Source organism: Lissotriton vulgaris, chromosome 1_1, assembly GCF_964263255.1.
Source record: "Lissotriton vulgaris chromosome 1_1, aLisVul1.2, whole genome shotgun sequence".
In the NCBI taxonomy this organism is placed as follows: domain Eukaryota; kingdom Metazoa; phylum Chordata; class Amphibia; order Caudata; family Salamandridae; genus Lissotriton; species Lissotriton vulgaris.
In genome coordinates this window covers 166,415,422-166,487,510 of record NC_141685.1, presented here as the reverse complement: position 1 = coordinate 166,487,510, position 72,089 = coordinate 166,415,422, and the positions used below count along the sequence as shown (strand labels likewise).

Below are 72,089 nucleotides of genomic sequence, written 5' to 3'. Positions count from 1 at the left end.
GGATAAAAGGTTGCATGGATGAATGATGGATGGATGTGTGAAAAGGTGGGTGGATGAATGATGGGTGGATGGAAGGAAGGGTGGATGTGTAAAGGATGGATGTATGGATGGATGGAAGGATGAAAGGGTGGATGGATGAAGGATGGATGTATGGATGGAAGGATGAAAGGGTGGATGGATGTGTGAAAGTGTGGGTGGATGAATGATGGAGGGATGTGATGCGGTCTAACAGGCGCATTTATGGTTGTCAAAAGTTGATGAAGAGGAGTACCAGTTTCTAGAAACTTTTGTCGGAAGGGGGTCCTTACGCCTAAAAAGGTTTAACAAGGGGGTCTCGGCATCAAAAAGTTTGAAGACCTCTGACTTAGAACATGAAGACTTATCTGGTCAAGGTTAAGTTTAATGTCCCTGCGTTTGGGGGGGGGGGTTGTGTAGGAGAGTAGGGTCTGCTATCCTATGGTCACCCCAATTTTTGCTTTTTGCTTCACTGGTTTTCGACTTACTGAGGCTGTGGGCCTGCTAATCAGACCCCCAGCCTGCTGTTCTCTCTCTAAATTTATAAATACATGTGCTATAGGTACATACCACAATTGGAAATGGACTCCTTGTCAGCCCCTGTACCATGCACTATAGGTGCTCAGGGCATAGGTGCCACCAAGGCCTACCAGGGGCTGAAGCATAGCTTTTGCCACCCCTGGCTGGTTCTTAAATTGACACAACTGGCTGATCACTCAGCTGGGGCAAGTGGGTGTAATCACCCCTTGCTTAGATATAGTATACCTATATCTAAACCTATATCTGGACACATATATAGCCTGTAAGCCACTCCTATGGAAGGCCTCATCAATCCTGGGGGCAGAGTGCGTGGTTATATGTGAGATGGAGCTCTGGCATGAGCTGAGCCTGTCTGCAGCCGTCGGGAACAACTCCCTAAGCTGATCCGGGATAATGCCATACCATATACTCTTAAGCGCATTATAATCCTCGCGGTTATATAGCAACTTTGGTTTGGCTTTATCAAAACATGTCGTGTAAGGTGTCATACGAATTGGAATACTACCCCCTCGCCAGTTCTGGCGACGGGGGTAGCATTCCACCCTTCTAGAGGGATAAGACATGTTCCTTTACTGAAACGCGGTTGATTTAAAATGAGCCTCAGATACACAAAATGGATGCCCCTGCCACAGACACGGGTCTGGCCTCCTGCTGCTGACCGAAACTCGGCAGATGGTGGCCTGGACAAAGGGTTTCCTGTCGCAGGGCGGTGTCAAACCACCCCAGACAGGAGATAGTGGATTGTAGTAGGGAGGTTTCAAAGAAACCAGACACTGCCTGGGGCGCACAAGGCTGCCCCTTGCATAATCCGGCCAAACCGGTTCTGGGGCCTTCCAGCCCCCGTCCCAGCGTGGCCTGGATCAAAGGAAAGGGGTGTAACCACCCCCTTCCTGGGTCCCACCCATAGGAGGGGACCTAGCAGGATGTCCAGCCCACCAGATTCGAATAAGAGTGGGAGCAGTGCCAATGCAACTCAGATCATCCTGAAGAAACGAATTCTGGACCCTTCGACATTCTACTCAACATAGAAGACTGAAGAATCTCCCTTGTGGTCAAGGAGTGACCACCCTGTGCAAACAGGCAACATCCAGCCCTCGACCCTTGCTTTGTTGCAGTTCCTGCCGGAACTCGAGCGACAGAGATCGACGAGATCAAGCTTGCCTGCCTTCTCCCTGCCCGATCCACAGTCCCTGCAGAGCTGAGACCAGTGGAGGCGACCGGAAGCGTGGGGCACGCCATCTTGAAAAGGCCACGAGACGCTGACCGTGCAGCCCACGAGTGACCCTCGAAGCTGTACACCGGGGTCTGAGAAGCCCCCACCCCGAGCTACACTTGCACCCAAGCTACCCCCTCCACACTCGACGAGTGCTGCGTGGGGCCCTTCTGCTTGTGTTGGCTCGACGCGTTGGCCCGGTCACTTGCCAGCTGGCTTGTGGCCCCTGTGCCGACGAAAACTTGAATACGACTCGCTTTTCTGGTTGCTCCAGATCTGCACCAGCTCCTGTAAAAAGGAGCCCCCACTCTGACCCTCCTGGTTCGAGTGATAAGCAATCTCCCGGTTCCGCGTGGATTGCTTTTGCCAAGTGCTGTTTGCTGCAATCTCGAAGCCGACGGTGCTGACGGCGAGAGCCTACGTGGGACAGATCGTGACCCGCTCCTGGACGTCGCAGATGCCTTAGAGGCCACGTGACAGCGGAGAGAAGCCTATCGACAACTACCTGATTGCGCCCGACATTGCCTGGTTCCGTCCTGGTTCCACCCTGGTCACTGCTGAGTGACCCAGACTCTGTCCCCTCTGCTTTCAGGTACTTTTCCACTCCGATCCACCCTTGGATCACACCGGACACTTCTGCTTCATCCCGCCTGCAGCTGCAACAGCTTCAAGCACCAAGAGCCTGCGTGTCAAAACCCGACGCCACTTCGACCCTGTGCACCCACGGCCTGTGGGTGAGGTAACATTGCAACGCCGGTGTTCCCACACTGGTACACACCTCTAGGGTCTGTGTCTAAAGTTTGGTTCCTCTAGGTGCAGCGGAAGTATCTTTTAATTCACTTTATGTAACTTTTACGCACCATTGACATTACATTGGTGCAAGCCGCACTTTCCGTGCTGCTCCCGAATTCCGTGGGCTACTCCCGACTTCAGCATTGCTAGTCCTGACTGCTCCCAGCGATTCTCTAGGCCCTAGGCCTAACCACTGTACGATTGGTATCTCTTATACCACTTTCTTAATATATGGTTTGAGTGGCCCCCCGCCCTCATCCATAATTGTGCCAACTTTGAATGTTATACTGTGCTTTTGATTTAACGCTTGTGCCCCTTTCCTCATAAAGAGTACTGGGGAGTAATTTAGAAATAAATACATATATTTTTATAATATATACTTGTGTGGTGTCCTTTCATTTGATTACAGGATTGTATGTGGTAAAACAGCTCGCTTAACACAACCTCTTAAGTTAAGCCTTTAAGGCTGCTTAGTCCATGCTACCTCTAGGATAGCTTGTCTAATAAGGTTGACTTACAACCAGACATCTTTGGGGTTTGTTTGGACTGATGCCCAGTGGTTCCAGAATTGGAAACACTACATATCAGGCCAACTTCTCACAAACCCCATTTTAATTTCAGATTCACACATGTCCCCTTGGGTTACTACCTCCTGTTACTGTTTTTCAGCCCACATATCGTTTCGAAGCTTAATACATACCTTAAGTATGCATTAAATATTCAGAAGAGAAACTATTAACATTCCCCTTCCAAATTCTGAATTGTTAAATGGGCTTAGTATATTTCAAAAATGGGTTTAGCATTTGCAAACTCTGTGAATTATCGAACCAGTGGATTTTTTTATTTTTTAAAACCTTTTTTGTGCAGATAGTAGCATACAAATACGGGCCTCCAACCAATTAGGCTGGCCACGAAGCAATCTGGAAAGCACGTAAATCAATAAAGAGGTTTCACGGCAGTCACCCAGTATATTGCGGACCAGTAGTTCAATCGTAGAGGAGCTGAGTGTGACCACCGGACGCAGGATCAAAGAAGATTAATTTTATAATAGGAAATTATACCAGGATCAGTTACAGTTAAATCATCCGAGTGTCCACAGCGGGCCACGCATCGAGCAGCGAGACATTAAGGCATCAATAAAAACGGTCATCAGCAATAGTCTACAGCAATCAGAATAGAGATGCCATATTTCCAACCAGTACCCATCGTAGTCCGCCACGTACACACAGACCACCAAATTAACGTACTTTTACCTAACTGAGTAATCAGAACGGCAAAAGGAGTTACAGTCATTCTCCATACTGACCTAGAAGATAAGAAAGAGGGGAACAAGAAAAAAGAAAGAAAAGAAGGAACGCCGTGCTTCTGTACGCGCCCCCACAGCGATAAGGGCGAGCAAAGTGACTGGGGACAACGTTATTGGGGGGTGGGGCGTTCAAGTCAGGATATCTGTGCAATCAATATCGTATAAAGGAAGAGAACCACACCCCCCCCCCCCCCCCCCCCACAAGCAATCACACCGTGGGAAACATGCACAGCCACGGCGTCCTAAGAAAGGGACACAAAAGAGCCATAGAAACTAAAAAAAAAAACGATCAGAAAAAGACCCATACCCACCCACCCCACCCTGCACCCCTGCAGAAGGCTACAGCCTACCCCCCAGCAGCGTGCCTGTCGCCCTAAATAGGAAACCCAAAATATAGGAGAAGTTAGAGAGAGGGAAAGGAACCAAAAGAGACAAAAAAGGAAAAGGAACCAGAGGGAGAGAAGAGCCATCAATCGAATCATTACGCCCGTACCCCCCGCCATCACCCACATTAATGCAACATCAAAACGAAATCGACATAGTCTCAGGTATCATAAACCTTCGAAGGAATCGTCCATAGTATCATGGTTGAGGGCACTTCTCATCTCCATCCGCCCACCATCAGTCCTCCGGGTCCAGAACCGGCTCACCCCTGTCCTTTTTTAGCCATCGCTACCGCGCGTGGTAGAATAGTGGGCAGCAAACAAATCAAAGTGGTGAGGCCGTATGGTAGAAACAGGACAGACCATAGGAGCAAACCAGAGGACTCCAGCAACCAGCGGCCAAGCAAGAACTTTGCGCGGCAGTCTAGACGTTTCAGCAACGACAACGGGAACAACAAACAGTGTGGGTAAAATCTCACCGCCCAGGAAAGTAGAGTCGTCCCTGCAGGATAATAACGGGGTCTCGCCGGGGCAGTTTGAATCGGCAATCTACGTTGTTCCCCGAGCAGTCGAGCAGGAACGGGCCCCGACGCGGTGCCCACACCAGCGCCCGCCACGATCAGGGCGACTCCGGGATCCGGGGCCGCTGGTGTATAGTCTGAGCCGAGCCGCGTCCAAGAGGGGCGGCCCGACAGCAATGGCGGCCGTCCTTCTATCCAGCACAAGGGTGTTGAGGGCCAAGGTCGTGCGTAAAGTCTTTAAGGCATCAAGAACATCGCCAAGCATGGGCTCCCGCTCACATGACCAGACCCCCGTACACCTCAGTGGCACAAATTTGCTGCCCCGGTGCAGTCCGTGACTCAGGGCGCCGGCCGCCATCTTGCAGATCCAGCCGCGTCCCCGTGCGCCTCAACTCCTGGAGCGGGCTCTCAAGCAAGGCCACCACGGGAGCACCCTCGAGCTCCAGGAATGGCAATCTGGGTGCAGAAAGGAGAGCCACCAAAAGGGGGACCGCCAGCGCCACCGCCCCGCGGGCGCCACACGCCGACTCCGGGCGCAGGGCTTCAAGATGGCCGGACAAGGCAACAAAGGGGGGGAGCCTCCTACATGGTCTTCCCCCGTCCATGGCGTGCTGCACCTCACCACGGGGCCCTCCGGCGGCTGGACCGGGCCCGATCCGTTGCCATCGGCATAACCGCACCACGGCCTCTCCCAGGCGACCTCTCCTCTCCACCGGGGGCCGCCGTCGACACCATCTCGCGGGCTGACCTCCACAGGCAAGTACCCGGTCTCTACGCCGCGGAGGCTCCGGACCAAGCAGGGGCGTAACTTCGGATCAGCCGCTCGCAGGAGCCCCCGGGACAGATGGTGAGTACAAGCTTTCCTTCGTCTTTCCGAGTCTTCCCGAGTATGTCGTCTCGGGGCAGGATACGTATCAGGATATATGAGTTGGGCAGGAAGGCTGGTGGAGCCGAGCTACAGTGCGGCCATCACGGTCGCGAGCTTGGCTCCTCCCCAGTGGATTTTTTTTAACAATAAACCCCTTGGTACATGAGTCCATTCTTCTCAATTCCCCCCAAATTAAGTTTGCTAATAATGTTAGTTGAATGATAACCTGTGCACATACCTATTTAGTGGCAGTGTTGCTTCAGATGAAATAAAAACTATCACAGATAACTCTTACACAATACTTAAAGACAGAATTTCTGACATCCAGCTTTAATGTTTTGTTAAATATATTTGCAAATGTTGTCACTTAAATAGGAACATAGCTAAAGCAGTCTCTGGACATAAAATAGGATGTAATCATAATCTTTAGATACATTTTCTGAGTTTCAGGAACTGTGTGTGTGTTTTCTGGGTTTAATCTAAACCACTATAATAAACACATTCAATCCTTTTAGATTTGATCTGTTTTTACTGGTTTCTATTGCAGACAATAATCTAGATTTAGACCAAGAATCAATTCCACCCATGGCTTTTAAACTCTATCAATGAGCTCTATTAGTGTTATTGCAACTAAAACTGTAATAGAACTGATCTGAGAGATGTACCTTCAAGTATTATGCTCAGTCAATTTATTGAACAAACTATGGAGTTAAAATCTGAATAGGTTATATCCACAAGCATTGCCTGACCACTGTATTTTATATCAATAGATTACTTATCAGCACATTTTCACTCATCTTCTATTTCTGGCGGACCACGTGCTGGGTCTGTTTGAACTCTTTTAAAATATGACATTTAAATGTCCAAAAGTTCAGGAATTCTAGTTTCAAGCCTGGTCAAACCTTATTGTATGGTACACCAAAAGCTGCCCTTCTGTTCCTACATTTTATTGTGCACAATGATTCAGAAATGGTATGTTTTTGCTTTCGGAGGTAAAATTCTAAACATATTTATTGTTGTTGCCATCCGAAAAATGATCACTAATTAAGAAGATAACAACAAGTGGTCCTGTGATACTTGCTGGAATGGGAAGTGTTTGATTAGAAGGTGGATTGAATTAAAGTTTAGGTGACAATTTCATAAAAATGTATGGATTTTGTATATATTTAAAATTTTTGATCTCCAAAAAGTCCTAAATCAATAAATTGAATTGAAATTCAAGTTTATCATTTGAATCCTATTGTTGGAAAAGATGTGATTTTGAACCCCATGAGGCGGTTCCTTTCCAGAAAGCATTCAGGTTGTAATCATGAGTCAAATAATGCTGAGGAGGTTAAAATATTCGAATTGAATTCAAATTACACATGAAATGTTCATTGTTCAATATATTTCTCGTAGTATTTTAGTGCGCATACTTTTTTGCTTAAGGAAAATAATTAGTATTGCTTGTTCTTTATGAATGTTTCTATTGTTGAACTTTAAAGATTACCCGTAATTATTAATTGTGCTCTACATAACTTTGCTGTGTTACAGTATTTTGATTTTTACGTACAACTTCTGTCTCTTATGTGTATAGAAATGTATGATTTGTCTTGCTTTAATAATCGGCTTATGCTTATTAGGTTTTATTATTCAATAAAATGTTTCAAACACAACAAATGGTAGTTGATATGTATTTACAACTGCAGCATTTTTATTGTATTGTAAATGAATCCCCTAGGGATTATTATCAACAAACTTTATTCGGTTTTATAAATGAAAACGATAAAAGTCATAACACAAGATAAAAATTCATGAATTACAGTACAGAAGTTAATCTCAGCTTGACCTGAGGCTAACAGCGACCAGTAAAAAGTTAAGCGTATGCAAAACAGTGTCATTAGAGAGTAGTTATAAAAAGATAAGAGATGGTCTCACCCACCTAAAACTCGCTTTTTTGAGAATGGGAATAATCAATAACTTTCTAGGGACAGCCTAAAAACTACAAATTATTATAAAGTGCATCATGTCCTGAGGATACTCACTGTTGCAGCCACAGGGCATGAGGCCCTGGCCTCTGTGGGAGCCACGAGGGTGTGCCAAGAGGTAATGGAAGAGGTTGAGCCGAAACCGGGTCAATAGAAAACGATCATGGATGCTTTTAAGCCCTAGAAGATAAGGTTCGTTGGTTGGTACAGTTTTTGACACAATGTACTTACGCACATTAGGTTAACACAACTCATTTTCCTCTCTATCACAGCGGCTCATTCTTAAAAACACTCTTTGACCAGAGAAAGGTCCCTCTTACATATGCGCTCACGGCTAGCAAATAGTTCCCACCTACCCTGGTAAGGCCAACTCTTATATACTGGAGCCAACGGATGCTTGAGACATGGTCAAGTGAAAGGCATTCCCGTAGGATGTCTTTGCGAAGTGTATTTTCTTGCCTAGCCCAAATATTAAGCCACAAAGCTAGGGGACGGAAAGTCAGTACATCTGAGAGGAAAGGCATACCCAACTCTTTGTGCACGGCATAAAATGGGGTCCTTGTGGGACTGAAAGGCCCATTGCAGTAAAGAGTTTTTAGCACTTTGCACTGCCCCTACCCCAATGTGGCCCAATATCTCACTCCCATAACAAACCTTTGAGATATATTTAGCTTCATATATCTTCAAAAGAGGCCCTATTAGCTTCCCTCCCACTCTGCTGGCAAAGTTAAAAACAGCTGCAAAAGCTTTCACTATATCACCTTTCTTCCAAGTAAGCAAAGGGCACCAACTCAAGAAATCGTCAAACACAACTCCCAAATAGGAAAAAACATTGGTCTTCGGTAGGCCTGGGTGGTAAATTCCGTCTCGCTCGCGGAATTTGCGGAATTTGGGTAATTTTGCGTTCCATGGAGAAGGCGAAATTGCCCAAAATTCTGCGTTCCGCGACTTCGCGAAATGTTTTGGTTGTTTGCGTTCTCAAAATGCATGTTCGTGAGATATTTACCCCCCTTGAGCACGCAAACAGCGATTGCGAACAGTAAAAAAGCATCGCGAACAAGCAATTCTGCGTTAGTGGAATTTCTGCGTGTTCGCGGAGATTTCGTACCGTTTCGCGGAGATTTGCATAACGCGATTATGCAAAGTGAAAGTGTAATAACAGGAAAATAAGGATAACCCCATTCCTACAAAATAGCTGGTGTAGCACTATGCATATCAAGCAATAAATCAAAGAAAATTATCTAAATGTGATGCATATATAAAAGATAAATTTGAACCATGCCAAAGGCAATAGGTAAAGGACACAATATCACAAAACAGTTAGCACCTAGTTTCTCACTGTATCACACTGTGGAACACATGTGTGCACCATCATATTTCTTTTTATCCCTCCATTGGCAAGACTGTTTTGCAGAAAACAGGAAAACTCTGAAATAGGTGAAAGATAAACAAGTGTATCAATAATAGAATAGCATAGCATACTAAAGGTAATATATGTATATGAATAATTTCATTCATGTTGCACTGCATAACAGGACTGAGAAATTGTCAATTGGGGCCTGTTTGTGGTAATTGCAAAAGTGGCATAATGTAATTACTTTTCCGCAGTTCATCATTAGGGATCATAGCACATGACTCGTGCAATATTATTATAATTTAGTGTTCAAGGCAGTCAATTGTGGAAAGACAGTCTGTTGATTCATCAGTGTAGGTCACCACCCTTCATCTTCATCTGCCAAGGAAGCACTTCCTCCGATCTGGTCATTAGTCACCAGCTTCCGCCGTTCATCCGCCACCAATCCGGTCTGGTCTGGTTCCATCTTCCAAAAACAACAAACTAACATAAAAAAATGAAAACAAAAAAGTAAAATAACAAAGGGAGTGGGAGGGGGCTGGGCCGACGCACACACCAAACACCACAACCCAACAACCTGAAACGAAAAAACAAGTATCATTAATCTAGCAAAAATAAATTTTCCATTTAAAAAGCACCCCAAGTGCTTTTTATTGTCGAAAGAAACCTCCTAATTTATAAAAGAAATTATTCTACATTCAAGGAATAATTTGAATCATATTCTTTTAAATTTGTTTGGGCAAAATCCAATTTTGTCATACACAGCCAGAAGGGCTGGGGCCTAGCAACTCCCAACTCCTCTGAGAGACAGCCCCTCCCTTCGGAAAGATGTTCGCGCTCAGAGTTTTGAATCCGCTCCAAAAATAAGCAGAAGCCAGGCTACAGTGCGATGTAATTTTGAATCACTGCCAAGTGCTGATCTCATTGCAGGAGCAAGGCTAATGCCAACCATTCTGGCCAAGCATCTCTAATCTCTAGTCAGGGAAGCTCACTTAGGCCTACTGTATTTATCTAACTCCAAGAGCCAAGCGTCTGCCAATTATTCTGCATGTGCAAGGATCCCTTATCTGAAGGCAATGAAGCTGTCTGCGCCGACAGCAAGGAAGAGCGACTTGACCCCCCCTTACATAAACATTTCTCTGCAGAAAGAAATTGGAATATAGCCAAGAATAACAAGCTGACTCTCTCTGCTCTCAGAAGTTACCCATCTTCCACCCTTTGAAAAGTCAGAGCGTGAACAGATGCAGGTGCTCATATCAGTCAAGGTCAAAAGCAGATGCCTTGAAACTGAAAACATTACAGCTTTCCCAGGCCAGAAGCACTGACCATTATTTTCTAACTAACCGAGGCAGAATGAAACGTGGTAAAAAGCAAATTAATACAGACATATTTTTTGCAACTAAGTCACATGCTAGCATTTTAAAATAATACTAGTATAAAAACAGCTACTGGCTGAAAGGGAAAAATATTAGAAGCAAATACATTTAATTTTCCATTTTGAAAATAACATGAGAAGTAAAACAAGGGGTAACATGTAATTTTGCATTGCAGAACCAAGAATTCATAATTTAGTGTGCAAGTATTTCTACTCTAACTATTAAAAAGGGCCAGATTCAACATCATTTATTTTTCAAATAGCCATGTTTTCTAACTGAGTGGGTTAACTTTCACACGCTATTCTAAGGGGCAGCTTGGATTGGGTAAAAATAATCATGTATATTTTCTAGAACACATTTTTTTAAAAGCACACGGTTGCATTTCACTAATTAAAAGCACATTCTATGATGGGTCTGTTTTTATATTTTCGTTCTTCACAACCGCGAAAGCATCATTTAAAGCACCCTCCGTGCAAACCCTTATCTCAATCCGACTGGTTAATTTATAACTTTCCGACCTCTGAGTCAGACACATTAAATCATGTGTTCCAAGGCAAACCCACACAAATTCGTGGACGCATTTCAAATAGAATGTTAAATGAACACAGCCTTTCTCTCCATGCAAAATGTTACCAGTCCGTCAGCAAGCTGACAAAGCACATAGCCAGAACCCAGCAACCAATGAAAGTCAAATCAAACCACCATTCATCTAAACACTCACCGACTTTTAGTGTCAGCTCACATAACCATGCATGTTAAACAGCATGTTAAAAATAAATACTGCCGTCACAATTCAAGATATTAACCCTTTGGCAGCTCAAACACAAACATTCCCCAATGTCTGCAGTACATGGGAAATTTAAGAACTTATCACTCCACGTTTTCAAAAAACAAGTGCGCACATCTACAAAACATTTTCCCCAAGCATTTGAAAGAGATCCAGCTCTCTCCTGCCTAACGCAACAATAACATGCACTGTACAAGTCAAATCCACATGGCGCTATTCACAAGCCATATTTACAAGAAAGTCAACAAGTTCAAAAAGTGACATGCTCCTCACAAGGAATATATTCAAGGCGCAATTCACAAGGAACACAGCAAGTCAAAATGAGAACATGCTCCTCACAAGCCACATTAACATGGCGCTATTTACAAGGCATATTTACAAGAAAGTCAACAAGTCCAAAAAATGACACGCTCTTCACAAGGAATAAATTCAAGGCGCAATTCACAAGGAACACAGCAAGTCAAAAGGAGAACATACACCTCACAAGCCACATTTACATGGCGCTATTTACAAGGAACTCCACAAGTCATATTACATTGAACACATTTCACAATGCACAGCATAAGCAAACGCAGCAAGCAATTTAATGAGCAATTTAAAAGCATTTTTCACACACATTTGTACAATTGGACCATCACAAAGATGTAAGTGGCTCCCTCATGTAATGTCACCCTTCAAGCCTGACAGTTCAAACACCAGGATGAAAAGCATTTCTTCCACCCTGCATAAGTCAAATGCCATGATGTACTGCAATCTCCTTACACTGCAACTGTTCAAGCCCATAGGCCAATTTTCGTGCCAAGTGCAAACCATCAAGATAAAAACCAATACAGCGCACACAGGCTTCGTAAACTGTTCGTCGACGCCAGATGTAATGACCAGATTTTCAGACCAGATAGAACCAGCTCACTGAGCAACACCAACCTGGCCAAAACGTAACCACCTCCCTCCTCAGGACCCATCTATCCAGGCACCTGGGTACCTACCTGAGGATGGGGAACTCGCAATATACAAGCTCATATCATCAGAAACACCACTAAATCTATAGGGATTACTAAGAATACTCACTGATTACTAAGGACGTCCATGCCCTACACCACACTCATACCTTATAGTCTCTTGACCACATGGGTCCAGACTAATCTACCCTGGGGCAGTTCTGATTATCTACCATTACACACTGATTACCCTCAGTGCTCACTCGACACGCAATCCGGCGTGTCTACACACTGAGCTGCAGCCCCAGTGCTCTCTGTTTATCCGGTCCACAATCCGGCGGACCTAAACACCGTATCCCCCCGGTGCTCACTCACTTACAACATGATCCACAATCCGGCGGATCTACACACTGACTACCCTCAGTGCTCACTCAAGCCGCAATCTTGCGGGTATACACACTGACCACAATCAGTGCTCTCACTAATGCCACTTACCAATGACGACCACTTTCCTATGAATACCTTCAGCTCTCTCTCTATGTTGGGAAGTCTCTCTCACTATTCACTAAGGGTTCGCTACTACAATCCTAGGGAATAAAGACAAGATTAAGGTGTAAGTGTAAAGCGGACTAGTTTAGACTACCTCACCTATTAGAAGGAAGATTTCTCTCTGTCTCTGGTGGGATCAGGGCTCTCTCTCTGTCTCTCCCTCCGTCATCATAGCTTCACGCCTCTGGCTCAACTGCTCCAGCTGACAGCCTCAACTCCTCCATCTGCTTTAATGCATTCTGATAGTCTCTCTCTCCAGCATCTGCCTTCTTTCTCCATTCCAGAAAACCAATAGAACTGCACTACACTCTGCAGCTCCAGCAGACATCCTACTCTCCACTCTTCAAGAACCAAACTGACCACTCCTTCTCTTCTGCACTTCGCTGATATGGATTCCTCTCCCCTCATGGAAATTTCCAACAGAGGGCTGCCTCCCACCGAATTCCTGTGCTAGCTCCAGAGCTCTTTGCGGAACCGCAGTTGCCATCTGCATGTTACGTCTGGGCCCAAGAGACAAACACATTCTTCCGATAAGAACCAGTCCTGGCTGGTTTTCCCCTAGCACACAACAGCCTTAACTATAAACATTACCTTTCCCCTTCAAGCATCTCAACTCTGCAGGGATAGAAAGCAAAATGGAGTCTCTCTAGTTCTGGGCCTTGTAGGCCTGAGAAGGATGAAATAACCCTTAGCTCTGTCAGAGTACCTACATAAACCATACCAATGTGTAATATAAAGTCAGGACCACAGGATCCACCCTCTACTATAGGCAAAATAATGAAAGGCAAAGCCAATGGGCAATAGATGGATTAGAGTAATGGATCTATCATCATATAAAGCAGCTATCCTCTTCTAGGTCTGGAAGAAAGGGCTTAAAAGAGCCAACACAAGCTGAGAATACATATAATGGATGTGAGCAAGTTTAAAGTCTTTATCACTCCAAAATAGAGCTAAAAAACCCGTCAAGACACCCTCCCAGATAGGAAAAATCTTGTGTAGTAGCAACAGGACGGCCCTGCAGGAATACACCCTTCATCTCCGCGGATTTGGGGCCACAAAACATAGTGAAGGTTTTAGAACAGTTTGTGGCTAACCCCAAGGAATCCATGAAGTTGACGAACACCTGAAAAAGGGTATTAAGGTTCTTGTGTGTTCTTCCCAGCAAAACAGCGGCATCCACATGAAGGGATGCTGGGACTTTTTTTGTGCCCAAATAGGGCAGCGTTGCTAGTAGATAACGCGTCTTCAAGAACATTGATGTACAATAAGAATAAAATAGGGGCCAATTTGCACACTTGCCGAACACCTTTCTCCAGCAGAAAACTACTAGCGCATTCCCCAGCAGGGCCAAATCTAACAGAAGCAGAAAGGTCAAAGTGCAAGGCCTGCAAGAATTGGACAAGCCCTTGATCCACCCCCATTCCCCTCCAGCAAGGCCCACAGTTTAGATCTTACCACACTTTCAAAGGTGCGCAACAGGTCCATAAATGCCAGGCAAAGGGAGCCCTGCTTTGCAATGCTATATTTGCTAATAAGTAAATGCAAAGCTTTACGGTGCCCAGCCCCTCCTGGAACCCATATTGCACATCCAACAGTAGGTTCTTCTCCCTGGCCCAACACAATAAACGCTACAACACCACCCTCCCTGGATTTGTAACAGCAGAATACAACAGGGAGATTGGGCGATAACAACTAGGAGACTACAAATCACCCTTGTTGAAGATATGCACGGTAGTGGTAGTGTACCACGAGTGGCGGGCGGCTAGTGATAGTAACGGTATTAAAACAGTTGCTTAATAACAGGGCCCATAATTCTGGGACTGCTTTGTAATTATCCATCGGGACTCCATCTGGCCCTGGAGCCTTATTCCATAGAGACTTCACAATGACTTCCCAAATTTCATCCATAGAAAAATTAATATTGATTGGCGATTTTGCCGCTACCTCCGGGCCCATTTGAGACAAGTCCGAGTGATATAAGGCACCCAAGCCTCTGGGCTGATGGTGGTAATAACAGCATCATCAATACTTGCACCCAGGAAGCCAATATCCTTCACCATCCTCCAGAAAGTTGTAGCGTCCTTCATCCGACAGGACTGAACCAGTCCCTAATACTCCATCTTTTTTCCTCCTATTCTGAGACCTTTCATACTCGGCTCTAAGCTCTTGTATCTTCTGACCATCTCTAGGAGTCTGTCTCAAAACCCAATGTAGATTGAGGGAGGCCATCATCAAGGATGCATCAAACCACCGACCCCAGGGATATCGGGAACATCTCTAGGAGTATGCCTCAAAACCCGATGTAGGTTGAGGGAGGCCATCATAAAGGAAGAATCAAACCACCGACCCCGGGGATATCGGAACCATCTCTAGGAGTCAGCCTCAAAACCCTTTGTAGATTGAGGGAGGCCATCATCAAGGAAGAATCAAACCACCGACCCCTGGGATATCGGGACCTACTGGTTTCATGAGTAGATTTCTAATGTCCAGCCCTAAACCGGCAAAGCAATTATCTTCGTCCTGCAGATCAACCATGGGGTTCGAACAGTCCAAATGTAGAACCAGATGGTTAGCAGGCAGTTTTGCTGATTTAGAGGAGACCTTGGTTGAGGTAGGGGCATTTACAAGAGGAAAGTCTATAAGCAGTGAGGCCTGCACGCGAGGAGTACTCAATCAATCAATCAGAACATTTGTAAAGCGCACTACTCACCCTTGGGGGTCTCATGGTGCTGGGGGGAGGGGTGCTGCTACTGCTCGAATAGCCAGGTCTTGAGTAGCCTCCTGAAGGTTAGCTGGTCCTGGGTCTGCCGTAGGAGGATGGGGAGGGAGTTCCAGGGCTTGGCGGTGAGGTAGGAGAACGATCTTTGGATGTGGGGGACTATGGCGAGGGCGAGGTCGGCGGAGTGGAGCTGGCGGTTGGAGGTGTAGTGGGTGAGTCGGCTGTTGAGGGATGCCGGTAGGCGTTGTGGAGTGCTTTGTGTGAGTGGGTGAGGACCTTGAAAGGGATCCTCTTGTTGACAGGGAGCCAGTGCAGGTCTCTCAGGTGGGGTGAGATGTAGCTTGTGGCAAGGGATGTCGAGGATGAGGCGTGCAGAGGTGTTCTGTATGCGTTGCAGTTGTTTCAGGAGTTTGGCCGAGGCCGAGGCTCCATCGTAGGGGGTGTTTCTGTAGTCCAGCCTGCTGCTGACAAGGGCATGGGCGACCGTTCTTCTTGTTTCGGTGGGGATCCACCTGTAGATCTTGCAGAGCATGCGTAGGGTGTTGAAGCAGGAGGATGAAACGGCGTTGACCTGCTTGGTCATCGAGAGTGTCAAATTGAGGATGACCCCCCAGGTTGCGTGCGTGGTTGGTGGGTGTTGGTGCTGCTCCCAATGTGATCGGCCACCAGGAGTCATCCCAGGCTGAGGGGGTGGAGCCCAGAATGAGGACCTCCGTCTTGTCTGAGTTCAGCTGCAGTCGGCTTTTCTTCATCCACTTGGTGACGGCCTTCATTCCTTCATGGAGGTTGGCTTTGGCAGTGAGGGGGTCCTTGGTGAGGGGGAGGATCAGCTGGGTATCGTTGGCATAGGAGATAATGTTGAGGTACTGCAGTCGGGCGATGTGGGCGAGCGGTGCCATGTAGATGTTGAACAATGTTGGGCTGAGGGATGATCCTTGTGGTACGCCGCAGATGATTTCAGAGGCTTTGGAACGGAAAGGGGGTAGGTGGACGCTCTGGGTTCTGCCGGTAAGGAAGGAGGTAGTCCATTCCAGGGTCTTGTCTCGGATCCCTGCGGTGTGGAGGCGTGTGCGTAGGGTGCGTGGCAGACAGTGTCGAAGGCGGCTGAGAGGTCCAGGAGGATGAGGGCCGCTGTTTCGCCGTTGTGCAACATGATCTCATCTGTGGCGGCGATGAGGGCACTTTCGGTACTGTGGTTGCTGTGGAACCCAGATTGGGACAGGTCCAAGATGTTGTTCTCCTGGAGGTAGCGGGTCAGTTGTCTGTTGATGATCTTCTCGATCACCTTCACCGGGAACGGGAGCAGGGAGATGGGCCGGAAGTTCTTGTGGTCTATCGGATCCGCCTCTGGTTTCTTGAGTAAGGCGTTGATCTCAGCGTGATTCCAGCTCTCTGGGAAGGTTGCAGTCTCGAAGGAGATGTTGATAACCTTGCGGTGATGGGGTGCAATGGTGGCGCTGGCTTTGTTGAAGATGTGGTGTGGGAATGGGTCTGACGGAGATCCGGAGAGGATGGTGTTCATGATTTTGTTGGTGTCGTTGTCGTTCACGTTGGTCCAGGTGAGCAGGGGGTCGATGTTGATGGTGGGTCCGAGGTATCGATTGATGTCAAGGCGGTCTCATTGTTGAAGCTGTTGTGGGAGTCTGCGATCTTGAGGTGGAAGAAGGTGTCTAGGGAGTCGCACAGGTCTTGTGATGGTGGGATGTCGTTGGTGTTGGCGCTGGGGTTGGAGAGTTCCTTCACGATGTAGAAGAGCTCTTTGCTGTTGTGTGCGTTGTTGTCGAGGCGGTCCCTGAAGGAGGTCCTTTTGGCAGTTCTGATGAGGTGATGGTGTATGCCATTTCTTCTCTAGTTGCTGGCAGGTTTTCTTGGAGGCCTGGAGCGCCGTGGTGAACCAGCTGGCTTTCTTGTCGGTGTGCCTGTTGGAGGGTTTCTTGATCGAGGCCAGAGCGTTGGCACAGTCGTTGATCCATCGCCCGAGGTTCGGGTGGCGGTGTTGGTAGGGTCGGCGGGTGGGCTCCGGGCAAGGGTGGCGTTGAGCTGGTCTTCGGTGATATTGCGCCAGCTGCTGTGGTGGATCTGTTGGGTGCGGTGGTGCGTGGTGGGTTGCTGTCGTAGTTGTTCTCGAGGTGGAAGTTCAGGTCTCCGAGGAGGATGTAGTCTGTGGAGGCCATGTCATGCGTGCTGAAGAAGTCGGCGATGGAGTCGCTGAACTGAGGCCGGGGGCCCTGTAGATGAGTGTTCCTGTGAGGGTGGTGTTGGGGTCCGTGTGGATCTGGAAGTGCAGGTGTTCGGCAGTGCTAAGGGTGTCGTCGGCGCTGGTCCAGACCCGGAGGGTGGTTTTATAGACAATGGTAATTCCACCTCCTACTTTGTTGGTGCGGTCCTTGCGGGTGATCTTGTAGCTGTCTGGGATGGCTATGGCGATGTCAGGCGCGGAGGAGGCGTTCATCCAGTCTCCGCCAGGAAGAGGTCGACCGTGGAAGATGAGTCGATCAGGGCCCAGAGTTCGACGGCGTGTTTGCGTGCGGAGCGGGTGTTGGGTAGGATGCATCTGAGGTGGTTGAGTCCTTTCTCTGCGGGTGACTCGGTGGCTGGTGGAGCTGCAGTTCAGGCAGGAGAAGGCTCCTTGGGTGCGCTACGGGGCGGCCAGGAAGCAGGTGTGTGATTGTCCGGTGTTGAGTGCATGGAGGGTACTGACATCGTAGTGGCTTCAGTCGTTGAAGCATTCGCGTAGGCATGCCCCTGGCACGTCCCTGGCTGGCCAGCAGCGCGCCTGCTGCATGCGGCCACGCAGCGGCCGCCATAAGAAAGGGAGGTGGGAGGGAGGAGCAGCTGGGAGGCGGGAGGGGACGCATGGGCGAGCAGGGGGGTGGGGACACAGGGAATGCAGCGGCAGGAAAATGGGCGAGAATACTGGAGGCAAGGGGCACAGAATGCAAAAGGGTACAGAAGGAGAAGAGGTACAGAAGAAAAAAGGGTACAGAAGGCAACAAGGGCACAGTAAAAGGCAAACAACTACAAAATAAATCAGCAGAATACAGGGAGCAACAAGCAATAAATGCAATAAAGGCAGAAGGGCCTCGAACCTATGTCAGCAGAGGTAGCAGCGAGCTTCGGGAGATTGGCACAACAGGTGGTGCTGTGCGGCGTGGGGAGCGACCTGCCTGCAACACGGTCATGGGTCGACAATTAGTCTCCAAACAGCCCACATCTGGGTAGCGTGATAGGCTAGGCTGAGAGGCATGAACAATGTCCGGGTCAACAACAAGGGAGATCCTTCTTTCAACGTTCAAAATATCTTTATCAAGTTCATCCACAATATTTTCAATAGAAGCATCAAGGGTGTTGGTTTTTAACCTGGCTGCTTTGGCCATCAAGCTCCCCACTTTCGAATCAAGATTCCGTTTGGACATCCTCCTTTAGAATATGGCACCCTTCATGGGACAGGAAATACTATAAAGACTCACTCCTTACAGTCTTTATTGGGCTGCTTAAAATATGGTAGAAACTGAGTTTTAAATATACCATAGGAAGAAAAATAAACTAAAAGAATTATGCTTACCACTGAGTGGTCAATATTAGAGGGGTGGTCAAGCCTCACCCGGCCGCAGATGGGGCAGCCAGTGCATGCCCGCTCGTGTCCGCGCTGCAACAGTCTCCTTGCGCTTTAGCATGTCGGGAGGCAAATCCCTCCTCCTCCTCCAATTCCTATTGTAACATGAGAGCTGGGGGCCGAGTCCCACTCCAAACAGGCACCAACAGCAGACCACCAAGGCGTTGTGGGCAGAAAGCGCATGGTAAGTCTGTCCCCAATGTGATGTGGGCCTCCTTAGGTTCTCAGCAGTAGTAAAGTTCCCAGTAGTCACAGCTTATAGTGTAGGCAAATGTTGTCAAGATTGGTTGCAACACTGCAGTCTGCAGGCTTTGAAACAACATTTATCACAGATCAGGGAGAACCTAGATATCCCTGTCTTTATTTTGGGACGGCCTGCTCCTAAAATACAAAGCATGAATTATATTGTTTATAATCAGTTATGGAAAGTTTCACAGCAGGAAGCAGCGGAAAGAATTAGGCAGATTGATCAAGAACATTTAGAAAAGGCTTTCAACGTGGTTGACAGCAATATTAATACTTTATTTAGACGCCAATATTCCCTGAATAAAATGTCATCTGTATTTGATTTAATACTAAAGGAGTTGGGTATGTTACAACACGGCCAAGTTCAGGTAAGAGCTGTAATCCACTTGGTCACTGCGTGCTGGACGCGCTCCTTGGCAATATGTGAGTATTTTAGACATTTTTCAGCCATTCAGTCTAACTAACAAAGAGAACAATGGCAAAAAAGAGTCGCATTCACTTTATTGAAGATTGAGCATCCATAGCATGGCTGTTGCACTCCCTGTGTCCTTGAGTGTCAGAAATACCAGTCCTTGCGATGGTGTAAATATGAAAGATCAATTCCTGCCCCAGTAATGGAGCCTTCTTGTTGGATACAGGTGTCTCAATGTAGACATGAGGTGTTTATAGATGTGAATAGGTGCAAACATCCACTTGGCCAATCGCTGTTGTGTGATTTTTTTTTTTATCATCACTTCACAGTCTGTGTTATGACTCCCTGCCGGCTTTAGCATGATTTCTATCACAAACTCTTACATTGACCATTCAAACACCACATGCGTTGTTAGAGCTGAGGTACTTTTGATTCTGTGAGTAGATTTGCACATATGCCCTTATTTCCTCCAGTGTCTTATTGCAGCTCCTTCCGCTTGTGCTCTGTTAGTGCTGAGGTGGTTTTGGTAGCTGGTTGTGCCCATGCTCTGGTTTGCTTTGGGAGTACTTTTGTACATATGGTATTTCTGGCCTGCAGCCATTATTGAGGATCCTTTAACCGCTTCCATGCGGCCGCGATTCCCCTGGTGTGCTGTAAACAACACGAACAGGGGCGGGCCGTGACGAACCCCAGCCGTCATCAGCACACGAGCACCGTAGTGCATGACGGCTGGGGTTCGTCATCAGCATGGAAGGGGTTACAAGTTTTCTGGATGTTCCACCTCGGCACATATCTTTCTTTAATGATTTTTCTATTTTGGGTTACATTTGAAGTCTGTCCCCCTGATTCAGAGTTGGCGGATAGGCCTCCATCTGCCAGTGGAGCAAAGGTAACAACCACCCACCACGATTACAGATCTCGTTAACCCGGCAATAGCTCCCCCTTCAGATAAGCCACAGCAGCTGCTCTGAAAGTACTGGAACTGATAACTACTCTCAGATTTCACGAAGCTCCCTGGGTTGGCAGGAGTTTCACAGAAGCAGCCATTAAACTCTGGAACAGTCTCCCCATAGCCATTAGAACACTTCCCTCTCTGTTTGCCTTTAGGAAGGCCCTGAAAACCTGGTTGTTCAATAAATAGAGGTCCTTGCTTACTGTGGACTACCAGTGCCAAGACACCTTTTGTTATTCGTGTGCTTAACAAATTCATTAAAATTGAAGTTTACTCGGTGGCTGTCATGTTTCACACGGCCACTCAGCAAACTTTTTTGTGTTTTGGTAAAACAAAATCAATAGTGACCTTCACACCCTGGAAGTTCTTTACCGTGGGGGGGCTTGGTCATTTTTCTTTTTTGTTCTTTGTTGTGTCTCCTTGGCCCACCAAGATTTTCCTTGTGGTTACAAATAGAGGGAGGTGGATGTTTATAATTGTTGCTCTGACTTATTGCTTTTTTTTAAGTTGACTTTCCTAGATAATAATGAACAGTGCTTGATGCTTAGATAAAATTGTGAATAAATCACAATGTGATGATTTATTCCTCATAGGGTCCCTGAATAGAACAGGCCACATAGTGTTTCTTTGATCGGATCGATCAACGCCTTCATGTTTATCTTCGCATCAGGCTCATTTAGTTATTAATTTATTGTTCTTGCACTGAAACGATATAGAAAATCTATTGGTGTTTGAGACCAATGGGGGAACCATGCCTGATGTTTCTGAGGTGTGGCGCCACGGCCAGGGTGACTGATGCTGGACGCTAGGACTCACGGTTTGATCTCCGAGTCCGGCGGCAGGTCAGCCCATCACCATGCGACTCAGGGCAATAGCTCGCCTAATCTTCCCGATGGCCCCCAGTTCCAGGATGCCTTCGAGTAGCTGTGCGCTTTACAAATACTGGATTTATATAACTATGTAAGACTGTCTGTAGCTGCCTGTATTTACTTGGGAACGGTGGAACTGAGTCTGCTACTGAAGAATCCTGCCATCCTATTGGCTGGTGAAGGAAGAAGCCTGTTACAATTTATTTATTTTTAAAGTTTTCTGTAGTGCAAACATGACCAACTAGGGTATCAGAGCGCTTTACAGTTTATACAACAAGAGGGAAACAAGCAATTAGAAACAGAACCAACAAAGAAAAAAGTACACAATAATGTAGAGCCGAGGGATTCTCGCGACCATAGAAGCTGGGCCACAGACCAGCAACTGTGACCTCAGTGCCCACTGGCATAGCCAGTCAAAAGCAGAGATTTCTTCATCAAGAGCCCTTTGGCTTCCTTTTTGAAGAGAACAATGGAAGGATTCACCCTGACTTCAGGGGGAGGGAGTTCCTAATCCTCGGTGCTATACCTGAGAACTCTTGAATTTTTTTTGTTTGAGCAATAGTGTGCTGGAGCTTCTGGGGGCTCTCGCACCGCATGAGAGCTCCAGTTTCTGAGCGAGGTACAGAGGGATGTTGAAGTGAAGGCTTTGTGTGCCATGCATGCAATTTTTAATTGTATCCGAGCTTCATATGGCAGCCAGTTCAAGGAAAAAAGGTCAGGGGTGATATGGTTGTATTTCTTGACGCCTGTTACGAGCCTAGCAGCAGAATTGAGTGTGGCCCTAAGAGGAGCTGTATTCACTCTAGGTAGGCCGCAGAGGGTTACACTACCAGTGTCCAGCTTAGCTATCACTAAGGCTTGCCCTGCCACCTTTATGTCATGAGCAGGGAGGTAAGGTTTGAGTTTACTTAGAATACTGAGTTGGAAGTTCGCTCCTTTGGTGAGGGCGCTGATGTGCTTCTGCATGTTCAGACTTTTGTCTAAGATAATTTCTAGAGAGGTTGCAGAATCAACAAGGTGCAGCCTACAATTCAGAGCAGTGATCTGCTTCAACCATTGTTCAATGACCTGGGATTGCTTGTGTGGTGCGATTAGGAGTAATTCTGTTTTGAGAGAGTTTAACTTCAGGGTGGTTGCGTGTCAGCCAGCTTTGAGTTTCCAGTAGGACTGTGTTGAGGGACAGGATGTCCTCAGGGGAGGCGGTCTTCAAGTATAGCTGGGTGTCATCCACATACATGTGATAGTGAATGCTGGATGATTTCAGAATTTCTGTCAAAGGCTCCATGAAGAGGTTGAAGAGCGTGGGTGAAAGAGCTGAACCCTGTGGGACCCCAAGAGTGACTGGCGAAGTATGAGAGAGAGACTGGTTGACCTTGAAGCTTTGGGATCTGTTATGAAGGAATGAGGAGAACCAGTTTAGTACAGGCCCAGACAGCCCCATTCTATGTTCCAGGAGGTCAATTAGGTAATCGTGTTTGACGGTGTCAAATGCTGATGGAAGGTCGAGAAGGATCAGTAGGTAGGATTCATTTTGATCCAACATTCTTACCACATCATCGACAATGTGAGTTAAAGCAGGTTCTCTATTATGGCCCGGGCGAAAACCAGATCGACACTGGTCCAGAAGTTGGAAGTGATGGATGTGGGTACATAGTTGGGCGAGAACACATTTCTCCAGGAGCTTTGCCAATGTGGGGATATTAGAGATTAGGCAAAAGTTATGAAGGTCGGTGTGATCTGCATATGGTTTCTTTAGAATTCAGGGTAACTTGACCTGATTTTAGGCAATCTGGGATACATTAAGGAAGTCCAAAGTGTCCAACGTGGGAGCAGGAGGTTCTAACTTGGGAAAAGAGGTTGGATGGGAGGGGGTCATTGTAGTGATTAGACTGTTTCAGAGTAGCCAGCGTATTGCGTATAGTGGTTTCATCCAAGGTTTGGAAAAGACTCCAAGATGCGTTGTTTTTGAGGAGGTAAGGCTGCATGGGGACAATGACAACCCACGCAGTGGGTGGGAGGGTGTTCAGCGGACCGATCGACAGTTGTTCAAGGCCAGAGAGTAGTTCAACTCTGATCTTAGGGGTCTTAACTATGAAGAAGTCAGCAAATTCATCGCAGTTCGGCAATGGCCCTCGAACCAGGATTGAAATCTCTCAAGAAGATCTGAGTGCCCAGGAAATCTTCATAAGCCGAGATACTATCCATGATCTGTTCAGCAAAGGGAAGGTTGTCTCAAGGCGGGTAGTAGAATGTATGCAGTTTGCATGGGTGATTGTTGCTACCAGCCACCTCGATGCATAGGTATTCACAGGACGGCATGAGGTCAGATTGTAGTGCTTTCACTATCTGAAAGAAACACGTTAGTGATAGATTCCTTACCTTAGAATTCCCCCCAGGCATCGCATAAAAAAGCACAGAGAGGTAACATAAACATTTCAAAATGCACAAGTGCACAGTAGATGAATCAATCCGGACTTTTCAAATGATGTTAGGCAAAAAACGTTCAAGCCTCAATTGTATTTTGAGAGTGACGGCGGTTCGAGAGACACGGCGTTACGAATGATGGCGATATGAAGTAACAACTGCTGATATTGATTAACCCCAGGTGTATCACCTATCATAGTGATCACCAGAAAATAGAATTTGGATTACACTACAGAATTTGGAATACTGGAGACTTAATACATCACGGTTTTAAGTGATTATGGATCATTTACTCAAAGCAAGATAGAAACTGGAAGAATACTTGCTTTTGTGGAATAAATACGCACCAAATTTGAAAGTTTTTTGCAGTAATTATCTGGGCACCTCTTTGACCTCATAAGATTGACGACTGCCCTGAGGTAGCCCTATTCAGGGCGAAACACGTTGGCTGCACTCTGGGTGTACTATTCATATGTGGTCCAAGAATCCATTAAACTATATTGCCTCTCTGTGCTTTATTATGTCTACTATAACTGTGTGGTCTCTTGGCAGAAGACCAGTGAGGTGGGCAACTTTGACCTAGAAGTGAGTTTATGATTTGTGTATAACTAGTGTCCCTTTCTGCTTTTGTTCTTGTTATTTACCCCCAAGCGTCAGACTGGATCCGGAAAGTTTTCGTCAGCAGTACCCCTCCGTGTCCTAAGGTGGCGTCATTCTGCTCCTCATCCGTCGTCGGCGTCGTGTTCACCGGCGTCACAGCAGGTACTTAGACGCCACTCTCGCGCGCTGATGGCAGTTCTTTTGTTTTCCACACCAGCAGATCCGGAGAGAGCAAGTACCGTGACTGAGTTTTTTGAAGATTTGTGTCTCTATTTTTCGAGTCTATCGACTCCTGATGCTGGGTAGGGATGCCCGGTTTCAAGAATTGCGGGACCTGTCCCCGCATGATGTCGGTGACTGACCCCCATGACGTGTGTCTCTTCTGCCTGGAACGCGAACACGACCCCAAGTCGTGCTCTGACTGTCGGGCCATGGCAACAAAGAGTTTGCGGGAGCGGTCCCGAAAGTTGCTGGAAGCCCAGGAGTCAGCTCCGCGCCGCTCGAGTCCCGGTCAAGGAGGAAGTCAAGGGACCGGTCACGGAGTCACCACCATCGATCTTCAGGATCAAAATCCTTGGGGGCGGGTAAGTCGAGGCATTCGAAAAAGAAGTCAAAGAAGCATCGTCACCCTTTGACTTACTCTCGCCGGTCGCACAACTCAACTGAAGGTGCGGGTGGTGCCACCCCTGTGACTACTGTGGAGCCTGTGCAGTCAACCCCGTCCTACCCACTTTTTCCAGGTCCAGGAGCGACTCAAGCCCAGGTGCACGATTTTCTTTGGGCCGTCGGCCCCCGCCGGAGCGCCTTCAGGCGCCGCGGGCCCATCTAGGGGTCCTTGCTTTGTGTTGCCGGCAGCTCTGGCCCCGGCACCGCCAACAACTTCGTTGCCGGCGTTGCAGGACCCCCTTGGGTCCAGGCCTGGATTCCGGTCGACCTCACAACTCCTCCGCCGGCATCGACCCCACCGGCACTGCCCGTGACGCCGTCCGGTCCCTCAGACGACGTCGGCCCCGGTACGGCGCCAGTTCGGTGTTGTTCGATTTCGATGCTGATGGGGGATTTCTATCCCTATGTCCAGTCTCCATCTTTTTGACCTGTTTATCGGGCTATGGAGGAAGGGGAGGACTGGGAGGGGTCTGAGGGCCCTCTCACACAACAGTGTGAGTTGGATTAGGACTGGGCAGAAGAGTTAGGGGATGGCAGTGGTTTTGATCAATCGCCTGACCTTGGCTTCCTCCCTCCTTCTACCGTGGCTATAGAAGAGGGTGCGACTTAGGTGTGGTTCTACGTAGGGCAGCCAAGGACCTCGAACTTCCTACGATGGCCGTGACAACTAACCTCCTCACTGAAGCGTTCCAGCAAGCTCCTTGGAGCCTCTACTGATTTTCAATGAAGCACTGACAGGCGTTCTTCTGGGCACTTGGTCCTGGCCCACCACAGGCGGGATAGGACCATCCAATTTGTGGATAGGAACGTGGCCAGGCACAGCCCCCCGGCTCTGGGCAACTCTGCTTTTCTGACCACCCACCCCACCCCACCCCAGAGAGCCTAGTTATTCAGGCCTCTACTTCCCAGAGCGCGTTCCCTACCGCCCCTCCAGATAGGGAATCCAAGAAGCTGGAGCAGTTTGGCAAGAAACTGTTTTCATGTGCCAGCTTAGGGCTGCGATCGGTGAACACTGCATTCCTCTTGTGCCGTTATTCCCACTCTGTGTGAGATAGGGGTGTGCAGGTGCTGCCTCAGTATCCAGAGGAGACCCGAACAGTGCTCTCCCAGGCTGTTGCTGAAGGGAAGGCTGCAGCAAAGTTCGCCATACGGTGTAGACTTGGCACCGCGGACACGCTAGGCAGAGCGATTTCCACGACAGTGACGCTCCATCGCTATGCCTTGCTTCGGTCTAGTGGCTTTTCGGGGGATGTCCTAATTTCCCTTATGGATTTACCCTTTGATGGCCGTCGCCTTTTTGGCAACAAAGCAGATAGTGCGCTGGAACGCTTTAAGAACTCCCGAGCTACGGCCAAGTCCTTGGACCTTTCCACCAGGCGCCCGGCACTTCTGCTTTTCGGCCCTTTTGTGGCCACGGAAGGGACGCCGACACGTTCGTTCAGGCACAGGCCTGCACAGAACCTGCCTCAGCATGGCCCGGATGTGGTCCCCGCCGAGGCGGTGCAGGGGAGCCAGCGGGCGGGTCATTCCACTTCCACCTCCACCTCCGCAGCATCTGCCTCAAAGTCTTCCTAATAAGAGCTTTCAAGCCCATTAAACACCAGTGGGCGGCAGGATTCGCCATCACCTCCCCCACTGGCGCAATATCACTTCAGACAGGTGGGTGCCACAAATTGTCCGAAGGGGTTACTCCCTCCCCTTCAAGACTACCCCTCCAGCCATGCCACCCCAGTACCACTGCATGTCGAGGGATCATTTGGTGCTTCTCCAGCAGGAAGTCACGGCCCCCTTGGCCAAGGGGGCCATTAAGTGCGTTCCTGCGCCAGAAGTAGGTCGTGGTTGCTACTCCCACTAATTTGTGGTGCCCAAGAAGGACAAAGGCCTGCGTCCTATCTTGGACCTCAGGAACATCGACCGCTTCCTCTGAAAAGGAGAAGTTCAAGATGTTGACGCTAGCTCAGGTCCTGTCTGCCCTCGACCCTGGAGAATGGATGGTAGTCTTGGACTTGCAGGACGCTTGTTTCCACATCCCCGTCCTGTCCGCCCACCCGCATTACCTGTAGTTGCCGGTAGGCCAAGAGCACATTCAGTTTGCAGTTGTCCCCTTCGGCCTTACCAGCGCCCCTCGGGTGTTCACAAAAGTGATGGCAGTGGTCGCAGCTTATCTGCGCAGATAAGTAGTTCCAGTCTTCCCCTATCTCGACGACTAGTAGTTGAAGGTGGTCTCGACCGAAAAAGTCATCTCCCACCTCCAGTCCGGGATATTCAGGCTCTGATTCCGATCTTTCGGTCCCCATTCTGGGTTTCGTTCAGGATGACCCTCCGGCTGCTGGGCCTGATGGCCTCCTGCATCCTGCTAGTGGATCATGCCCGATGGCATATGCGGCCTCTGCAGTGGGACCTGAAGTCCCAGTGGGCACAGCATCAGGGCAACCTGTCCGATCACATCCAGATCTCGAAGGGCACTGCACAACACTTGCAGTGGTGGCTAACGAATCGCGATTGGGTCAATGGCAGATCCCTTCCCGACCGGAGCATACAGTATTGACGAACGCATCCCACCTGGGAGACGCGGAGATCAGAGCCCTCTGGTCTGCGGCAGAGTCCTGGCTCCATATCAACTTTCTGGAGCTTTGGGCAATCCGACTTGCACTGAAAGCATTCCTTCCCTCTGTCTGAGGAATTGTGGTGCAGGTTTTTACAAACAACACCACCGCCATGTGATACTGCAACAAACGGGGTGGGGTGGGGTCTTGGCCCCCGATGTCAGGAGGCTCTCCACCTCTGGACATGGCTGGAACATCAAGGCATGTCCCTGGTGGTTCAACACCTGGCAGGTTCTTTGAACGCCAGGGCGGATGAACTCAGCCACAGATGCATGTTGGATCACGAATGGCGTCTGAACTCAGAAGTGGCGCAAGGTCTCTTTCAGCAGTGGGGAGAGCCTTGGTTAGATCTATTCGCCACCGAAGATAACATGCAATGTCCTCAGTTCTGCACATTGGAATTTCCAAGGCGGAACTCGCTAGACGACAATTTTCATTGCGAGTGGAGTTGCGGTCTGTTGTTTTAATTTCCACCTATACAACTTCTGCACATGTTCCCTCCTGTTCCTTTCGTAATGCCTCAGTGGGACTTGAATCTTGTCTTAACATATCTGATGTATGCTCCCTTTGAGCCACTTCACAATTGTCATTTATTTCTCCTTACTTTAAAGACTGCTTCCATGGTAATCATCACCTCTGCCAGAAGAGTGAATGAGCTCCGGGCTCTTTCTTCTACACCACCTTTTCTCTCTGTCCATCCAGACAAAGTTGTTCTAAGGACTCATCCATCTTTTCTGCCAAATTTTGTCACTGCCTTTCACATCGGGGAGACCATCACTTTGCCCACCTTCTTTCCACCTCCGCATCCCTCGAAAGAGGAAGAGAAGCTCCACCATCTGGACCCAAAACGTGCACTCTCATTCTATCTGAACGGAACACAACTGTTCCGGGTGGATGACCAGCTCTTTGTTGGCTACGTGGGTGCCAAGGAAGGTCGGGCTGTGCACAATTAGACCATCTCTCGGTGGGTCGTTCTGTGCATAAAAGCATGCTATTCTTTGGCTAAAAAAGGGCCTCCTGTGGGGCTGCGTGCCCATTCTACCAGGGCGACGGCAGCCACTACTGCTTTGGGACGGGGAGTCCCGTTGCATGACATCTGTCAGGCATCTACATGGGCCTCACTGCACACTTATACCAAGCACTACTGCCTGGACAGCCAAGTCCGGAGAGACAGCTTCTTTGGCCGTTCTGTTCTCTGGGACTTTCTGCTGTGCTCTTGGTCCGCAGGCTCACTACCTGGGTTGGTATTGCTGGGGTATCTATTCTAAGGTAAGGAATCTATCACTAACGTTTTTCTTTCAGATGAACAAGTTACTTACCTTCGGTAACGATATAGCTGCAAGAAACATTAGTTAGTGATAGATTCCTTTCCGCCCCACCCATTCTCCCCGTTATGTAAACTGATTTCTAGGGTCAAGGTCATCCCTTTCAGGTCCCTAGTTTCATTGCATGAGTGGTCAGTTTCTTGCATAGCTCTGCGTTCCTGGCGCGGCATCTAAGTGTCCGCCGCAACGTCATCCCGGGGATCACGACTAAAGACGCGGAGCAGACCGACGCCATCTTCCGACGTGTAGGGGTACTGCTGACGAAAGCTTTCCGGATCCAATCTGACGCCTAGGGGGGAATTATAAGGTAAGGAATCTATCACAAACTAATGTTTTTTACTGATATATTGTTACCGAAGGTAAGTAACTTGTTCATTAAGTTGCTGCGATGTAAGCAGGTGATGCCTCCACCATGACCGCTTGCTCTATGCAACCGAATTCTATCATAGTTAGTAAGTACTACAATGTTTAGAATGGGAGCAGCTGAGTTATTCAGCCACGTTTCAGTCTGCATTACAAGGTCCAAGTCCTGTGCAGGGATGAGTTATGCAATGTCAGCAGCGTGTTTCACTGCCGATCTACAGTTTCAGGAGCATGGATTTGAGCTTTGTGTTTGTGTCAATTGGTGCAGATAGTGTGGTGGTGGCTTATGTGAAGTTGTTCTCATTTAATGCTCTAGAGTCTATAGTTTAGCCTCGGTTCCCGGAATGGATCAGTGGGGATTGATGCAAGTTGGATATGTTGGAGGAGTGTTCTGGATCATAGAATGGTTGGAGAGATTGGATATCCATATCGGGCAGGGAGGATCTACATCTGGATGGCCATGAAGGGTCGTTAGGATGAGGAGCGGAAGCCCAACTATGGGGTGAGTGGGTGATGTGGGCCAGAGTCCGATGATTTATGAGGGAAGATGGTCTCAAGGTACACACTTTTGATGAGAGCGAGCAAACATATGTCAATGTTTACGACATATGGTTTTGACTTTTATATTAGTGTGTTCCTAGGTAGTTACAACGTACTCTTATTCCCTTTCCCGCCCAGACCCTTGATGGTTGTGGCAACTTCTGCTGCTGTTTCCCCTCGTTGTATTCCTTTTCCTTTTTGATTTGACCGACTGCTGCTGCTGTTTCCCCTCGTTGTATTCCTTTTCTGATTTGATTTGACAGATTGCTGCTACAACTGTTTGCTGCTTTACTTGGATTTATTGGGGCTCAGCTGAGTATTATGAACTACTCTTTATGGGCAGTTCTGTTGCTCTAATTGGGTTTTGAAGCTTTATGCTTTTTTGATTTCACACTCTAAGCCTATTCTATTTTGTGGTGGGCAGACTCTAACACCAAACCTTCACCGCAAGACATGGGCAGTGGGAAAGCTTTAGCCATCTAACGATGAGGGTTAGCATTTAATCTTTGTTTTACCAAAATATGCTAGTTGTGAAATCTATACTTAGCCTGGACAGTTTCCACAGCACAGTGGCATATCTCTTGGTGAGAGGAGTTCCTGAGTCCAACCATCAGAACAACTCACAACCCCATTGTGTAGTGACCCAGATGGAAACTTAAATTAAACTAAACACTGGTAGTAAGTATGGGATGGTTTAGAACTCAGAGCTCCTGAGGCGAAAAGCCGGGAGTTAGGTCCTTTTCTTCTTTCCTGCATTACTCTCGTAGGCCAAGAGGCAGTGAGGCAGTCAGAATTTTAAAACATTGTGATTTTGCGTTTTTGTAAATAAAATTTTAAATTGTACCTACATCTTTCATTTAAATATCTGGGCACCTTTTACTCCTATCTAAGGGCTAACCAAGGGCCGATTGAGGGCTCTACTCGGTATCAGACACCTTCCCCGGGGGTGACTACTTCGGCCGCCATCTTAGGGTGAGAGGCTGATTTGCGCACTAGTGGTCGGGCGAGTGGCGGCCCGAGCGCTACAAAATGAAGGTGTTCTCCCGTCCGCGCAGCGGGTGGGCGCAGCGGGCGCGCCGATGGCGCGCCGGAGCCAGACCGGGCCTAGGGCCAGATACTATGCCGGTGGACACTCAACATTTGACTGGTTATTCGAGGGAATACCTTATGGAGCTCCGAGATAAGGGTGATTCACTTTGTTGCCAGTTTAAACATTTTGATCCACTATATAGGACATGTACGCGATGTGCTACTTCTAGCTTGGCCAGAGACAGCGGTAGGCAGGCCTATAGCAACCTCTTCATGGCGCTTTTGAACTGTAGGTCCCTTTCGAAACATGCCATCGAGATCAACCTTATGCTCCAAGAGGGGGGTCTCGATGTGCTGTTTCTCACTGAAACATGGCTCTCTTCTACCTCTGAGTTTGATATTGCTGCTGCCCTCCCGGATGGTTTCCTCATACAGTGTTTACACAGACAACAGGGGAAAGGAGGGGGTCTTGCTATAGTCTACAAAGACAAATTTAACTGCAGAATTGAAGATTGTGAAATATCAGACTCAGAGAGTGCTCGTTTCATCATCCAAATAACACCTAACAAATCTCTTTCCAGTCTTCTTATCTATCGCCCGCCGGGCTGCATAAGACAGTTCACAGGATCCCTATTAGAAACTACTTTAATGGCCGCGGCTCTGTCCTCTAATTTTTTGATTCAAGGAGATTTGAATCTTCATTTTGATGACCCAAATGACAAAGTTTCAACTGATCTCTGCTCAGATCTTAAATCACTTAAGCTAAGGCTTGTAAATAAAGAGGCAACTCATAATAAGGGTCATCTTTTAGACCCTATCTTCTCAAATTGTAATCAGCTCATCTCTACTCCCCCCCTTCCTGTACCATGGTCCGATAACTTTCTAGTCCCATTTTCCTGGAAAACAGGTATAGAGGTACAACGGGCAGCTCCGCCGCGTACTCTTGACAGGGCATGGCCCAAACTATCTTTGGAAGAGATGACTCGATCACTTGAACAAACTGCCCCTAAAATTGAACCAGACCCATTGGCCGCAGATATTAGCTTCTGTAATTGGCTGAACAATTCCCTGGATCAGGTATTACCGTTGAAAACAGTAACAAAGAAAAGTAGCACTTTTAAATCTCCATTGTATACCTCAGAGCTCAGAGACCTCAGAAAAACCTGCAAAAAATTAGAACGCAGATGGAGGAAAGACTGGGCAATTAACAGTAAAGAGGCATATCGCTCTGCTCTGAGATTATATTAAATCTCCCTGAAAAAAGCACAGGTGGCTTTTTTTGAGAATAAAATCAACTCGGCCTCCAACTCTGCGAGAGAAACTTTCAAGATAGTTAAACAACTAATTAAGGTGCCTTCCCCTGTTAATACCCTAGATTGCTCAGAAGAAAGATGCAATCAACTTGCGTACTTTTTTGACTCCAAGATAGTAAACATCCTTGAGAGTCTTCCACAGAATCTCCCTGCGCCGGATGATAACACAAATTTGGCACCCATCTCTGGCCCCCGGCTTGACTCTCTGAGCAGTATTACTAGGGAAGATTTTTGTAAAGCCCTATCTTCCATGAAAAGTGGCTCCCCGGCCGATCCTGCGCCTATGTATGTTCTTAAGATGATTGCAGACACGATTGCCCCAGTGGCAAAAGAGCTCCTAAATGCCTCCTTTTCTTGTGGGGTCGTGCCACCCAGCTGGAAACAGGCAAGGGTCAAAACCCTTTTAAAAAAAACGGGGCTTGACCCCTTGGACCTGGCCAATTTCCGCCCGATTTCACTGTTACCCGGCCTAAGTAAGATCGCTGAAAAAATGGTGAATCAGCAGCTCTCCGGATTCCTGGAAAACAATCAGCTGCTGAATAATTCTCAAACCGGCTTTCGTCCGCGGCAAGGGACGGACACAGCCCTTTTAGTGGTAGCAGAAGAGGCAAGGTGCATCTTAGATTCAGGAGGATCCGCTGTTATGATCCTCCTGGATCTAAGTGCTGCATTTGATACAGTGGATCATAAAATTCGAACGCACCGTCTCGCCAAACTGGGCGTTGCAGGAACGGCCCTTAAGTGGCTTACATCCTTTCTGAATAACCGCTCTTTCAGAGTCTAGGAAGGTGGTCTGCTGTCTAAATCTACCCCCCTCCAGTGTGGTGTCCCTCAGGGCTCTTCATTGAGCCCTACTTTGTTCAACGTTTATAAGGCCCCACTGGAGGAAGTAGTCGCCCCCTTTGGGATTAAAACAGTCACCTACGCGGACGACACCTAACTAGTCGTCTCGCTAACCCAACAAGAAGGATGTTTGGATAATCTCTCCGCCTGCCTTGTGGAGATATTTTCCTGGATGTCCAGTTCGCGGCTCAAACTCAATGGAGCGAAAACAGAGATTATGCTCCTCGGTCATCATCTTACATCTTTCCCTAAAGCCGCCTGGCCCTCCTGCCTAGGTGAGCTGCCCATACCAAAAGACGAAATTAAAAGCCTAGGGGTTTGGCTTGAGCCCGATCTGACTTTTAAGACACATGCACAGAAAGTGGCAGGGACCTGCTTCGGACTGCTCCGGTCAGTGCGGAAAGTTCTCCCTCTCTTGCCTCCCCAGTCCAGGACACTTCTGATTCAAGGGTTAATACTATCGAGGCTTGACTATAGTAACGCCCTGTTTCTGGCAGCCCCTGAAGCCACCTTTAACATTCTTCAACGGGTGCAGAATGCAGCAGCCAGGATGCTTGCAGGTACATCAAGAAGATCTTCGGCCAGACTGGCCCTGAGAGCACTCCATTGGCTGCCAATACGCGAAAGAGTCATCTTTAAAGCGCTATGCGTCACCCACAGGGCTCTGCAGGGCAAAGGACCTCCGATTCTCAGGAGCCTGATATGCCCGTATAAAACATCCCGGGCTCTCCGGTCGGACCGTGGTAATCTTGCAAGGGTCCCCAGAGTTATGAAGGCACGCACAGGGAGTCGCCGTTTTTCCTTAAATGCAGCAAAAAATAGGAACTCCCTCCCCAATTGGATTCGCGGAGAACCCTGTCATCTTAAGTTTCGAAAGGCACTTAAAACTATTCTTTTTCCCAAGGACTCCTAATTATTGGTTTCTTCCTCAGTTTGCTTTTTGTTCTATTTTCTGTTAGCGCTGGGACGCTTTCGGGCAGCCATGCGCTTTATAAATTTAATTTCATTCATTTCATTTCATTTCATGATAAAACTGCGCTGCAAAACAATGATCATTTCTTTTGACCCTTGGGGAGAGAACACCTAGTCTCACAATACACTAACTAAAATATGATGTAGTGAGAAAGTTATGAATCCTGAAACAAGGAGTTCTGCTCCGGGGTGTGGGTACTGCTGCTTCATCAATTTTTTTGTAGATAGTCAAATAATATCCTACTATGCCTTTGTGCCCTTAATTTCCATTATTTTAAGGAGGTGGGCGAGCCAGTGAAGGACGCCTGGCTTTTGTTCAGCACAGAGTTTACTCGGATCCTTGGGCCAAAGCAGGCCCAGCCATTTGTCTGCCTCAGGAGGCCTTCTTTAGGGTGACTGATATATATTAAAAATAGTGTTTGACTTTACCACACCTGGTGAAGGCAGAGTCGAGATCAAGCAATTTACACTTTTCTGCAGTCTGCATTGGCCGTCCTCTTGTTAGTAGTTTACTTGGGCTACTCAGGGTGGCATAAATAGTGCTTCAGGCCCTGGTGACTGCTTTAACACCCATGCCCTGGGTACCATTGATACCATGTACTAGGGACTTATAAGGGGGTTAAAGTCATTGCCAAATGAGGATGCCAATTCACATATAGCAATTTCAACCTGCTCCAGTGCACTTTCAGAGTCCTAACCAACAGTATCTGGAGCAAAACGTATGGGTGTGACCATACAAAAAGGGTACTTCCCTCCAGATGATGACGGAGGCAGTCTTGGGGCCTGCGTCCTGTGAGCCCTCTCTATATTTTACGCACGGATATAACTCTGTCTGCAATTCATGTTTTAAACCAGTCTCCCTGGTTTGTTGTCCTTCCATGCCCTTCGGCAGTCCCACTAGCCACAGATTATTTCTGCATGATTGGCCTTCTGCATCTTCCATGCAGTGTTCGACGAGTGTTGTCGGCTCATTCAGTCTTTTATGCTCATGTAATGGTGCCTGCCACATCTTGCAGGTAGGAAATGCACCCCTCTGCCTCCATCGCTCGCGAATATAAGTTTCGGCAAGTATTGACGAAGGAGTGAGACCCCTACCCCATAAATATTGTCTGTCAAGTATTTGTGTTTGCCTTTGATCACTTGGAGTACTGCTGCTGTGGAAACTGTCACTTCTTGTGGTAGTAGGGGAGGCCCTGTGCTTCTCCATCTACAGACCTGCCATGTGCCACTTGTTTGGTGTATTTATCTATCTGTCCCTGCCCCTCTGCAACCTTCCCCTTCACCATATTGGCAATCCAATAGCCAGCATGAGTATTTGCTGCTTGGGCACTCACACGTCCTCAGTCTCTGCCCCAGGGCAATTAGTTGCCTCTGTTGCGGTGCAGGGCTTGATCAATGCCACTCCCCCCACTCCTCACCTCTGTGTCTGTCAGCAAGGATTAGGCCGTCGTTATCCAGCGTCATCGCCTGGTTGGTCCTCTTCCCTTTGAGACTCCCACAGTGGGTCAGAATTGGTGTGAGGGGAAGGTTGCTTCGCGTATATAGGAAGCAAAAGACGAGAGAGGTGCCTATCCACCTCTCTTGGCAGGTATTCTTAGCCCATCTCCTCTCTCAGGGGAGCCAGCAGCAGAAAGGAAGCGAGCTGAGTTCGAGCCCCCCTGACCCCAGCTGCCGCAGCAGGAGTCCCCGTGGGATGACCACTCCTCCTCAATGTCTGTTCAATGGCCGGTGACTGTGTTTTCAGCCTCTTCTTCACTCATGGAGGGTCCAGCAGCAGGACACAGTGATTGGTGGCAGGTAGTCAGCCACTGGCAAGAGCTGATCCCTCTCCAGAGGGATGCTGAAGGATATTTGTGGCTGGCACAAAGCCGTTTAGATTGCAGCCACCAGGAAAAGATCTTTAATTAGTGTAGTGCATAGACCACTGACAAGTTTCCTATATCTGCCCATTTTGTCTTAGTAGGAGTTAGTAGTAGAGTCAGAGATGATATTTGATTGACTATGGAGGTCTTCAGGGCGCAGTTCAACTGCTGGTAATGCTGGAATTTGGAGAGGTCAAATTCCTCCCAGTGAGTTTCAAAGGTTTTGAGGGCCTCCTCAGGAAGGACCTAGCTGCTACATCTGGATCACCTGGTGTGAGACAATCTATTCCTCCTCAGTGGAGTCATCGTCCACTAGCAGGAGTAATCAGCTGTATCATCTATATGGGGACAATCTTGAAGAATCAATTCCCATGCCTGTGTGGTCTGGACTCCTCAGCCCCTTCTGTGCTTCGGCTTTTAGTATTGTTCCCTTGCATGTGGCCCATGTGATTAGTTTATTTCCCCACTCTTGGGTGTGGGTCCCCTGAGGGGTTCCAAAAGAGGGTTATCTAGCATCGTGCAAGAGCCAGGGCTATATCTGCAAATCCTGAGGAAATAATATTGGCTTTAGGTTTAGGAAATACGCCCAGGAGGCAGGCCGCTGGGTAATTGGATTTGACTGTTATGCCATTAATGTAACTTGTCTCTGTTTCCCAGCTTTTGGTCCAGTTCATTTTGTACCTGGAAAACACTTTAAAGTCTGATATGGTGGACATGAGTGCTGGCAGCGAACGTTCTGGGAAGGCTAAAGTGAGGAGTATGGAGTATGTTGTTCGCTTACAGCATATTTTCCGGTTTGCTGCCTTTTGTTTCTGTTCCCCTAATGTCTTCTGAGCAGTATATGGTGAATGTGAGGGGATCTGGGGCTATCAGGAAGAGTATGGGTAAAGGGGACATCCTAGCCTCATGCAGTTTCCAATGAGCTGCTTTCTTTTCCTTTTGCTCTTCTCCACTTCTTTTCTTGTCCGCCATCTGTTTGTTCTAATCCAAGTGCTCACTCACTTCACGTTGTCTGCATGCTCAGAATGTAGATTTCCCTAAGTGTAAAGATTCAGAAAGTCTTGAGTATTATGCATTTCATGTCTTGCTTTATCCGCATCCAAGTTAAACACAGTTACAAAATGACTACACTTCCCAAAGCCCATTGGAATACAAGACTACGGAAAACTGAACCTGGTGCACCATCCTGGCACACTAGGTCTCATTGTTAATCCTCCCGTGCATGCAGCAAGTCCTCTTCTCTGATAATGATCATTGAAAACAAGATGCGTAGGTTTTTCTGTTTTCAGTTTCCATGGTTTCAAAATGATGGTGTTTTAAAAAAAACATCAACAAGAAAAACGAATTGAGGAATACAGGTTACAGGGAGCATGAATGACATAATATATGTGACATATGTAAACAGATCATGGTTGGGCAGCATTGCCATTTACCTCAGTCTCAGAGCAAGATCTACTAAGGTAAATGTGGTGATCTGGCTGGACTGTGTCATCAGCCATGTCATATGCCCATGTCACCTGAGTCTAGAATGTACAATGCTTTACCTGCCTGAGACATTCTATGTATCTTCAGTTACTCAGGACCTGCTACAGCTGTGACCAATAAATACTTCACTTGATATATCCAGCCTTTGGTGATCCTTTCATCATTACAGTAAAGTATGATCACAAGGCAAGGAGGACGGTGAGGACTACAAAACATGCCAATCCTAATAGCAGACAGTGCGTCAATAAAATAATAAATTATAAGGAAGTAGGTGTAAGGGGGAGGCTGCAGGGAACACATATGGGTAGATCAACAGGGGAACAGAGATCAGATGAACAGGATGATATACATCATACTTAGGTACAATTGTACAGAAGTGATGCATTCATGAGGACATAGTCCCTTCATTGTGTTCGAATATCGTTTTTTGCTCCTATGCTAAGGATATACATATCACAGTTCCCACCCATCCACTCTCCCCACTCCTCTAGTGAGTAGCATGTGTAGTGTGTTGGCCTCTAGTCCTGCACAGTGCAGGAGAGTATGCAGCTGCCTCTTGGTGTTCAGCACAGAGCCTGCTTTCCAAGACATTTATATTTGGCGCTTGAAAAGTGGGAAACGACCTTTACATTGCGGTCATTACACCATGATGCCATTACAACGTGGTCGTTACAACGACCGCGCTGTTACCACACAATGCCATTACAAGGCAGGTCATTACAACGACTTGCAGTAGATGGCGCTCTAACAAAAGGAATAGTATAGTTTACTGTTCCAACACCTTCCCTACTGTTACGTAGGCTCGAGTTGGAGTAGTAATTTATACATTTCTAATGTTAGCGCGCCATCTACTGCAAGCCGATGTAATGACTTGCATAGTAATGGCATTACGTGGTAACAAAACGGCTATTGTAACGACCGTGTTGTAATGCCACGCGATGTAATGACTCGTTAACGAGTCATATTCTTGAAAAGTACTTATGCAAGGTCTGTAAACTGGTGTAAGTATTTGCCCCCTCTTTACTTTAGGGTGAAGGCCTAGCAGTCAGGATTCAGGAGTAGGTGACCATGTATGGTCTGCGATTTCCGCTATAGTGGCTGTAACTTCAAGCCATGACACCTGTAGTCATGGCTTGAGGTACTCCCACACCGTATGTTAGAAGCTGGCATCAGCCACAGTGTGGGCACTCTGGTCTCGAAACAGGAAACATGTGCTGGATACGGTGGGGGGGGAGAACTGTGGTGTGTGTAGTTAAACCGTGCGAATTGGAATTGAGGGTTCAAGGAACCCTTCGCAACAAGTTGTAGCACCCGCATGCATGACTTGAGCGGTTGCGGGAGCACAGCATTCCATCTAACCAATGCAGTCCCAGTGTGCAACTGGTGAAAGGTTAGTGGTCGGCATTTAACACACCTTCCTGTTGCCCTGTTCTTCAAACAGTCATTGAAGATTGGCTGAAGTGAGGGGCTCAGTGCAGTGTTATTGGAAGCCATTGTCCTATTGCCCAGCTCTTTATCTGAAAATACTTCTGGGCCTGCACCCGCTCTACCTCATAGAGGAGAAGCTGCTGAGGAATCATCACACATGCTCTTGGTTTCAGGCTCTTCGGTCTCAAGACGGCCATCCAAAGAGACATGCGCACTACAAACTAGTGCACAGGAAGCCCACCACTGCTGCCACTCATCAGGCCTGCCCCTGCCGGAGTCTCTGGGAGTTTTCAATGGTGCATTGAAGTGGAGTGATGCTCCATCCCGCCAATGGAGGATCTGCCCGTGAGAGACACAGGTAAGGCAGGCAATAATAAACAATAATAACCATTGCAATAACAGTATCATGTGAGCTAAAGCAAGAATGTGTTCATCAGAAGCACTTTTACGTATCCTTTGAAAGATGCAGGTGAAGAGTTAACTCGGATTTCAGATTGTAGAGAATTCCAGATTCTCAGGCAATTGCCGGAGTAGGCATGATTGTAAGTCTTCTTGAGGTTCTAGAGTCACCAGGCAGCTCCAGTTTATGTGCAATGTACCTCGGGGTGTTGGAGTGTATGGCTTTGTGTGTCATGCAGGCAATTTAACAATTTATGTGTGCCTCGTAAGGGAGTCAGTTTAGTGATTTCAAATAAGGGGTGATGTGGTTATTGCATTCAGATCCAGTAATAAGCCTTGTAGCTGAGTTAAGGGAGGCCCTAAGGGGGGGAACTTTGACCTAGGAAGGCCGCAAAGGGTTACATTTCCATAGTCCAGCCTGGAAAACACTAGGGCTTGAGCAACTGACTTGAAGTCATCAAATGCTGATGACATGTCAAGGACGCTTAAAAGGCAGGATTAAATTTGATCAAGCATTGTGTAAAACATCGTCAGCTATGTGAGTCATGGCTGATTCAGTGCTGCGTCCCTGAAGGAATCCAGATTGGTATTGATTTAAGAGTTGAAATTGCTCTGTGTTTGCATAGCTGGGTATGGGGACATTTCTAGAGGAGCTTTGAAAGAGTTGGGATGCTAGAGATAGGGCGGAAGATATGTAGATCAGAGTGGTCTGCTGTGGGTTTTTTCAGAACGGCGGTTATCTGTCCAGACTTGAGGTAGTCTGGTATGCTGCCTTGAATTAATGAATCATTTACTATTTTGGTGGGAGAAGAGAGGTTTTAATCTCAATTAAGAAATTTGAAGGAAGCGGATCGCTGAAGTGCTTTGAAGGTTTAAGTGTTGACAGGATTTTTAGTATGGTTGTTTCATCAAAGGATTTGAATGAACACCATGCAGCAATATTTTTGGGGGTGTGTGTAGGACGCTCAGGCCACACAGGTGGGTGGGGACTGACGTGTGAAAGCATCGGGGGGAGATCCAATGCAGTCTTTAAGTCACTTTCAATTTTGTTCGTCTTTCCCAGGAAGAAGGCGGCAAGTTCTTCGCAGTTAGGCTGCAGATAAGACCCAGAAAGTAGGTTGGGTTTCCTGTTAGATTGCAATTTAACGAGTTCAAACAGTTTTTAGGTCGATTCCTGGCATTGTTTAGCAGTTTCCTAAGGAAGTTTGCTTTTGAGCTATGCATGCGTTTGTTTCTTAAATGATTCTTAGAGATCTCAGGTGCTGGAGGTGTTCGAGCAAGGAAGAGAATCTCCATGACACTTCACTCAATCTTAGATTGCATCTTTCAGCGTTTAGACTACCACTGTACCAAGATGAGAGTAACATTGTGTGCTTGCTTCACGCAGAAAAAGGTAATCCATGGCTAAGGGCACCACATTTTCAGAGTGGAAAGAGGGGAGGGACCGGGGTACTGAATGCTCACGTGGGGGGAAGCTGAGGGGAGATGAGGAGAAGGGGGTATGGTCAGATGAAGGAAGGAAGGAAGGAAGGGACGGGGCAAATCATGGGGTGGCTAGAGGAAAGTTCGATGACTCCGTTCTACAAAGACAGCCCATTAAACAGCAGCATAATGACAGAAGATGTCAAGAGAGAAGGTACTCTTTCTGTTTTAGGCTATCCAGCGTTATATGCATGCGATTACTAGGTGGAAAACAGAAAATCCTGAGGAGAGGGCTCAGCTGCGAAAAATAAAAAAGGGGAAGTTGAAATACATTAGCTCAAACTAGATTATGCAATTAGGAAGATAGAATCCAGATTAGAGGAATAGTGGGGATAGCCTATTGCATTACCACACTCCTGAGGCGGAAAGCCAGGAGGCAGTTAATTTTAAAATTGTTTGTATTTCACTATTCCTGTGTTATTAAAGTTCACGTACCCCATGGAATCTTGACGCTTTTGTTAAAGCGGACCTAGGCTGTTGTCATCTGGCGTGGAACGCTGCTCACCAGCACCTCACCCAGCCCGTAGGCCACGCCCCCTTCGGAGGCCACGCCCACCGTCCATCTCTAAAAAGGGGCACTGAATACGAGCGCTGCCATTTGCATTACCACACTCCTGAGGCGGAAAGCCGGGGGGGCAGTTCATTTTAAAATTGTTTGTATTTCACTATTCCTGTGTGTTTAAAATTCACTTACCCCATGGAATCTTGACGCTTTTGTTAAAGCGGACCTAGGCTGTTGTCATCTGGCGTGGAAAGCTGCTCACCAGCGCCTCACCCAGCCCGCCGGCCACGCCCCCTTCGGAGGCCACGCCCACCGCCCATCTCTACAAAGGGGCGCTGAATACGAGCGCTGCCATTTGCATTACCACACTCCCGAGGCGGAAAGCCGGGAGGCAGTTCATTTTAAAATTGTTTGTATTTCACTATTCCTGTGTTTTTAAAGTTCACTTACCCCATGGAATCTTGACGCTTTTGTTAAAGCGGACCTAGGCTGTTGTCATCTGGCGTGGAACGCTGCTCACCAGCGTCTCGCCCAGCCCGCAGGCCACGCTCCCTTCGGAGGCCACCCCCACCGTCCAGCTATTTCTTCTGCTTTAAATTATGTGTCTCCCCCGGAAGCGCAGCGGACGAGCGCAGCGGGCGCGACGATGGCACGCCAAAGGCGCACCTAAGGAAAGCCCGTCTGCGCCCGTCCGCGACCGACCGGGACTAGGGGCTGGTCACTCTGCCTCTCTTATTCAATATTCTTCTGCGCAACTGATCGATCTCCAAGGCCCGTGGCCATTAGAAGACACTGTATCAGCCCGAATCATCAGGCTTGGCCTTTCCACACCTTGTGTTCTCTCCCACTCTTGCCCGCCTCCCCTGCCTTTGACTAGCGGCCCCACTACTTCTTTGCCTACGGGTCCCTCTTGTACATCTGTCTCCGCAATGTACCTTAATACTAGATCGGCAGTTAAACATCAGCACGATCTCTTTACGCTATTGGACTCACGCAAACCTGATCGCTAGGCGTGTACTTAAGAGAGGTAAACTGCTTGTTCTTCCTTCGTAGCTGCCAGTCGACCGGTGCATGCGCTTTGTGCACTTCAGGAATCGAGCTGCTGCTCGTTTTTAAGATAACCTTGTCTAATATTTTATTTCAGCTTAAGTTAATTTTCCCCTGTTTTTAATAGCGCTGACAGCGCCTGGCCCGTACTTGCACTCTAACTTGAGGGAAACTCACCGCTGTTTGGCGGGTCCGCTTCCCGGCGCAGTTCCGCTTTGTAGCGCCATCTTGGGTGTGGATGGTGCCGAGTCTTAGCGCTGATTGGTAGGCATAGCGCTCTAGTCGCCAGTAGGACGCTAGGCGTGTACTTAAGTGAGTCATGCTGACGCGCAGCGGATACGCGCTGCGGGGACGCCAGACTGACACCGGAGTTACGCCAGAGTTCAGCCCGTCTGCTCCCGTCCGCGCTGAGGACGGGCTGCAGGACGTGCTGGACCCTGGGACTCCCGACTTATCCTTTTCCTCCACCCGGGATGATTTGTTTCGCAACCTGCTGTCACTGAGACCTCCTGCGCACTTCTGTCATCATCAGCTCAGACCGGAGGTACTGCTTCAGGCGCGTGCGTGTCCTTCTTGTAAACTATCTTTTAATTTTCCCAGTCAGGCTTGTAGGCATTCTGCTCCTCCTGCGTCTGTTGGTTATATCTCCCAATCCAAACAGGGCTTTTTGATCAATGCACGCTCTTTGATCAGACACGGGATCGAATTTCATGACTTTGTTAGCACGAGGCATCCGGACTGGGTCTTTGTTACCGAGACTTGGGCCTCTGACTCCTCTGGTCATGACCTTCTCTTGGCCATACCTGAAGGGTACACCTTCCTGAGGTTAGATAGAGAACGTTGTAGAGGTGGTGGAATAGCTATTCTTTTTAAATCCACACTCTCCTGTACCATAAAACCCCTATCGGTTCCTACTGACCCCTTCGAGGCCCTATATTTCTGTATTGTACATGCTCCATCGAGCTCTTTTTCTGGTATTCTACTTTATAGGCCTCCCGGTTCCAGAGTTAACTTCTGCCCAGAACTCTTTAGAATTTTGGAACCCTACTTTGGTAGACCACATCTTACCATTTTGGGGGATATTAATTTTCATTTAGAGGATATGGCCTCGAAAGATACCTCCTCCTTGCTTAATTCACTGGAGGCGTGCGACTTTGTCCAAAGAGTTCTCTACCCGACCCATAAGGCGGGGCACACCCTTGATGGGATTTTCTCTAACGACTCCAGATTAACTGTTGGAATGCCGGTACCGATTCCATGGTCCGACCACCTAGCAGTCCCATTGTCCCTAGACATCCCCTGCTCTGAAGTTGACTTGGGCACTGGCAAAAAATACTCTAAAAGGAGCTTCAGAAATTTCACAAATGAGGCTCTTGCCCCTTTTATTCTGAACACCAATATCACATCTCAGCGGAAGGTGGATGAGTCGGCTCAAGAACTCACCGATGCTATCACCAGAGCCGCAGATGAATTAGCCCCCCCTCTCTGAAATCTGTAGTTCGACAGAAGCCAACTGCCCCTTGGTTTTCAACTGACCTGAGGCTTCTTAGACAAAAATGCAGACAGAAGGAACGAGGATGGCGTAAATCCTGGGATTCCAAAGATCGAGAAGTCTATAAGAGCCTATTACGAGAGTATAAAAATAGAGTGATTAAGGAAAAACAGGACTATTTTACCAACTTAACCTGTTCTCTAACATCTTCTAAAGAGCTCTTCAAAATTGTGGATTCACTGTGCTCTCTCCAGGTACCAGACCCTGTGGTTGCTTCACAGGAGCTATGCAACAACATATCAGACTTCTTCTACAAAAAAATAGATGATATCTACATAGCTCTGCAATCACAGAGGAAATCTCTGAGTTCTGAGGACTCTTCTCGAATTAATCGGCTGGAATCTTGGAGCAGAGACACCCCCCAGTCCCTCAAACATTTCCCTGCTCTTTCTTTGGAGGGACTTAATAGCCTGTTGGACAAAACGAAATTGTCTTCCCCATTGGACCCAGTTCCTTTGAAACAACTAAAGAACTGTAGGGATATCATTCTTCCCCCGATGCTGGAAGTAATGAATGGAGCCTTGGAACAAGGCATCTTTCCATCACTCTGGAAGAAAGCCATTGTAAAGCCGCTGCTGAAAAAGACCACCCTAGACCCCGGAGTATTGAAGAACTTCAGACCCATCTCCCTTCTGCCGGCCCCTGCCAAGATGTTGGAGACCCATTTGAACCTTCACCTTTCTAATTTCCTCGATGCCTCAGGTTTCTTGGATGGGTCACAACATGGCTTTAGAAAGCTACATAGCACGGAGTCTGCCTTGACTAAGGTCATGGATAACATCCGCAGGAAAGTTGATCGGGGTCAAACCACCGTGCTGGTGCTGCTGGACCTTACAGCAGCATTCGACACCCTGTCTCCCCTTACTTTAACATCCAGGTTAAGGGAGGCAGGGGTAGAAGGACCGGCCCTCAGTCTCCTGAGCTCCTTCTTACATCAACGAGAGCAGCGTGTCATGCTAGGTGAGTACCTCTCCCCTGCTAAGTCTTTGCAATGTGGGGTGCCACAGGGGTCGGCATTGAGCCCGACCCTGTTCAATATCTACGTGGCCCCCCTTGCAAGACTAGTAAGATCTCAGGGGATGGAGGTAGTGTCGTATGCCGACGACACGCAGATTATGGTATCCCTGACCCACTCTGTGAATGAAGCCGCGTCAAACTTTAGGTCCTGCATGCAACTTGTTGCAGAGTGGATGATTTCCAACTCCCTAAAGTTGAACGGGGACAAGACAGAGGTCCTGGTCTTTGGCAAAGACCAGGGCATGTGGTCAGGTGAGTGGTGGCCTCCTTCTTTAGGCATCTGCCCCACACCTACACAATCTGCCAGGAACCTTGGTGTCATCTTTGACACCCAGCTCTCTATGGAGCTTCAGGTCAACAGAACGGTGGCTACCTGTTGGGGCGTCATCAGGACTCTGAAAAGGATTGTCCATTATCTTTCCCCACAGGCACGGAAACAGGTGGTGATCACCCTTGTTGGCTCAAGGCTCGATTACTGTAATTCACTGTACGTCGGGGCCAACAAGGGCCTTTTGCAGCGCCTGCAGGTCATACAAAATGCGGCAGCGCGTTTCGCTCTTGCCCTCCCTTGGTTGTCATCTATGACTTTGGCGAGGAAGAATCTCCATTGGCTCCCTATTCCCTCAAGGATCACGTTCAAACTTCTCTGTCTAACATATAAGGCTTTAACTGCAGGTTCGGCTGATGCCCTTGGATCCCTACTTACTAGATATGTCCCGAACAGATGCCTACGCTCCAGTGAGCTCAACCAACTGGTAATTCCTCGAGCCAAGAAGGCTAGATGGGGGAGCAAAGCTTTTTCCATTCTTGCACCCCAGATGTGGAATTCACTCCCCCTTGAGATCAAGTCACTGCCTTCTCTTGACCTTTTCAGGAAGTCATTGAAAACTTGGCTTTTTATTAAAGCATACCAGTAAGCTCTGTTTCTGACTGCTGACAGCTAGTTATTTGATTTAGGCGCCTTGACGCCCATTGGGCTTAGCTGCGCATTACAAATGCCATTTCATTCATTCATTCATTCTTGTTCCTGACCGAGACCTGGTTTTCCGATAGCTCCCTTCCCTCCCTACTTGCAATGCTTCCCTCATCTTACTATGCCCTCCAAGTCGATCGCCCTCCCGGCAAGTCTGGAGGTGGAGTGGCATATATTTACAAAAAGGGGTGGTGAGGGACAGAGTCTCTGAATTAAGCAGAAAGCTCTCACCCAGTCAAAAGATCAGGGCTAGATCCAACACCGTTTTTTAGCTCACTGCACCATCCCAGTTTCAGAACCTGGCTGTATGCAAATTAGCCTGTTCCTGTCCCAGTGCATGATGGGAACAGGACAAACCAAACTACAGAAGCCAATTCTTACACTGGGAAGGAAACAAGCTCCCGGGGACCGGTTTCTGGCATTACAGCCGTCTTCGGCCCGGTTTGCTTGAATCCTGATGGTGCAATGAGCAAGGGTCTCACATCTGAGAATACCCTTCCACGCTTAGGGTGGACAAAAATATTTACAAAAAGGGGTGGTGAGGGACAGAGTCTCTGAATTAAGCAGAAAGCTCTCACCCAGTCAAAAGATCAGGGCTAGATCCAACACCGTTTTTTAGCTCACTGCACCATCCCAGTTTCAGAACCTGGCTGTATGCAAATTAGCCTGTTCCTGTCCCAGTGCATGATGGGAACAGGACAAACCAAACTACAGAAGCCAATTCTTACACTGGGAAGGAAACAAGCTCCCGGGGACCGGTTTCTGGCATTACAGCCGTCTTCGGCCCGGTTTGCTTGAATCCTGATGGTGCAATGAGCAAGGGTCTCACATCTGAGAATACCCTTCCACGCTTAGGGTGGACAAAAATATTTACAAAAAGGGGTGGTGAGGGACAGAGTCTCTGAATTAAGCAGAAAGCTCTCACCCAGTCAAAAGATCAGGGCTAGATCCAACACCGTTTTTTAGCTCACTGCACCATCCCAGTTTCAGAACCTGGCTGTATGCAAATTAGCCTGTTCCTGTCCCAGTGCATGATGGGAACAGGACAAACCAAACTACAGAAGCCAATTCTTACACTGGGAAGGAAACAAGCTCCCGGGGACCGGTTTCTGGCATTACAGCCGTCTTCGGCCCGGTTTGCTTGAATCCTGATGGTGCAATGAGCAAGGGTCTCACATCTGAGAATACCCTTCCACGCTTAGGGTGGACAAAAATATTTACAAAAAGGGGTGGTGAGGGACAGAGTCTCTGAATTAAGCAGAAAGCTCTCACCCAGTCAAAAGATCAGGGCTAGATCCAACACCGTTTTTTAGCTCACTGCACCATCCCAGTTTCAGAACCTGGCTGTATGCAAATTAGCCTGTTCCTGTCCCAGTGCATGATGGGAACAGGACAAACCAAACTACAGAAGCCAATTCTTACACTGGGAAGGAAACAAGCTCCCGGGGACCGGTTTCTGGCATTACAGCCGTCTTCGGCCCGGTTTGCTTGAATCCTGATGGTGCAATGAGCAAGGGTCTCACATCTGAGAATACCCTTCCACGCTTAGGGTGGACAAAAATATTTACAAAAAGGGGTGGTGAGGGACAGAGTCTCTGAATTAAGCAGAAAGCTCTCACCCAGTCAAAAGATCAGGGCTAGATCCAACACCGTTTTTTAGCTCACTGCACCATCCCAGTTTCAGAACCTGGCTGTATGCAAATTAGCCTGTTCCTGTCCCAGTGCATGATGGGAACAGGACAAACCAAACTACAGAAGCCAATTCTTACACTGGGAAGGAAACAAGCTCCCGGGGACCGGTTTCTGGCATTACAGCCGTCTTCGGCCCGGTTTGCTTGAATCCTGATGGTGCAATGAGCAAGGGTCTCACATCTGAGAATACCCTTCCACGCTTAGGGTGGACAAAAATATTTACAAAAAGGGGTGGTGAGGGACAGAGTCTCTGAATTAAGCAGAAAGCTCTCACCCAGTCAAAAGATCAGGGCTAGATCCAACACCGTTTTTTAGCTCACTGCACCATCCCAGTTTCAGAACCTGGCTGTATGCAAATTAGCCTGTTCCTGTCCCAGTGCATGATGGGAACAGGACAAACCAAACTACAGAAGCCAATTCTTACACTGGGAAGGAAACAAGCTCCCGGGGACCGGTTTCTGGCATTACAGCCGTCTTCGGCCCGGTTTGCTTGAATCCTGATGGTGCAATGAGCAAGGGTCTCACATCTGAGAATACCCTTCCACGCTTAGGGTGGACAAAAATATTTACAAAAAGGGGTGGTGAGGGACAGAGTCTCTGAATTAAGCAGAAAGCTCTCACCCAGTCAAAAGATCAGGGCTAGATCCAACACCGTTTTTTAGCTCACTGCACCATCCCAGTTTCAGAACCTGGCTGTATGCAAATTAGCCTGTTCCTGTCCCAGTGCATGATGGGAACAGGACAAACCAAACTACAGAAGCCAATTCTTACACTGGGAAGGAAACAAGCTCCCGGGGACCGGTTTCTGGCATTACAGCCGTCTTCGGCCCGGTTTGCTTGAATCCTGATGGTGCAATGAGCAAGGGTCTCACATCTGAGAATACCCTTCCACGCTTAGGGTGGACAAAAATATTTACAAAAAGGGGTGGTGAGGGACAGAGTCTCTGAATTAAGCAGAAAGCTCTCACCCAGTCAAAAGATCAGGGCTAGATCCAACACCGTTTTTTAGCTCACTGCACCATCCCAGTTTCAGAACCTGGCTGTATGCAAATTAGCCTGTTCCTGTCCCAGTGCATGATGGGAACAGGACAAACCAAACTACAGAAGCCAATTCTTACACTGGGAAGGAAACAAGCTCCCGGGGACCGGTTTCTGGCATTACAGCCGTCTTCGGCCCGGTTTGCTTGAATCCTGATGGTGCAATGAGCAAGGGTCTCACATCTGAGAATACCCTTCCACGCTTAGGGTGGACAAAAATATTTACAAAAAGGGGTGGTGAGGGACAGAGTCTCTGAATTAAGCAGAAAGCTCTCACCCAGTCAAAAGATCAGGGCTAGATCCAACACCGTTTTTTAGCTCACTGCACCATCCCAGTTTCAGAACCTGGCTGTATGCAAATTAGCCTGTTCCTGTCCCAGTGCATGATGGGAACAGGACAAACCAAACTACAGAAGCCAATTCTTACACTGGGAAGGAAACAAGCTCCCGGGGACCGGTTTCTGGCATTACAGCCGTCTTCGGCCCGGTTTGCTTGAATCCTGATGGTGCAATGAGCAAGGGTCTCACATCTGAGAATACCCTTCCACGCTTAGGGTGGACAAAAATATTTACAAAAAGGGGTGGTGAGGGACAGAGTCTCTGAATTAAGCAGAAAGCTCTCACCCAGTCAAAAGATCAGGGCTAGATCCAACACCGTTTTTTAGCTCACTGCACCATCCCAGTTTCAGAACCTGGCTGTATGCAAATTAGCCTGTTCCTGTCCCAGTGCATGATGGGAACAGGACAAACCAAACTACAGAAGCCAATTCTTACACTGGGAAGGAAACAAGCTCCCGGGGACCGGTTTCTGGCATTACAGCCGTCTTCGGCCCGGTTTGCTTGAATCCTGATGGTGCAATGAGCAAGGGTCTCACATCTGAGAATACCCTTCCACGCTTAGGGTGGACAAAAATATTTACAAAAAGGGGTGGTGAGGGACAGAGTCTCTGAATTAAGCAGAAAGCTCTCACCCAGTCAAAAGATCAGGGCTAGATCCAACACCGTTTTTTAGCTCACTGCACCATCCCAGTTTCAGAACCTGGCTGTATGCAAATTAGCCTGTTCCTGTCCCAGTGCATGATGGGAACAGGACAAACCAAACTACAGAAGCCAATTCTTACACTGGGAAGGAAACAAGCTCCCGGGGACCGGTTTCTGGCATTACAGCCGTCTTCGGCCCGGTTTGCTTGAATCCTGATGGTGCAATGAGCAAGGGTCTCACATCTGAGAATACCCTTCCACGCTTAGGGTGGACAAAAATATTTACAAAAAGGGGTGGTGAGGGACAGAGTCTCTGAATTAAGCAGAAAGCTCTCACCCAGTCAAAAGATCAGGGCTAGATCCAACACCGTTTTTTAGCTCACTGCACCATCCCAGTTTCAGAACCTGGCTGTATGCAAATTAGCCTGTTCCTGTCCCAGTGCATGATGGGAACAGGACAAACCAAACTACAGAAGCCAATTCTTACACTGGGAAGGAAACAAGCTCCCGGGGACCGGTTTCTGGCATTACAGCCGTCTTCGGCCCGGTTTGCTTGAATCCTGATGGTGCAATGAGCAAGGGTCTCACATCTGAGAATACCCTTCCACGCTTAGGGTGGACAAAAATATTTACAAAAAGGGGTGGTGAGGGACAGAGTCTCTGAATTAAGCAGAAAGCTCTCACCCAGTCAAAAGATCAGGGCTAGATCCAACACCGTTTTTTAGCTCACTGCACCATCCCAGTTTCAGAACCTGGCTGTATGCAAATTAGCCTGTTCCTGTCCCAGTGCATGATGGGAACAGGACAAACCAAACTACAGAAGCCAATTCTTACACTGGGAAGGAAACAAGCTCCCGGGGACCGGTTTCTGGCATTACAGCCGTCTTCGGCCCGGTTTGCTTGAATCCTGATGGTGCAATGAGCAAGGGTCTCACATCTGAGAATACCCTTCCACGCTTAGGGTGGACAAAAATATTTACAAAAAGGGGTGGTGAGGGACAGAGTCTCTGAATTAAGCAGAAAGCTCTCACCCAGTCAAAAGATCAGGGCTAGATCCAACACCGTTTTTTAGCTCACTGCACCATCCCAGTTTCAGAACCTGGCTGTATGCAAATTAGCCTGTTCCTGTCCCAGTGCATGATGGGAACAGGACAAACCAAACTACAGAAGCCAATTCTTACACTGGGAAGGAAACAAGCTCCCGGGGACCGGTTTCTGGCATTACAGCCGTCTTCGGCCCGGTTTGCTTGAATCCTGATGGTGCAATGAGCAAGGGTCTCACATCTGAGAATACCCTTCCACGCTTAGGGTGGAGGTGGAGTGGCTTTGATTGCTCGTAAAGAAATTATCTTTCAACCTTTAGTTTTATCCCCTCTAGGTGCGTCAGACTGTCTAGTGGCCCGTTCACTTTCCTTTACCCCCCCACTTACCTGTGTTCTTATTTACCGGCCCCGATCTTCTCCCCAATTATTTCTTCCATCCTTCCAAGACTTGTTGGCTACCCTGGCAGTTATCCACTCGTCCATTGTTGTGCTTGGGGACTTCAATTTTTGGCCCTCCGACCCAGCAGAGTGCACAGCTTCCAGGGAATTCTCAGAGTCGCTCCGCTCTATTAATTTCACTTCCGCTGTTCACGTTCCTACTCACAATCTGGGCCATACCCTCTACGAAATCTGGTACCGAGATTGTCCGGTCTCCTCTCTATCCATATCCCCCTGCACTTGGTCCGATCATTTTCTTATCTCCTTTTCCCTGTCCTTTTGTTCAGTTCCCAAACCCCCCCAGTCAAAAATATTTGGGCACGCTCTTGGAACCGCGTGGATGTAGGTTCCTTGTCTGCCGCACTCTCCGCGTCCAGCCCGGATCTTTCAGGGCTGTCATCTCTAGAACAAGCGGAATCCATCAATGCTTGGTTGCGGGACGGCTGTAATTTAGTCGCCCCTCTAAAGCGTATTTCATCTAAGCGCTCCAAAGACGCAAACCGTTGGTTCAATGATGAATTGAAGATGCAAAAGCGTAATCTTCGCTGAGCGGAGCGGAGCTGGCGACAGACCTACTGCCCCACTTCAAGAAAACATTATATTACCCTTTCGGCCCTATATAAGAAAGCCATTTTGGAAATTAAAAAAGCTTATTTCTCCTCCAAAATTCAGTTTGCCGAAAATCGGCGCAAAGAAATGTTTGCCATCGTTCAAGATCTAGCATATTCTGACAGGGCCACACTCAAACCTTCCCCTTGACAGCTTCTTTGCGACTCCCTTAATTCTTTTTTTCTGGATAAAATCACCACGATCAGAGCCAACATCCCCCTCCCATCCCCTTCCATTATCAATCCTCACTGTCCCCCAGCCACTTCGCACCTGGATTCTATCCCACTTCTCACAACTGATTCCTTCTTGTCCCTCCTTCCCCTGGTTAAGTCTGGCTCCCCTTTGGATCCTTGCCCTGCTCATATCCTGAAACAGATTTACTCTTCATGCCCTTCACCACCCCTCACGTTCCTCAACAGTTCACTCTCCCAGGGTATTGTCACTTCTTCACTTAAATCCGCGGTCATTTTACCCATCCTAAAAAAACCTGGAGCCGATCCTTCGGTTTCAGCCAATTACCGCCCTATTTCACTCCTCCCTTTTCTGGCCAAGATACTGGAACGCCATGTAGTAAGAACTATGAGCTCCTTTGTGGAAAGGCACAGTGTCTTAGCCCCCAGGCAGGCCGGCTTCCGCCCTGCTCACTCTACGGAGTCCGTGGTTCTATCGATCTTGGACAACCTCAGGGAGGGTTTGGACACGAATCAGCCCCAGGCCCTGGTCCTCCTTGATCTCTCCGCCGCGTTCGACACGGTGGATCATGCCATCTTACTTTCCCGTGTCGGAGCGGCGGGAATCGGGGGTGCGGCCCTGGTCTGGTTGTCCTCCTTCCTGAGCGGACGCTTTCAAGCAGTTCGCTTGGGGGATTATTCTGCCGACTTCCGGCCTGTACAGTGCGGGGTTCCCCAAGGATCCTCCCTTTCCCCATTGTTATTCAATTTGTACCATGCCCCTCTGATTTTTGCTTTACGGCAGCTGGAGGTCTCTGTGTACAATTACGCGGATGACCTCCAGCTTATTTTTTCTTTATCCTCCTCCCCTGCTTCAATATCTAACTTCCACTCTGTTATGACCTTCATTCAGGACTGGATGAATCACAACCACCTGAAACTCAATCCTGACAAAACGGAATTGGTGTTGACAGGTGGTTGCTCCAGTCCATGGTCTTCTCTTTTTTGGCCCCCTTCTTTAGGTCCCCCACCCACCCCCTCCTCCTCTGTTAAAACTCTTGGTTTTAAACTTAATGATCAACTTTCTCTTCATTCTCAAGTCAGTGCAGCCGTATCTTCAGCTTTTCTTTCCCTCCGTACAATACGCAAAGTCTCCCGTTTTTTTTCTCCTGCTGCTCTTAAACTCATACTCCTGGCGATGGTGACGTCCCGCTTGGACTACAGCAATGCCCTTTACTGTGGCATGCCGGCGTACCTCGTGAGGCGTCTCCAATTGGTTCAGAACCAGGCGGCCCACCTCGTTTTTAACTTACCCAAATCTCATCATGTTACTCCTCTTTTTAAATCCTTACACTGGCTCCCCGTACAGCAACGTGCCCTGTTTAAACTGGGCTGTATCATTTTCAATGTTTGATCCGGTTCTGCCCCTGCATTCATTGGTTCTGCAATTCATGCTTACACCCCGTCTAGGGAATTGCGTTCATCTACCCAACAACTTTTCTTAGTCTCCCGTTTCAAACGTAAAAAATGTTCTCTACCTTGGCTCCTGTCTTTTGGAACTCTCTCCCGTTCCACCTTCGATCTTGTCCCCAGTACTCACTTTTTCGCAAAGCCCTTAAAACTTTTCTTTTTTCCCAGGCCTTCCCCGCTTAACTCTTCCTCATTTCCCTAGTCAGTCTTTCTGCCATTTGGGTTTGTAGTATTGCATAGCGCCATGAAACCGCTGGGTGTACGTGCGCTCTAGAAATATTTTTAAACTCAAACTCAAACTCATAGGATGAACAGTCGCCTAGGATGCACTTGGAAATTCGGTAGACCGAGCCAGTCTGGAAATCTAAGCAGAATTAGTAAACAACATCATTCTAAGATGGCCGCCACGTGGAAATACTTTGAAGCTATAGAACATGATAGTTCTTCTTTCATGTACATAAGAAGGACATGCTAAATCCTATGTCGATATCTATATTCCTAGAGTCTTAGAGGCGTCCCCATTTTAGATTGGGCAGGGACTTTATATGGGGAGAGGATTGATACATGATGCAGGGCCTACAAGGCCCAGATAGAGACCCTTTATGCCACAAGGGCCCCAAACACAATCAGCGCACAAAAGGCCCCCAATAACCAGGCCTTGAGACAACAGCCAGGGGAATCCTCCTGGAAAAAGAGTTAGTAGTTAGTAGTGAATGGAGCAAGGCACCTCTGTGAACAATAGGATTTGATGTATGGCACAACTTCCTGATGCCCACCTTGCTGTCTTGAGTGTTCCTGATCCATCTTTTACTCCAAGAGTTGTTTTTGTTTTAACAAAACTTTGACCATATGCATCTACCTAAAGCTGTAACTAGTATATGTGTGCTATGCGAGTGCTCATTTTTGCAAAGTTACTCTATGAACACCTTTGCTGAAATAAATAACATTGTGGCATTTTCAAAGAAACTTTTATGCAAATATCTCTGTATGGCTAAATGTGTCTTAAATATGTCTTGATAAGTTTAAACAATAGCAATAAATGAGATGCTTTTACAATCAACTAAAAATTGTATATGCATATTCCGGTATTTTCCATATAAGTAATTTAAATCTCTTTACATCCAACAGAAAACAATCCTTGATTGCACAAAATGTTTAGGAATAATGAAGATAATACTGTAAATCTGCAAAAGCAAAGTCGGAACATTGAGTTTCAGTATTCAGGAAAACATAAGTGCCCTCAGAGGCAGCCGAACCTGAACATAAACTGAAAGATCTTGGAAGTACCGTCAAGGGCAATTCGGTGTTTCTACGAGTCTCAGCTGTGCACCTCCGTGCCTCAAGATGAAGAAATTACCTCTAGAAAATGAAGGCAACACTGATCAACCACTTCTTGTGTAAACATATCCAATACCAGCTCTGATCATGAGGTGGTTACAGCAGTACTCTGCTTCCTAAAGTGACATCAGACCACCAGTCAGAGCTAGAGGTGTATTTTAAACTCTTTCAGGCCATTCCATAGCAATCAGCGAAAAGCACAGTTAAATGAAAGTTAAAGGAAATGGGGGTTCTGCTATATAAAACACAGAGTAAATTTACCAAGCCTAAAACTGCATCAGAGAACACACACAGGGGAAAAGTCATACAAATGCAATGAATGTCTGAAGAGCTTCAGCAAACACACACAGGGGAAAACCATATCATTGCAGTGAATGTGGAAGTAGTTTTACAGAAGTCATGAGTCATCAGCGAACACACAATGGGGAAAAAACATTCAAGTGCAATGAATGTGGGAAGAGATTTATATATTTATCAGACCTAAAACAGCATCAGAGAACACACACTGGAAAAAAACCATATCCTTGCAGTGAATGTCTGAAGAGCTTCAGTCTATTATCAGACCTAAAACGGCATCAGAGAACACACACTGGAGAAAAACCATATCATTGCAGTGAATGTCTGAAGCGCTTTAATCAATTATCACACCTAAAACAGCATCAGAGAACACACACCGGAGAAAAAACATATAATTGCAGTGAATGTCTGAAGACCTTTCGTCTATTATCAGACCTTAAACAGCATCAGAGAACACACACCGGAGAAAAACCATATCCTTGCAGTGAATGTCTGAAGAGCTTCAGTCTATTATCAGACCTAAAACGGCATCAGAGAACACACACTGGAGAAAAACCATATCCTTGCAGTGAATGTCTGAAGAGCTTCAGTCTATTATCAGGCCTAAAACGGCATCAGAGAACACACACTGGAGAAAAACCATATCCTTGCAGTGAATGTCTGAAGAGCTTTAGTCGATTAACAAACTTAAAACGGCATCAGAAAACACACACAGGGGAAAAACCATATCCTTGCAGTGAATGTCTGAAGAGCTTTAATCAATTATCGCACCTAAAACAGCATCAGAGAACACACACAGGGGAAAAACCATACCATTGCAGTGAATGTGGAAGTAGTTTTAGTTCCTCTTCAGGATTAATGTATCATCAACAAACACACACAGGGGAAAAACCATACCATTGCAGTGAATGTGGAAGTAGTTTTAGTGACTCATCAACATTAAAGGTTCATCAACGAACACACACTGGAGAAAAACCATACCATTGCAGTGAATGTCTGAAGAGCTTCAGTCTATTATCAGGTCTAAAACCGCATCAGAGAACACACACTGGAGAAAAACCATATCCTTGCAGTGAATGTTTGAAGAGCTTCAGTCTATTATCAGACCTAAAACGGCATCAGAAAACACACACAGGGGAAAAACCATATCATTGCAGTGAATGTCTGAAGCGCTTTAATCGATTATCACACCTAAAACAGCATCAGAGAACACACACCGGAGAAAAACCATATAATTGCAGTGAATGTCTGAAGAGCTTTAGTCAATTAACAAACTTAAAACAGCATCAGAAAACACACACAGGGGAAAAACCATACCATTGCAGTGAATGTCTGAAGAGTTTTTATAACTTATGGCAGCTAAAGCAGCATCAGAGAACACACACAGGGGGAAAACCATACCATTGCAGTGAATGTGGAAGTAGTTTTAGTTCCTCTTCAGGATTAATGTATCATCAGCGAACACACACAGGGGAAAAACCATACCATTGCAGTGAATGTGGAAGTAGTTTTAGTGACTCATCAACATTAAAGGTTCATCAACGAACACACACTGGAGAAAAACGGTATCCTTGCAGTGAATGTCTGAAGAGCTTTAGTCACTTAACAAACTTAAAACAGCATCAGAAAACACACACTGGGGAATAACCATTCCAGTGCAAAGAATGTGGGAAGAGATTTTGTCGCTTATCAGCCCTACATGGACATCAGCGAACACACACTGGAGAAAAACCATATCATGGCAGTGAACGTGCAAAAAGCTCTTGTCAGTCTTCAAACCTAAAAAAAAATCAGCGAGCACTCCATCACCATCAATGAACATGTCTATTCTGTGCTATTGTTTATTTCCCTACAGCTAGGAAAAACATGAAATATCACGAAACCCATTGGGAGACTAGCACAAAGTGGACTAAAAGTAAAGAAACCTTGTTGGTTTTTATTCTGTGAGAGAGTTTTAACGAAAGAAATCCAAGAACACCGGACCATGTTGTTGTCATTTTATGCATCATTAATTGTTCTGCGACAGTGGCCAGAGAACTGTGTAGAAAAGCAATAGTGAAAGCAGCAGCTGTCTGGGTTAACCCTTGCAGTGCATGACATTTACCTTTGAAGCTCTGATGTAGAACTAATGAGGACACAAATTCTTCAGCCATGAAAATAATGATTACGTTTTAACTGTGAAACTATGTGACAACAATTACATTGATGTTACTCTTTTGGTCTGTCCTTACGATGTAGCAACTGTTATACAATTATGTTAAAAATTAGACAGTGCATCTATATAGAAATAGGCACTGGATGAATGTGGAAGTATGCCTGTATATCTTCAGTAGGGACCATGGACCAATTATGTGCTGAATGTTGATCATCTCTGTCGCAATTGCATTGCAAATGCTTTTTTTAGGTCTCGCACCTGCGATACAGGGCGAAAGCCCTGTCGCAGCGCGAGACCTATAGCTGTCGGCTCTGCTTACAAGGAGCCAAAAGGGAGACTAGAGATGGGCATGCGCAGCCTCAGGAATCGGATCAGGTCGCGCGCGCGTTCACCATCTCCTGTCTCCCTTGAAAGCCTCCAACGCACACAGCCACACCCCCCCTGCTTTCGCACACGCATGCGCACACACACTCACAAGCGTACACACAGAGAGACACCCACACGCACACACACAAGCGCACATACACGCACGCACACATAGAGAGACACACCACAACCCCTCCACTCCACCCCACCCCCCGGTGCTGCCATGTGAGACAGGGGATGGGCACGTGCAGGAGAATCCCCCATGTGAGCGCGCACGTTCACCCAGACGCCATGCACATCTCCTGTCCCACATTGGCAGCAAGTAGATAACACACAGACACACTTGCGCGCATGCACACACACACACCCTCCGCCCTCTCCCCCCTTAACTCACGGGGCTCTTGTCTCTGCATCACCTGGCTAACACAGGGCTTCCTTTGTTCATGGGAGCCCCGCAGGGCACTCCAGCTCCTCTGCCAGCACGATGCGGGGCTCTCCCCTTAGGCATGGGAGCCCCGCAGTGCTATCCGCTGGTCTTCACCCGGGACCCCTCCTGGGAGCCAGGACTTCAGCTGCCGCACTTCGCTTTGGCGCCGGGGCTCCCTTTTCCTAACAAATAGCGCACATGCGTGGGCAGCCCCCGCCCTCTCAGTCACAGCCCGGATACTGAGCTGCTTTCTGTTTCGCTGTCAGTGATCCGGTCCCCAAGGTACGTCGGGGCTCTTGGGAGCGCGGTAAATGATATATTTCTCATTTACTCCGGCAATAAATAGCCCGGGCCTGTGTTTTCATCGCAGCCAGCCCTAGGGACTCCCCGGTAAACGAGCGCCAGCTAACTGCGCTGTAATTACAGGTTTGTGCGGATTACTTGGTAAGCGACAAAAACAAGTCTCAAAGTATTTGCATGAGACAGCGAATCCCTGCGGAAGGTGGAAAGAGTGCTGGTCGAGGATGTTTGTCAAGGTGAGGAATCAGGGCAGAAAGTCAGCTGAACAAGTGCTGCTCACAAGAAGCAGACAGGCCCGCGTCGGCTGAGGCCTTCTGACAAACCCTTTGGGCTGGGGGGCGTATTCACAAATTAAGCAATGGGCGCTATGCATGACCCTGTAGCGCCTCGCTCAACACAAGGGCCATGTAGCGCCCCCTCCACCCCAGCGCGCACTCCTCAGTCACCCCCAGGTCTCTACTCACCATCAGCTCAGGGTCTCACTCTCTCATCCCTCTACTCACCATCGCCCCTCTCCGCCTCCAGGTCCTTCCAGCCCTGTAGCGCCTCGCTCAGCATTAGGGCCACGTAGTGCCCCCTGCGGGCATCGGGATCGGCCGCAGCACCTCCACCACCAGCCCACCCCCCCGGGAACAGCAGGAGAGGCTGGGCAACAGGCGACTGTGTAGAGCCACCAACGGGCACCCTCCGGGGGCCACTCTTCCGCGTGCTCCAGTCCTGACTCCCCTCCTTCCCATTCCAGAGAGCAGCGCAAGTTCAGCTGGGGCTCCAGGGAAGGCTGTACACACAAGGTACACACGCTACTACGGCCCGATGCCAGGCCTAAAGGCCACCAGGGAGGGGCACCGAAGCTTAAAGCGAAGAGCAATACGCAGTCCAGCCTCCTCTTGCAGACCCCAGTGCGGAGAAAAGAGCAGAGCTGTATTGGAGGGTATGGGGACCTCTGGGTAGGCATACAGAACAATTTCCAGGAGAGGCTAGTGGGGCTAGGTCAGCTGAGGGCCTCTTCTACAGCAGCCGCCTTCCTCTCATTTTCCAGTTCTGGCTGGTTAGAGAGCAGATTTACAGACAGCCAGGGATTCCTCACTGAAACCAGTTTCTACTTTTTCAGGAGGTGGTGTCTGTCAGTCTGCGTGAGCCCGAAAATAAAGGGCACATGAGGTCAAGGTCGGGGTCACCAAAGCTTACTGATGGGACTATTATATTTGTCACAGTGAGGGGAGCCAGGTAGCGTCGGCAGTAAATGATCTGTAAATCACTGCAGCACCAGAGCCATCAGAGGTAGCAATTTTCTCACTGACAGCCCTTTCAGTGGAGTTTTTCAGGCCCCGGTCCCTAGTTGCTTCCTTCTACCTCCTGTGCGTTTCATTGCTCAGCGAACTAATACATGTACCCACTGCAGGAATCTGTGTTAGACCCCAAAGTCACAGCGTCAAATATGTGCGTGTCTGCTCAGGTCATCAGCTTCCCAATGTCAATAATTCCTCTGTAATTCATCAGACACTGCACTTAACTATCCCCACGGCCAACCATACATATATATCAGTGTAATAAAATCCCATGTCTTCCTATAAGACAATGTATTGGAGGAAACATTTGCTCTATGTCTCAAGTCAGTACTGCTGCCCCATTCCTCCTTCCAAAGCTACTGCCCCGTTCCTTTCTCCCACATTCGCCCTATTCCTTCCCCCGGTTCCACTGTCCCATTCCTTCCCCTTAGTCATTCTGTCCTATTCCCTCCTCTCGGTACTACTGTCCCATTCCTTCCTCCCAAAGCTCCCAGTCGTTCGTTTCTCCCACATTCTGCCCTATTTCCTCTTCCCGGTGCTACTGTCCCATTACTTCCTCCTAGTCATTCTACCCTATTCCCTCCTTGCAGGGCTACTACCCCATTCTATCCTTGTTCTTTCTTTTAGCTCGTGTGCCTCTCACCCTGCTAAATACCTGCACCCCGACTCTCTGTTGCTCCCTTGTGTGCTTCTGTCTTTCGTATGCTTTTCTTATCGCGCTCCACTTTACTCTTTTCCATAGAGGTGATGCTTTTATTACTCCCTCTCTCCATTGCTTTACCAGACGTCGACTCTGCCCGGAAAAAGAGTTTGTAGTATCATCCGTTTCCAACACCTAGAGTGCATCTAAAGCAGCATCGATTTATTTCTCCTCAACCCGCGTACTGTAGTTCAGCACAATAGATCTCGCATTAGCAAGAGTTTAACCTATTGGCATTGTAAATGACAATGCCTCAGACTTAGGTTCTAAAAACCAAAACATAAAGAATAAAGGCATTGTCATTTACAAGTCTAATAGCTCAAACTCATGTAAATGCGAGACCTATTGCATTGCAAATCCTTGTTTATACACTGTTGGTATAAACATATATTTTTGATAACTCATTATACTTGGTTGTTCACAATTTGTCTTTTCCTAATTCAAAGGTCCACTTTGTTCTTCTATTTCCTCATTTTTTTTTTCACACTTGTAGAACAAATGATGATCATAGTCCGAATTTCCATCTATGATTAAACTTGGCCCTACGCCTGACTAGGAAAAACCCAGGCAACAACTGATCTCTGGACTGGTCGGATAGGATCTCCTTTTACTCCGAAGAAGATATCCCCTGTACCTGGCCTACCCTCGATCCTCAATTCACAGGTTGTTGCATATTCTTGCCCTCTGTCAACAGTACTCAGGTTATATCATTAACTTGGACAAGTCATTGATTTATGTCCTCAGTGGAGAGCCCCCACTTCTTCCCCCGGGCAGCAGCGCTGACATAGTCACGGGCGGTTTCCGCTATCTGGGCATTTATGTCATGGGGAACAAGGAAGTTTTCTATCAGAAGAATCTCCTGCCTCCCCTGCATCGCCTCCAGGCTGACATGCAGCACTGGAAGACACTGCCCCTTACTCCATTGGATAGAGCTGCCCTTTTTAAAATGAAGGCACTCCCCTGTTTCCTTTACGCCCTGCAGAACACGCCATATCCTGTCTCTGCCCACTACTTCCAGACGGTTGATTCTGAGGTCCACTCGCTACTATGGAATGGCGGCACGCCCGAATTGCCCTGACCAAACTTACACAAAGTTGGTATGACGGGGGTATTGCTCTCCCAGCGATTAAAGCATATTACTGGGCCTCACAATTAGTGGTCCTCAATCACTGGGCCCACCGTCCTCTTATGGATCCCGCATACAGGATGGACAGGCTTAATATGACTGCGGGCAATTACCTACGAGCATTGTATGGAGGGCTCAGGCATCTACCCAACTATACTCCGACCTCTACCACAGTTTCGATCTGGCATGCGGCAAACGCCACGTTGGGTTGTAAGGGGAAAAATACGCAGGTTACTCAATTGCTGGAATCGTGCCAATTGGGTATGCTCTTGGGTTATTCAAGGTTTGAAAAGAGGGATTTGATTGGTCTCTCCTACGGTTAGGGGCCTGTGAGCGAAAGGTGCTGTGGTTCCATTCGGCGAACTACAATTTAAATACCAACTGCATGAGGGGGAAACGTTTCGTTATCTTCAGGCATGCAGTGTATTCTGTAAGGCAATTCCCAAGGGCTCCGATCTATCTTTTCTCCTCGCCTCTGGAAAATAGGCTTCTAGATGATTATCTTCCGGATAAGGCCATCTCCCTGAAATACCGTAAAATACTTAATATTTCACCAGAGACTCTCGACAAACTACGCACAAAATGGTGCGATGACGTGCAAGACTTATGTGATGAAGATTGGAGGGAGGCCCTGGCTTCTCCCCGGGAGGTGGCTGTCCATTCCCGCTTCAAACTCATACAGCTTAAAAATACTTCACAGGGCCTTTTATACCAGCACAGCACTTGTTAAAATGGGTCTCTCTTATTCCCCACTCTGTCCCCGATGCGGTGGTTCCACGGGCACCTTCTCTTCAACAGTACTGGAGTGCGATTTTGTCCACCATGTCCCAAATATGCCATAAACCTATAGAAACCTCTCCTCAACTTTGTCTCCGACACATTTGGGACGCCACTGACCTCTCTCGAACTGAACAAACATGGGCTTTGCTGGGCTGTATAATAGCAAAACGCAACATAGCCAGAACATGGAAGGGAGGAATGGTGCCCCAACACAGGGACTGGGCGGCCAACATGGACTGGTGCATGCAGGCTGAAAGAGTGGTATATGAGAGCAGGGGATGCCCAGGTAAATGGGCAAAAATATGGGCCCCTGGAACGAAAGCAGAGGTCTTCTGTGCACTCCCTTTGACGATGGTTCCCCATTTAATATTGATAACGAGACACTTTAAGGTTTAATACCAGTATGTGACCGAAATATTACCAGTGACGCTTCTTTCTATTATATTGATTATAGGTACCTTGTGTTTATTTCACGTGATTTGACCATCTTGACAACTGCTCTCTTTTTATGTTTTTGTATTCTTTTTATATTGTTTTTCGTTGTTTCTCTCAATAAAAAAGATTTATAAAGAAAATAAAATAATGAAGGTCGCAGAGGTGCAGCCCTGTGTGAGGCAGGCCGTGCACGCAGCTTTAGTTCAGAAGAGTGCAGGATCAATAAGGAAGCAGCAGCTGTGGGATAGCCAGGCCGAGCTCACCTCAGAAGAGTGAAGGATCAATAATGAAGGTCGCAGAGCTGCAGCTGTGTGATAGCCAGGCCGAGCTCACTTCAGAAGAGAGCAGGATCAATAATGAAGGTCGCAGAGCTGCAGCTGTGTGATAGCCAGGCCGAGCTCACTTCAGAAGAGAGCAGGATCAATAATGAAGGTCGCAGAGCTGCAGGTGTTTGATAGCCAGGCCGAGCTCACTTCAGAAGAGTGCAGGATCAATAATGAAGGTGGCAGAGCTGCAGCTGTGTGATAGCCAGGCCGAGCTCACCTCAGAAGAGTGAAGGATCAATAATGAAGGTCGCAGAGCTGCAGCTGTGTGATAGCCAGGCCGAGCACACTTCAGGAGAGTGCAGGATCAATAATGAAGGTCGCAGAGCTGCAGCTGTGTGATAGCCAGGCCGAGCTCACTTCAGAAGAGTGAAGGATCAATAATGAAGGTCGCAGAGCTGCAGCTGTGTGATAGCCAGGCCGAGCACACTTCAGAAGAGTGAAGGATCAGTAATGAAGGTCGCAGAGCTGCAGCTGTGTGATAGCCAGGCCGAGCACACTTCAGAAGAGTGAAGGATCAATAATGAAGGTCGCAGAGCTGCTGCAGCTGTGTGATAGCCAGGCCGAGCACACTTCAGGAGAGTGAAGGATCAATAATGAAGGTCGCAGAGCTGCCGCAGCTGTGTGATAGCCAGGCCGAGCACACTTCAGAAGAGAGAAGGATCAATAATGAAGGTCGCAGAGCTGCAGCTGTGTGATAGCCAGGCCGAGCACACTTCAGAAGAGTGAAGGATCAGTAATGAAGGTCGCAGAGCTGCAGCTGTGTGATAGCCAGGCCGAGCACACTTCAGAAGAGTGAAGGATCAGTAATGAAGGTCGCAGAGCTGCAGCTGTGTGATAGCCAGGCCGAGCACACTTCAGAAGAGTGAAGGATCAGTAATGAAGGTCCCAGAGCTGCAGCTGTGTGATAGCCAGGCCGAGCACACTTCAGAAGAGTGAAGGATCAATAATGAAGGTCGCAGAGCTGCAGCTGTGTGATAGCCAGGCCGAGCACACTTCAGAAGAGTGAAGGATCAATAATGAAGGTCCCAGAGCTGCAGCTGTGTGATAGCCAGGCCGAGCACACTTCAGAAGAGTGAAGGATCAGTAATGAAGGTCCCAGAGCTGCAGCTGTGTGATAGCCAGGCCGAGCACACTTCAGAAGAGTGAAGGATCAATAATGAAGGTCGCAGAGCTGCCGCAGCTGTGTGATAGCCAGGCCGAGCACACTTCAGAAGAGAGAAGGATCAATAATGAAGGTCGCAGAGCTGCCGCAGCTGTGTGATAGCCAGGCCGAGCACACTTCAGAAGAGTGCAGGATCAATAATGAAGGTCACAGAGCTGCTGCTGTGTGATAGCCAGGCCGAGCACGAGGCTTCACTTCAGAAGAGTGCAGGATCAATAAGGAAGTAGCAGCTGTGTGATAGCCAGGCCGAGCACACTTCAGAAGAGTGCAGGATCAATAATGAAGGTCGCAGAGCTGCAGCTGTGTGATACCAGGCCGAGCACACATCAGAAGAGTGCAGGATCAATAATGAAGGTCGCAGAGCTGCTGCTGTGTGATAGCCAGGCCGAGCACACTTCAGGAGAGTGCAGGATCAATAACGAAGGTCACAGAGCTGCAGTTGTGTGATAGCCAGGCCAAGCACACTTCAGAAGAGTGCAGGATCAATAATGAAGGTCACAGAGCTGCAGCTGTGTGATAGCCAGGCCGAGCACACTTCAGAAGAGTGCAGGATCAGTAATGAAGGTCACAGAGCTGCTGCTGTGTGATAGCCAGGCCGAGCTCACTTCAGAAGAGTGAAGGATCAATAATGAAGGTCGCAGAGCTGCCGCAGCTGTGTGATAGCCAGGCCGAGCACACTTCAGAAGAGTGAAGGATCAATAATGAAGGTCACAGAGCTGCTGCTGTGTGATAGCCAGGCCGAGCACACTTCAGAAGAGTGCAGGATCAATAATGAAGGTCGCAGAGCTGCCGCAGCTGTGTGATAGCCAGGCCGAGCACACTTCAGAAGAGTGAAGGATCAATAATGAAGGTCGCAGAGCTGCCGCAGCTGTGTGATAGCCAGGCCGAGCACACTTCAGAAGAGTGCAGGATCAATAAGGAAGCAGCAGTTGTGTGATAGCCAGGCCGAGCACACATCAGGAGAGTGCAGGATCAATAATGAAGGTCACAGAGCTGCCGCAGCTGTGTGATAGCCAGGCCGAGCACACTTCAGAAGAGTGCAGGATCAATAATGAAGGTCGCAGAGCTGCAGTTGTGTGATAGCCAGGCCGAGCACACTTCAGAAGAGTGCAGGATCACAAATGATGGTCTCAGAGCTGCAACTGTGAGATAGCCAGGCCGAGTACTTCACTTCAGAAGAGTGCAGGATCAATAAAGAAGGTCACAGAGCTGCAGCTGTGTGATAGCCAGGCCGAGCACACATCAGGAGAGTGCAGGATCAATAATGAAGGTCACAGAGCTGCAGCTGTATGATAGCCAGGCCGAGCACACTTCAGAAGAGAGCAGGATCAATAATGAAGGTCGCAGAGCTGCCGCAGCTGTGTGATAGCCAGGCCCAGCACACTTCAGAAGAGTGAAGGATCAATAATGAAGGTCGCAGAGCTGCAGCTGTATGATAGCCAGGCCGAGCACACTTCAGAAGAGTGCAGGATCAATAATGAAGGTCTCAGAGCTCCAGCTGTGTGATAGCCAGGCCGAGCACACTTCAGAAGAGAGCAGGATCAATAATGAAGGTCGCAGAGCTGCAGCTGTGTGATAGCCAGGCCGAGCTCACTTCAGAAGAGTGCAGGATCAATAATGAAGGTCACAGAGCTGCAGCTGTGGAATAGCCAGGCCGAGCACACTTCAGAAGAGTGCAGGATCAATAATGAAGGTCACAGAGCTGCAGCTGTGTGATAGCCAGGCCGAGCACACTTCAGAAGAGTGCAGGATCAATAATGAAGGTCACAGAGCTGCCGCAGCTGTGTGATAGCCAGGCCGAGCACACTTCAGAAGAATGAAGGATCAATAATGAAGGTCACAGAGCTGCAGCTGTGGGATAGCCAGGCCGGGCACACTTCAGAAGAGTGCAGGATCAATAATGAAGGTCGCAGAGCTGCTGCAGCTGTGTGATAGCCAGGCCCAGCACACTTCAGAAGAGTGCAGGATCAATAATGAAGGTCACAGAGCTGCTGGAGCTGTGTGATAGCCAGGCCGAGCACTTCACTTTAGAAGAGTTCAGGATCAATAATGCAGGTCACAGAGCTGCAGCTGTGTGATAGCCAGGCCGGGCACACTTCAGAAGAGTGAAGGATCAATAATGAAGGTCGCAGAGCTGCAGCTGTGTGATAGCCATGCAGAGTACTTCATCCCAGAAGAGTGCAGGATCAATAATGAAGGTCACAGAGCTGCAGCTGTGTGATAGCCAGGCTGAGCACACTTCAGAAGAGTGCAGGATCAATAATGAAGGTCGCAGAGCTGCAGCCGTGTGATAGCCAGGCCGGGCACACTTCAGAAGAGTGCAGGATCACTAATGAAGGTCACAGAGCTGCAGCAGCTGTGTGATAGCCAGGCCGAGCACACTTCAGAAGAGTGCAGGATCAATAATGAAGGTCACAGAGCTGCCGCAGCTGTGTGATAGCCAGGCCGAGCACACTTCAGAAGAGTGCAGGATCACTAATGAAGGTCACAGAGCTGCTGCAGCTGTGTGATAGCCAGGCCGAGCTCACTTCAGAAGAATGAAGGATCAACACTGAAGGTCGCAGAGCTGCCGCAGCTGTGTGATAGCCAGGCCGGGCACACTTCAGAAGAGTGCAGGATCACTAATGAAGGTCACAGAGCTGCTGCAGCTGTGTGATAGCCAGGCCGAGCTCACTTCAGAAGAGTGCAGGATCAACACTGAAGGTCGCAGAGCTGCCGCAGCTGTGTGATAGCCAGGCCGAGCACACTTCAGAAGAGTGCAGGATCAATAATGAAGGTTGCAGATCTGCACCTGTGAGATAGCCAGGCCGAGCACACTTCAGAAGAGTGCAGGATCAATAATGAAGGTCGCAGAGCTGCAGCTGTATGATAGCCAGGCCGAGCACACTTCAGAAGAGTGCAGGATCAATAATGAAGGTCACAGAGCTGCAGCTGTGGGATAGCCAGGCCGAGCTCACTTCAGAAGAGTGAAGGATCAATAATGAAGGTCGCAGAGCTGCAGCTGTGGGATAGCCAGGCCGAGCTCACTTCAGAAGAGTGCAGGATCAATAATGAAGGTCGCAGAGCTGCCGCAGCTGTGTGATAGCCAGGCCGAGCACACTTCAGAAGAGTGCAGGATCAATAATGAAGGTCGCAGAGCTGCCGCAGCTGTGTGATAGCCAGGCTGAGCTCACTTCAGAAGATTGCAGGATCAATAATGAAGGTCGCAGAGCTGCTGCAGCTGTGTGATAGCCAGGCAGAATTCTAATCACCATAGATGAATTATTAACAAAGTCTCCGACCCACATGCTGTGTGATTGCCGGGCTGAGCACAGGGCTTCTCTGCAGAAAAGTGACGGATCATTAACAAAAGTCACAGAGCCTCCCAATGTCCGATAGCAAGGCCGAGCACAAAGTGAACAAAATCACCATTGTATATTTGTGGGTGACAGTTGTAAATGGCTGATGGAGCTGCATTTTGAAATGATTGTTCTGCAAAGGAAATTAAAAAAAGAGATTGATTGCACCATACTATTAAATAGTTGGAACTAATCATGACACTATAGAATGTACATAATAATTACTAGATTTTACATGTTAATAAAATTGTATGTTTTGGGATATGTAATAAAACAAAAAATAATTTGAATTTATAGTATTTGACTGCTGATTGTAAAGAATGAGATTGCTCCCCTACACTATCAAGATACTTTGTGCTGCCTGCAGGGAGTCTACAGACAACCCACAAATGATGGAGGGAATGCAGAACAAATCAAACATTCATCCACAGTCAGGAGATCTGATTTAAATCCATCGTTCTTTTGCTCATCATGCCATCCCAGCTTAGAACCAGCCATAAGCAAATCCGTCTTGGCCCTGCTCCCCATTGGGAACAGTCCAGGCTGAACTGCCGAACCAGGTCCTCTTAGAACCAGAAACGAGCATCCTGAGAACGGTTTTGGCGTATCACACTTATCAGCCAGGTCAGGTTCAATTCAGTGGCACAGTGAGCCCGGGACTCATGTCTGGCCATACCAGGAGCAAAAGACACACAAATGATGGACAGAATGAGGAACAAATCAAACATTCACACCCAGTCGAGATCTGGGTTCAATCCATCCTTCTCTAGCTCACCATGCCACCCCAATTTAGAGCCAGCCATATGCAACTCAGTATTGACGCTGCTCCTCATGGAAACAATCCAGCCCTAGCTGCCAAGGCAGGCCCTCCCTGGACTAGAAACAAGCATCCTAGGATCAGTTTCGAGGTATCACTCCTCATCAGCCAGGCTAGCCTGAATACTGTGGCACCGTGAGCCTAAAACCAAACTCTGTGCATACCCGGCATAATTAGGGTGAGTTTGCCACAGATGCAGATGAAGGGGTCCAACTTGACAGTGTGTCCCTGGACTGACAAGGTTTCTTTAGTTGGGATGGTACTAGCTCTCCTGTGTGGCTTGAAAGAGAAGTGCTACTGGTAATACAGAGATCTGTACTACACTACTTTTAATTCAGTCATTGTTACCCAACCAATGCATTATTTTTTAGGAACGATAACAATATGTCTGTCGCTTGTCAATCCCCTTGTTTATAATCCATATAAATGCCACAAAATGTTCAGTACTTGAATGTATTTTGCTACAAGAGGGATATAAATATTCAAAAAATACTTTTTTTAAAGTTTCTTATTTAGTGCAGCTTTATATACTGGGTGTTCGTCGATCGTGATACAGCCAGACCAACGATACTGTGATGGATGTGGAATGAAGGAGCCGAGTACAAAGAGTTTCTCTGAAAGCTCTGAGCACCTTAGAAGGGTGAACAGTAATAAAGCTAAGGTTACTTAAGGATTTGGTTTCATATCTAGAATGTTGGTCTACCCATGTCCCGGACTAACAGGGCATTTTACATTTATTTTATAGTACGTAAGGCTGTTTTTCAAAGCCATTGTGAGAACATATAGTGCTGAAAGTCTAGCAAAATCTATCCATGGCGCCCTGCACTGGTGTTTCTGAGTAGGACCTGCTTGAGCTTCTGTTGTATAGAAAATTCTGTGGGTTGCTCTGGGGGATAATAATTCCATAGTCGTATGGGAGCTTAACTTTAAATGTTTATTGACTGGAATGGAACTAAATGCCCTCCTGAACCTGGCCAAGATATGGGTAAGTAGGTAGTCAATACTGAAGTAAGTCTTTGTTATTGATGAGATCTGCTGAGATTCCAAGGAGAAAGTTCACGGAATCATTTTGATGTTCTTGTTGTCACTGAGTGTAGATGATTAGAACATGGATTACTGTCATCTCACTGTTTATTCGGCTCAAATATGTGTAGCGAATTGTGTTAAAATGTCCTCATTTCGTGTGCATTTTCACACCAATACTTCTGAAGTTAGTGGACCATATCTATAAATTAATACAGTTGAATACAATTACTAGAGTGGGGCTAAGTCATTTGGTAATTTTAGAGGATCAAAACATTTGCCACCAATAATTGGGAAAGTAAAATGATTATATATATATTTTTTTTGTATTCTTTTTTAGTAACAAAATGGCAAAGAACATCAGGTGACATTAGCAGATCTTGCTAGTTACATGAGTACATTTCTATACATTCAAAATAATAGACACAGAATATAGGTAAAGGATCAAGGGGACACCTGCGCTTCCACTTCCTCGAAACACATCGGGGGACACACAAACGTCTCAGCTGTAGTGATTCCAAGCCTCCCATACCTTCCCCCACTTCACCGGACACTCCCTAGCCACATACACCGACCTCTCACTGAACATGCACCAATCCAGGTCCTCCTCCCACCTCTCGGCCCGAGGCGGCTGGCTGGCTCTCCACAACTGTGCAATATTCCGCTCAGCTACCATGCAGGCCAGCGTGACCCATTGCTTCCTATATGCAGTCAGATCCGTGGGTTCCCAAACGTTAAGAATACACCTGCGCGCTTCTGGCTGTATCTCCACCCCCAGGACGTCTTGTAGCCTATCGGGAATCTTCTCCTTCTCCCAATATGCTTGCACCCCAGAACAATACCACAGTATATGCATGAACGTTCCAAGTTCCCCACACCCCCTCCTACACCCCCCCGCCCTCCGAGTGACCCATACGGACCAGACGAGGCCTGTGACATATGACCTATGGAGAATCTTTATTGTACTAATCAAAGCCTCATCTGTATCCCCACTATCCGTGGAGAGGAAACCACCTACCGCCAATCCTCATCATCCAACTCTATTCCACCCTCACCCCAGCGCGTTCTCAAGAGGACCAGCAGGTCTTCCATATGGCTAATAAGTTTCTTATATATTAATGAAATTGTTTTCTCCGGGAGGTAGCTGTCCAGCACTCGGTCCTCGAGAGGGGAGGCATCGGGAAGCGACGTATCCTTGGAGATATTCGCAAGTAGGGCATGTCCGATCTGGAGGTAGTGGTAATGTTCACGATCGTGAACATGGTATTGTTCCTTGTTAGACCCGGCCGCCTAGCGTGACCCTCCGAAGCCCAGCACACACCCTGACCCGTGCACATCCCTCACATCCTAGCCAACCCTTCCCTTTTAGGGCACACACATGCATGAACCCAGACATCCCCGTCCATGCCCTCCATTTTCACGGCTTAGCCGACCCTTCCCTCTAGGGCACACACGCACGACCCCGGACATTCCCATCCGTGCCCTCCATTTTCCCCAGCACCACGAGGCCCGTGTGCCCACCTTCGAGCACCTAAGATGGCCGCCCAGCCCCAGCGCGGCCCAGGCCTAGCGGCGCCACCCAGTCTGGAAAACAACGCGCTTCATCGAGTGAGAGAGGGAGGAGCAGTATCTCTCACACCTTCAACCTCCCCCTGGGAGATGGGTTTCGATCGCCCCTCCGGCCTCCCTGAGGGCCGGCTCCACGCCTGCTGTGTGTCTGGGACTCCTCCCGAACCGGTCCTGAAAGGATCAAAGGACGACATGGCAGGAAACCCCAACCAGCAACCCCCAGGTGACAAGACCCTGCTGGACAGACTTCGGACATCAAAGCGGAGGTGGACAATAACGAGGGGTGCTCTGGGCCTATCTGGCAGATTCAATTCTGGAACAACGAGAGCCCTGCTGACGTGATCGCGGCTCCCCTGGTAGAGAAGGACTTCTGCCGAACCCTCTGAGCCCTGCTGAGTGACTCGCGGCTCCCCTGCAACCTAGGAACATCTGAGCCCTGCTGAGTGACTCGCGGCTCCCCTGCAACTTTGGAACACCTGAGCCCTGCTGAGTGACTCGCGTCTCCCCTGAACTCGTAAGAACACCGACCTTTTGCTTGAGCCCTGCTGAGTGACTCGCGGCTCCTATGACACTCCCGGTCCGGCTGGACCCTAACGATCGCATCGTATCCCCCGGCTCGAGGATTGTGAGCTGTGCGCCAGATACGCAACTACAGGTGACCCTGATCCACAAAGACTGTCCCGCTACCCTTTACCCTACCGAGACTCTTGAGCCCTCGTGCTCCCTTGTATATATTGCAACCTGCCTGATCATAAAGATCCTTCGATATTTAGATACAGCTCTATTCTTAAGAATCTACGGTGTGGTGTCTCTTTGTCGTGTGGTGCTTGTGCAGCGTGTACGATCCTAGATTTGAGGCTCTTCCTCCTGAGGAGTCTCTCGCCAGTGCTCGGCTACGATACTTCGAGGGTAGATCCTAGGGTGACCGGGTCCACTTCCTGGCTCCCCTGAGGTCGCCTTCTAACATTGGTGGCAAGCGTTGGGATTACAACCCATAATCTAGAGATCGTACCGTAACGGCTGACACACTACCGACAGAGACGACGGAAGAAACCACCATGAGTCTCACGGAAAACGATGCGGGTACTGCATTCCAGGTGGAACAATTGGAAGAGTACACGCACAAACAACTAAAAGAATTCTGCAAAGAATTAAGAATCGCTACCACCAGTCTCAACACAAAAGAGGACATGCAAAAGGCACTAAAGGCTTGGGTGGACTCCGGAGCACCCCGCACCGGAGGAGCGACGGAGCCGCACGACGAAGCCGGACTCCCCCAAAGAGAGAGCAGCGGCACCCCGGTACGGAGCTCCGTACCAGACGGGAGCCTATCCCCGGAAGAACTTGCA

At 48.0% G+C, this 72,089-nt stretch overlaps 1 protein-coding gene across 1 annotated transcript; it reads left to right on the top strand.

Annotated features, from left to right (window-relative positions):
• The first annotated feature begins 24,794 nt into the window (after nt 1-24,794).
• LOC147738002 (uncharacterized) lies at nt 24,795-60,698 on the top strand. The gene is made up of 4 exons (XM_086925013.1): nt 24,795-25,031; nt 36,624-36,723; nt 55,109-56,503; nt 60,658-60,698. The coding sequence occupies exons 1-4, from the start codon at nt 24,795-24,797 to the stop codon at nt 60,696-60,698; spliced, it is 1,773 nt and encodes a 590-aa protein (XP_086781139.1).
• Nucleotides 60,699-72,089: the final 11,391 nt, after the last annotated feature.

Coding starts and splice junctions, on each gene's coding strand:
- LOC147738002 (XM_086925013.1), top strand. CDS start 24,795: ATGTCGGTGACTGACCCCCATGACGTGTGTCTCTTCTGCCTGGAACGC. Junction 25,032..36,623: donor ATCAAAATCCTTGGGGGCGG/GTAAGTCGAGGC, acceptor TCTGTTTCCCAG/CTTTTGGTCCAGTTCATTTT. Junction 36,724..55,108: donor TGGGAAGGCTAAAGTGAGGA/GTATGGAGTATG, acceptor TATATTTATCAG/ACCTAAAACAGCATCAGAGA.